Source organism: Borostomias antarcticus (genome assembly GCF_949987555.1).
Source record: "Borostomias antarcticus genome assembly, chromosome: 5".
Lineage (NCBI taxonomy): Eukaryota > Metazoa > Chordata > Actinopteri > Stomiiformes > Stomiidae > Borostomias > Borostomias antarcticus.
Window position 1 is genome coordinate 31,129,256 of NC_140238.1, and position 60,948 is coordinate 31,190,203.

General features: G+C 45.1%; 6 protein-coding genes across 11 annotated transcripts in view; 2 read left to right on the forward strand and 4 right to left on the reverse strand.

The window, feature by feature from the left end:
- LOC311308581 (histone acetyltransferase KAT7) overlaps positions 1-13,844 on the reverse strand; it is a 19,270-nt gene extending 5,426 nt beyond the window's left edge. Inside the window, exons 1-14 of one of the 4 annotated variants that reach the window (XM_084437556.1) lie at positions 13,754-13,844; positions 12,486-12,633; positions 11,431-11,616; positions 10,320-10,559; positions 9,233-9,315; positions 9,037-9,123; positions 8,749-8,847; positions 7,932-8,042; positions 7,086-7,277; positions 6,350-6,439; positions 5,348-5,488; positions 4,704-4,797; positions 4,328-4,474; positions 3,422-3,528 (exon numbers count right to left, since the gene is read on the reverse strand). In XM_084437556.1, coding sequence (XP_084293682.1) covers positions 3,422-3,528; positions 4,328-4,474; positions 4,704-4,797; positions 5,348-5,488; positions 6,350-6,439; positions 7,086-7,277; positions 7,932-8,042; positions 8,749-8,847; positions 9,037-9,123; positions 9,233-9,315; positions 10,320-10,559; positions 11,431-11,616; positions 12,486-12,633; positions 13,754-13,768 — 1,740 coding nt within the window. In that variant the 5' untranslated portion in view covers positions 13,769-13,844. The remainder of the gene's footprint in view (positions 1-3,421; positions 3,529-4,327; positions 4,475-4,703; positions 4,798-5,347; positions 5,489-6,349; positions 6,440-7,085; positions 7,278-7,931; positions 8,043-8,748; positions 8,848-9,036; positions 9,124-9,232; positions 9,316-10,319; positions 10,560-11,430; positions 11,617-12,485; positions 12,634-13,753) is intronic. The other 3 variants (XM_084437557.1, XM_084437558.1, XM_084437559.1) reach the window with 3 other exon arrangements.
- A 14,883-nt stretch (positions 13,845-28,727) lies between these two features.
- LOC311308597 (primary amine oxidase, liver isozyme-like) lies at positions 28,728-33,788 on the reverse strand (the record flags this gene model as incomplete). The annotated part of the gene is made up of 4 exons (XM_084437579.1): positions 28,728-29,503; positions 29,694-29,826; positions 31,694-31,979; positions 32,240-33,788. 4 exons carry the CDS (start codon positions 33,786-33,788, stop codon positions 29,216-29,218), a joined length of 2,256 nt encoding a protein of 751 aa, XP_084293705.1. The 3' UTR covers positions 28,728-29,215.
- A 4,001-nt stretch (positions 33,789-37,789) lies between these two features.
- LOC311309776 (amine oxidase [copper-containing] 3-like) lies at positions 37,790-41,321 on the reverse strand (the record flags this gene model as incomplete). The annotated part of the gene is made up of 4 exons (XM_084439099.1): positions 37,790-38,062; positions 38,365-38,497; positions 39,059-39,344; positions 39,752-41,321. The coding sequence occupies 4 exons, from the start codon at positions 41,319-41,321 to the stop codon at positions 37,790-37,792; spliced, it is 2,262 nt and encodes a 753-aa protein (XP_084295225.1).
- A 1,262-nt stretch (positions 41,322-42,583) lies between these two features.
- Positions 42,584-47,495, reverse strand: LOC311308718 (proteasome activator complex subunit 3-like). The gene is made up of 11 exons (XM_084437735.1): positions 47,367-47,495; positions 46,963-46,995; positions 46,775-46,837; positions 46,580-46,684; positions 46,036-46,090; positions 45,214-45,329; positions 44,214-44,282; positions 43,491-43,558; positions 43,336-43,390; positions 42,979-43,065; positions 42,584-42,861 (listed from the first exon to the last, which is right to left on the reverse strand). Exons 1-11 carry the CDS (start codon positions 47,406-47,408, stop codon positions 42,781-42,783), a joined length of 774 nt encoding a protein of 257 aa, XP_084293861.1. The 5' UTR covers positions 47,409-47,495; the 3' UTR covers positions 42,584-42,780.
- Positions 47,496-47,617: 122 nt separating this feature from the next.
- Positions 47,618-56,220, forward strand: cant1a (calcium activated nucleotidase 1a). 3 transcript variants are annotated; one of them, XM_084438269.1, is made up of 4 exons: positions 47,618-47,768; positions 51,850-52,464; positions 54,615-54,818; positions 55,276-56,220. In XM_084438269.1, exons 2-4 carry the CDS (start codon positions 51,867-51,869, stop codon positions 55,644-55,646), a joined length of 1,173 nt encoding a protein of 390 aa, XP_084294395.1. In that variant the 5' UTR covers positions 47,618-47,768; positions 51,850-51,866; the 3' UTR covers positions 55,647-56,220. The 3 variants fall into 3 exon arrangements, with proteins under 3 accessions (XP_084294395.1, XP_084294397.1, XP_084294396.1); XM_084438271.1 differs by lacking the exon at positions 47,618-47,768 and adding an exon at positions 50,230-50,894; XM_084438270.1 differs by lacking the exon at positions 47,618-47,768 and adding an exon at positions 50,958-51,241.
- A 1,327-nt stretch (positions 56,221-57,547) lies between these two features.
- Positions 57,548-60,718, forward strand: LOC311309777 (galectin-3-binding protein A-like; the record flags this gene model as incomplete). Its single annotated transcript, XM_084439100.1, has 6 exons — positions 57,548-57,557; positions 57,838-58,041; positions 58,231-58,404; positions 58,521-58,646; positions 58,903-59,227; positions 59,383-60,718. The coding sequence occupies 6 exons, from the start codon at positions 57,548-57,550 to the stop codon at positions 60,491-60,493; spliced, it is 1,950 nt and encodes a 649-aa protein (XP_084295226.1). The 3' UTR covers positions 60,494-60,718.
- Positions 60,719-60,948: the final 230 nt, after the last annotated feature.

Consider the following 60,948-nt stretch of genomic DNA (forward strand, 5'->3'; position numbering starts at 1 on the left):
CGCCTCAGTTGCATCCGGTTCCATAGAAGCCTCACACCCCCTGGCTGGATGAGCAGACCCTGGGGAATCACGTTTTCTGACGGGAGCTGCGAGTCCTATTGCGCTGTGCTATACTTGCGATGGGAGACGTCAGATGGTGTGGTCACCCGGCTGGTGGAATCGAAGGCCAAGTTGACCCCCCTTGACCAAAAGGGCGACGCGGTCAAGTCTGAGGTCTGTGGGGCAGTCTTTGCTGCACGCCTAAAGGGATACATCTTGAAGCACGGGCGACTGGACGTGGAGAAGTGGTATCACTTCATCGACTCACAGACAGTGCTGGGAGCCATCCAAAGAGAGAGTTACGGGTTCCAGACGTTTTTTGCAAACAGAGTCGGAGAGATTCAGAGGGCTGGACCTACAACAGACTGGTGGTGGATCCCAGGTGAGGTCAACATTTCTGATCTTGTCACAAGGGGGTGCTCTCCTGAACTGTTGGAGGAAGACTCTGCATGGCAAAATGGTCCCGGGTTCTTGTCTAGTCCAGTCGAAGATTGGCCCATGAAGTCCGCCTCGGAAGTGGCAGCCGATGCTAGGGAGACGGTGAGCAAACTCCAGAGAAAGGCCTTTTCTGCAGTGCTCACTAGGGCTAAAGCCAAAAGTCTGCTGAGCCCCGTCACTTCTGGTGGTGAGAGTGCAGTAGTCACAGATGGTGAAAGTGGGTCTCCAGAGTCCTCAGAGAATGAGGCAAAGTCAACTCCGACTGAGACCAAGGAAAAGGAGAAGCTGTGGGGAGCTGCGCTCATAGACCAAGTAGATCCAACGAAGTACAGTTCTCTAGCTAAGCTCTGTGGAGTAGTCGGCTATGTCCGCAGGGCTGTGAAGAAGTGGTTGGCCAGTATAGGAAGAGCCCCTGTGTCAGCAAAGTGGGAGGTAGTGTTGACAGTGAGAGAACTCGAAACTGCGTTCAATGACCTGTGCCTGGCTGCCCAAGAGGGAGTGAAATTTCCTGTGACAACACTGAACAGACTCGTTGTCAGTAGGGATGAAGAGTCAGGGCTTCTGTGCTGTCATGGTAGAGTCCAGGCCGATAACCAGGGAAAGACAGGTGTGCCCCTGGTTCCCTACAAAGTGTGGATCAGCACCCTTCTCACGCGAGAGGCTCATGAGGCTAACCACGAAGGAGTTGCTGGTACACTCCTCCGAATGAGGTCCAAAGCATGGGTGGCGCAGGGACCCAGGATCGCCAGGAGTGTTATTGACTCCTGCATACACTGCAGAAAGACCAGGGCGAGGATGTGCAAACAAGTGATGGGTGAGCTTCCCCTCGAACGAAGTGAACCAGCTGCACCCTTTGAGTTCACGGCAATGGATCTCTTCGGCCCCTACATCGTTAGAGACACGGCAAAACGACGAACCAAGATGAAAGTCTGGGGTGTGGTTTTTAGTTGTATGGCTTCAAGAGCAGTTCATGGAGACATCGTGGAAGACCTGTCGACGGATGGATTCCTGAAGACGTACCAACGCTTCACAGCTCTCAGGGGTCACCCAAGGAAGCTCTGGTCGGATCAAGGAACCAACTTCATTGGCGCCAGGCCTGTGCTACAAGAGCTTTACGAGTTCTTGAGTAACGTGGACAAGGATCAAGTCCAGAAGAAGGCAGCGACTGCAGGGACTGACTGGTCATGGGTGTTTCATCCGGCTGACTCTCCCCACCGAAATGGGGCAGCTGAAGCGGCAGTCCGTGTGCTCAAGAAAGCGTTAGGTAGCGTTGGTGAAGAGGGTAACTTGACGGCGTTGGAGTTCCAGACCCTCCTCTACCTGGCTGCTAACCTGGCGAATGAGAGACCAATTGGTGCCAGGGCCCAGGTCCAAGATGATACAGTAGAAGTCGTCACTCCCAACTCCCTTCTGCTTGGTCGTGCGGGACCAAGCGGGGACACCCGAGGGTTTGAGTATCCAACTTACCCCGTTGTACGGCTGAGAGCCATCCAGATCGAGGTCGACAAGTTCTGGGAGCGGTGGAGCCAGCTGGCGGGCCCGGGTCTCTTCATCCGACAGAAGTGGCACACGCCTGCTAGGAACGTCGCGGCAGGGGACCTGGTGTGGTTAGCCGACCAGAATGCACTGAGGGGCCGGTTCAGACTGGGTCGAGTCGTGGAGGCGTGTTCGAATGAGAAGGGCGTGGTACGAGACGTGAAGGTGAGGACGTGCCAAAGCCTTCCGGTTTTTGATGGACAGTCCAAGAGGAGACAAGGGGTGGAGAAATGCCCCTCCACCATTCTCCACAGAGATGTGAGGAGACTGGTGGTTCTACTACCAGTGGAGGAGCAACAATAGACTTCCCCACCATGGTGTGTTTCGGTTGGTAAAGGACGGTAAAGGATCCCCACCATGGTGTGTTTCGGTTGGTGGACAGTAAAGGATCCCCACCATGGTGTGTTTCGGTACTGGACCAAGACCTCCCCACCACTATCCTCCCCGGAGGCTGGTGGTGTGTTTCGGTGGAGGACGTGACAGTGTTGTAGTCAAGGACAAGTTAAGGACAATGTGTGTTGTTTATGGACCTTAAGGCTACCTTGAACCGTTGTTTATATTGTGATGAAGCACATCTGAGAATGTGATGTTATATGCCTGAGTATGGGGTGAATTTGTGTTTAATAGTTTGTTTGGACCGCTTATAGTGGTCTCCTTGGATTTATAGAAAATCAGTAGACCAAGTGGGAGGTGTAGAACTTTCCAGGGAAGTTAGTGATCTACGAATAAGTTATGTTATGATTGATTATGCTTTCTTAATTATTGGAACTATATCGTATCTCCAGGCTGTTAGGACATGCGTAGTTCGCCGGGGCGTAGGGATTTTTAGGTGACGTTAACTTCAGTTGGTTTTTCATTTTAACCTGATTGTCAGGACCGGTATGCTTGTCGGTGAGTGTTGAGGCTAGCATGGTTAGTGTTTCGGGTCACAAAATGTATATACACGATTTAATTGTTGTAATTCCTGTTATTAATACCAAGTATGTTTTGTGTGTTTGTGTTGTATTGCAGGTTTACAACCTAACTACGATTTCTATTTCTTCTAAGTTACCAACTGTAGCTAACGGTTGTGGGAGACGTGTATGTGTGCGTGTGCATGAGCGCAATAAACGTCACTACAAAGAAACCAGAGTTGTAGCCAATCCGCCGTACCGTTCTTGAAGACCCTTCCAGAGGGGAGTTTATTAGACAGAGTAGCCTAGTCTGGTAAAATCTGGACAGTGTCACAGGTGACCAATAGACCCTCGAGATCCAGAATTATTCACCTACACTGAGGTGTTAATTTGTTACTCCTCCACAAATGCAGTGGTATGATTATTTGGCCCCAATTATGGTACACGGCTGTAGTGGAGAGAGAGTGTGTGTGTGTATGTGTGTGTGTATGCGCGCGTGTTGCGAAGGTGTGTACCTGTCTCTTTAAGACCAGATGCTTGCCCTTCCAGTACTTGAGCATCTGAAGAGACTGCAGAGTGCTGACGATGTCGACTGGGTTCACCGCCGTCTCCTGACTGATCTCTGGGTCGGGGAATAAGGATCAACAACGTCAAACAACAAACAGCGTCGCATCGGCTGATCAAAACATTAGAACATTGGTGTTAGGGGGAGGTTAGAGTTAGATCGCCCGATTAAGAATTAGAACATCAGACCACAATGTCCACTGCGTTCAAGGCTGTCTCCTGACTAAGCTTTAATTAGTGGGTGAAACAGAACTACACATCAATACAATCTTTAATTTCCTCTGTATTTACCAGACCTCTAAGAGGTATTGTTAAGAGGTAATTGTCGGGGTGCCAGTCTCTTTGAGACACATATCCTGATACCTCTACTGATGTGTGTGAAACTTAACCCTTTGTGAGTCTGTCGCTGAGCCCTAAATAACCTGACTACAAAACCGCACGCGCATGATCTTGCGTAAAGATGTAACGGTGTGAAAATGTCATATCACGATTATAATTACCAAAATTATCATGGTTATCAGTATTATCGCGGTATTGTAAAATGTGCTGAAACTACTGATACACACACTGTAATAATTTCACCAAGTTTTATATTGAAAACCACCTTATTATAAAATAATACGTTTTTGAGACTGTTGCTAGTTTTGGTTGATGCTGGACAGTATTTACAGTGAGTTTTTCAAAAGCGGGGGCAATCAAGCACGGTTTTAATGATAAAATGATCACGCTAAATGTAATCAAATTTAATCACGGTTTATCATTATACCGGTTATCGTTACATCCCTACACACGCGCACACAGATCTGTACGGTTACCGAGCAGTTGAGAGGTCAGGGGTCGACTAGGGGCCAGCTGACCTTTGATAGAGATCTCCTTGCCCTGGAAGCTGTTGAGGTAGCGCAGCAGCACTTCTTTCCAATAGCTACGGTAGCTGATGAGGCCCAAATCAGACAAGGGACGCTCTGGGGAGCCCACCTTCTCCTCCACCTTGGACAGCAGGTAGCCTGGGGGAGAGAGTTAGAGAGACCAGGGTTAGAGAGACCAGCTTAGATCCCCGGGGACAGCAGGTAGCCTGGGGGAGAGAGTTAGAGAGACCAGGGTTAGAGAGACACAGCTTAGATCCCCAGGGACAGCAGGTAAATGGAGATCAGATAAGAGGAACACAAGTTACAGAGACCGAATTCAGAGAGAAACCAGTATTGGTCTCAAAGGTGGAAGCGCATCTGTACTCACTGAAGTCGATGAGCATCTTGCCGTAGCCCTGTCTCATGTGCTGGGGCATAGTGAGGATGCACGACACGTTGTAGTTCAGGAACGAGTTCTTCTCCTGCACGACAAAGGAGAATCATATTGATACACTCTTACTATCTCTTCAGTGAGACATTTGAAAGGCCCGAACTCCGTTACTGTATTCGCCTGCGCCAGCAAGTCAAGTTGCAGTTTACTGTACATCCATGTCTGTCCAGACTCATAGAATATATGCAGTGAGGACTTTTTTTGAGGGTAATTCTAAAGAAACCAAACATTGAACATTAGATGAATAAACTTTTTTTTTGGAAGTGTCATCACTTGAACATTTTATCCTATTAGACATTAGAAATGTCATAATTAGTGTACGAATTATGAGTTATGGCCAAAAACGTAATTTGTGAGGGGACAGTCACCTTGACCTTCTAATCAGTTCATCCTTAAGTCCAAGTGGACGTTTAGGCCAAATTTGAAGAAATTCCCTCAGGGTGTTCCTGAGATATCGTGTTCGTGAGAATCGGATGGACGGACGATGGATGTACCTATGGACAGATGGAGGGACAACCCAAAAACATAATGCCTCCGAGGCATGAAGACCGTTGCTCCCTAGACAAGGCCCCCATCCTGACCTTGGAAAAGTATCCAACCAGGTGGCATCCAGTGTTGTCAGCCTCGGTCATGACGTAGAAGAGGAAGGGCTCTACGTCATAGTACAGAGTCTTGTGGTCCAGGAAGAGCTTGGCCAGAAGGCACAGGTTTTGGCAGTAGATCTGGAGGGACAGAACATATATTCTACAACGGAGAGTTTGGATACTTGATTCTGATTGGCTAGCAGCCGTGGTAAAATACTCTGTAACCCACGGCTGCGACCGCATAACAATTAGTATTAATGCGCCGTCAATCTCATTGACGAGGCCATTGATAAGATCAAGCGGTAGGCTATGCTTTGCGTAGCTCTCTGCTGCTCTGGAGAACTGTGTAATAACTGCACCATGGCTGGAAATATTCAAATAAACGTGAACCACCCGAATTGTGCCTTATGGCTTATGTGAACAAGGCCAACCCAAATAGGCGAGATAGCCTATGTTGCCTGGCAACCATTTAATTCAGAACTATAGCCTATCGTGGAAGATTTTGTAAATACTAAAATGATAAGAATGATCAGCAAATAAATGATTGAATGTTACTACTGAGTGTTTTTTTGTGAATATATATATGTAGTAACCGTTTAAAACCGTAAAAAAGCAATTGACCACTCGAGGCAGTGGGTAACAACGCCCCGTAGCTGTGGTAAAATCCCCTGTAACCCACTGCCTCTCGTGGTCAATTGCTTAAACATATCATGTATAATCTGCTAATGTAAATGTAATGTAAGTAGGCTAATCCATTAATGTATGCATTTATGTTAATGTTGTATGTTGTGTTTCGTTATTACATGTTTGGACCCTAGGAAGACTAGTTCGTCACCTAGGTGGCAGTTAATGGGGATCCTTTTAATAAATAATAAATAAATAATCTGGAGAGACATCATAGTCAAGTCAACAGACGCTTCCATCCCAAACGACATAGTTTTACTAATCAACAGAAGTGTTCTATAGTAGACTCAAACCCACATGTTAAGAGCTGCTTACCTTGTTCTTCTTGCCGTCCACCTCAAAGACGGAGATGTTGCCCTTGCGGTAGACCTCGTCCCCGGGTGGGTGCTTCCACACACACTTGGCCTAGACAGGAAGAGTTTGGCTTTATGCTCTGGGTGGTTCCATTAACATGAGAAACATCATACAAAATAAATCACAGCACCTGATACTAACCAATATAACACTGTCATTGCACAGATATATTTACTTTTTACAGTGAAGAACACCAAAAGTATACAAAAACTAGAAATGGTGCTCAGAGAGCACAGACCTCCGCCTAGGAATGCATTTTGTGACTCTGTGCTCGGGCACGTACGTGCGAGCAGGATGTGTTTGGTATTGCTGCATTCGTTCGGTCGAGAGCTTTATGCCAGTCCAAACCCCGTGTCTCTGAGACCTTCCAATGTCTAAATATGGTCATTTCAAGACCACCCCCCCACCTCCCCCCATTGACAATGAATGGAGGTGAATGGGCAGCCGTGTTTGGGTGGCTCATGAACCATCCCCGTGATTCGGATCCGCTCCAAAATTGAATGGGTTCTAATTTGGCCCATGCTACACCCCTCCGCCGAGTTTCATGAAAATCGGTGCGGTAGTTCTTGCGTAATCCTGCCAACAGACGGACATACAAACACACGCCAGCGAAAACATTACCTCACGCCCTGCGCTGTCGCTGGGGCTGAGGTAATACCTACGAAAGCGCCTAGTTTACAGGAGCGAGCTGTCTTACCATATGCCTGCGCAGAATGGTCTGGCTCTTCATGTACTTGAGGCAGAACTCGCACATGTAAAGCCGGCCCAGGCGGGCGTACTCTTCTGGGTAGGGCGAGTGGTACCACGTGTCCAGCTCATAGCGGCCAAAAACTATGGTCTTGATCATGTTGCTGCCCTCCGTCACCTGGCCCTGCAGACGCAGCTTCTCCTGCATGAGACCAGAGGAGGGGGGGGGGACACAGAGAGGTGGGGGAGAGGGCGTGAGGGGAAGGGGAGGGGGGGCGAGAGAGAGAGGCATGACCAAAGTGGAAAAGGGGAGGGGCTAGAGGGCCCCGAGAGGTGGACCTATAACCGCAGAATGTGTTTGCTGTCAGAACGAGGTCTGGAATTTGTGTAGGAAGGATAGAGAAAGCCCATCTAAAAACAGAAAAGTGTCTGGAAAAAGATAAAGAGAGAGAACTAAGGTCTGGAAGTTGAATGCGGGGGAATGAGAAAGATTTGATTCGGAAGTGTTCAAGCGAGGACGATGAACCACCGCTTGAAAAAGAACCTTTAATCTAATCTTTCAGTTTTAGCACGTCTATGTGATTCCATGTGTTTGATTTGAAGGCCGTAACGCCGGGATGATTATCGGATCAATCTCCCGTCTACTAGCAGCACCACAGCACCACACGTGTGGGTGGCCCGGTTTACCCAGAGTGCACTGCGGCGCCGTGAAAGTGCTGAGCGAGAGCGAGAGAATAGAAGCCTGGGTGTCCTTTGGCCCGGTCCGGACGGGTCAGAACAGACTGAGGCAGAGGGACAGAGTGCAGCGGGGAGAAGAGGAGATGGGAGGGAGAGGGCGATGAGTTTTCTCTCTTACAAGATCCTCCGAAGCACGTGCCTGGGCTTTTCGAAAGAGCTCCAGATCGTAATCACTAGTGATGTTCTCCAGGAGCGGCTCGCGCTGGTTGCCGTGCGTCTGGCGGTGCTCCTGGAAACCGACAGGGAGAGGGATTATTGTGAAGTTGCTCTGGATAAAAAACGTCCCGCTAAATGACTAATGTAATGTAATGAGATGAGTTCGGCTTGGAGCTAAACAGAAACGTCTCAAGGTTGAATTAGTTTAAAGAAAACTACTTTGGTCCGAGGTTTGTTTGAGTTGAGGTCGGTGGTTAAAGGAGAATGCTCGTTTTTGACAACCTGGACCTTATTTACGGCATTTTATAAGACGTTTGACTCACCGAGATAACTTTGGTGTAATTTGGAGGCCTGTAGAAGAAATTTGCGTGCTGGAGCAACGCTTGCGCGCTGTGCGCATGCGTGCTGGAGCAAGTGGGGAAGCTATTTTGTTTCTAAAGAGGTTTCTAAAGATCATATTACAGAGGCATGTGAAAAATCACAACAAGCCCTCGCTCTATGTAAGCACAACTAGCGATTCATAAAGACAGATTGATGAAAACAACCGTTTCGCGGCAGAAAATAGATTTTTTAGAAGCTACATTCTCAGTGCCCCGTCCACCGCCATTACATGGATATACTTGGCTTGCGCTGGATTTTACATTTCTTCTACAGGCCTCCGAATTACACCAAAGTTATCTCGGTGAGTGAAACGTCTTATAATATGCCGTAAATAAGGTCCAGGTTGTCAAAAACGAGCATTCTCCTTTAAGGGTGGCGGTGAACCTCCACATACGCACCAGGTACTTGTCCTTCTGCTCCTTGAGCAGACCAGAGTTCCTCTTCTTCCTCAGCTCCGTTACCTTCTCCTTGTACCTCAGCTGGCGCTCTGTTGGAGCCTAGAGACCAGGAGGGGGACCAACCATCAACACTCATCTCATAGATAGTCAAGTTTACCGTGAACAAACTCCACAATCCAGTACTCATCCGTTTACCCAGGAAAAACATGCTCTAACTCACTCAGATTGATTCCAAAAGTGCCTAGCGATCGGATAGTATATAGTGTGTTTGTTGGTGTTTCACGGTACCTGGTGACGCGTAGAGTGTCTGTTCTCATCCTGTCTATGCGACAGGGTCCTCTCCTCCCCCTGTTTGTCCCGAGAAGTTGCCCTCACCTGGCAAGACACGGCGCATTCAGCAAAACACACGACGACTCTACGCTCTAAGAGTCTAAGCCACATCCGTCCTTGCACAGCTGTCCCAGGAATGAATCAGTGTGTTTACCTTACACTCATCAGCGGAGAGGTTGTGGTAGAGAGGGCAGCCCGATATGGAGAAGTGTCTCTCGTGCTTCCCTGTCAAATGGCCTGAGAGAGGATGAACGAGCGGGTCAGTCTAGAGCAGGCATTCCCAAACTGTGAGGCGGGCCTCCCCTGGGGGGCCCCAAAGAAATTCAGGGGAGGCGCGGAGGGATGGTTAGAAAAAAAAAAAAAAAAAAAAAAAGTTTTTTTTTGTTGTTGTTGAATTTTCTATGGTTTTTATGAATGAAACGTGATTTTAAAGGTCAGAAAATCTAAATAAATAATGGGATAGATGTATCCTAAATGTGTGGATAGTGCAGCGAGAGCCTCCCCCCACAGGCATGAATGTATTGTGCGAAAACGTCATATCGTTAACTAGCAGCAGGTGCCACCGAGCTAACTTAGCTGTGTAATGTTATGGGCTAGCTAACGCTGCCTTGCAAAATGGACAAATCTGGGGGGTTGGGGGGGCACGGGTGTGTCACTGTTTTCAGAGGGGAGGCCCACATTGATGAAGTTTGGGAACCCATGGTCTAGAGCAGGGGTCAGCAACCTTTACTATCAAAAGAGACGTTTTTGGCCAAAAAATAAACACAAAATATGACTGAAGCCGCAAAAAATGTTTGAGCCTTAATGAAGGCAATGTCTTGCCCTTAGCCTATATTTATTTTCACGCTTGGTGGTACGCGCCCGGGGGGGGGGGGGGGGGACACATTAAGGCAGGGGGGTGAGGGTCTGTACTGTAGGTCCTCCCTTTTGAGTGTCAAACATTACATTTCTTGCATTCTGATTCTATCCAGTCTGCTGCTATCTAGCTAGTTAGCTAACTTGAATGCCAACATGACCATTTATTTTAGTAATGCATACATGTATTTAATAGTATGTATTTAGTTATTCATTTCCATATCATTTTTGTCAAAGCCAGGGAGCCGCTAAAGAGTGACATGTAGCTCTGGAGACCCAGGTTGTCCCAGGCTAGACAAACAGGACACTTGTTGAGCGGCATTGATGAAATGGGAATCCGCGCCATGTTCTCCCAGAGGGTGGCACTGATGGTTCAGTTTTCCTACCCAGGGAGTTGCATCCTGGCGTGGGACACTTCATGTTGAAGTTGTAGCTCTCGTGGAAGCGCCGGCGCTTGGGCCTGTGGGAGAGGTCGCTGCCGGAGTCTTTGAGTGACAGCTCCTTGGCCAGATTCTCGTCATTGGACGCGTTGGGGCTGGAGATATCGATGTCCGACTCAGACGAGGGGGCGTTGCCTGTAGGCGTGCGGGGCGGAGACTCGTCCTGGTCCACGCCCTGTTTCTGGTCTGTGAAACCAATGAGGCGAGGGTATGTAAATCAAGGTTGTTCAAACGCACGATGTCAAAACACCATCTCATGTCTTCCTTCATATCAGAGAGGGGATATACAGTATGATATACACATCATGACACTGGGCACAGACATACATGAGCACAGAACAATACCAACCCCGCCAGCAATGGTGACCACAATAAAGAGTGGTGTAGCGCACGGTGACACAAGCACAGAATGCTTTGTCATCCTAGCACTCCAAGCCAAGAACGAACAGGCATGAACATCACAAATGAGGTCATAGCATGTGGATGACAACACAAGCCCAGAAAGACATTACGGGGGCAAAAGGAAGCAAATCTAAAGATGAGAATAGCAATGAATGCTCCCTCTCATAATGATCAATTTGAAGAACTTGAAATGACACAATGGATACGACTCTTCCATGGAAAAGCACAAATAAAAGGTTTGTGGTGGTGATGCAATTTTTTTTTCACATTCAGGGATCCAAATGGCTAATCTCTCTTCCTTTGAACTGTTCTATGACATAAGGCAGGCAAAAAAACAACAAAAAAGCCAGATTGTTTCAATTCAAGTTAACAAGCTGACTTTGGATGCTTCATATTGCCTGTTGACAAAACGCAAAGCAGACTCTAGTAGAAGCGAAGCTATGCGACCACCACAAAAACAGGATGACTCTGTAATGGTCCTACAATGTCTTAGCCCCAAATAGAAAATTAAATAAGCAGGTGACTAGTGCTGAGTGCTGGCGTGAGCACCATGGAGCATTATACATTCAACTGTGAACTGAGGGACTATGTTGCCATGTTTCTCCTTCAACCCTCCACCTCCTTCCTCCTCCACCACCTCCCTTCGGCCTCCTACCCCTCTCTGCCTGCTCCCCGGGCAGCTCCGTGTCCGACCCAGAGGAGCGACTCTGGCGCAGCGGGTATTTCTTGGGGGTGACCAGCAGCCCCTGCTGGCTACGGGTCACTCTGCGGGCAGAGAAGGCCACCACCTCCTCTGGGCCCAGGGTTGTTGTTGGTGGGCTTCTCTGGGCAGGGCTGGAATCTAAAAAGACATTTTTAAACAGGCGTCTTCAGGCGGACTACAGCCCCTTTGAGGTTCTGAAGGATTAATGAAGGGGTTATCTTATCCACAGACAGCCCAAAAGTTACTATAAGACTGAACAGATGGACTCGGAGTGAAGCTCTGCATTCTACAACGCGGGGCTAGAAAACATTGTTGAGCTGCCATTTTACCACCCGCAACATCAGAAAACAGATAATGCATTTCCTGTTAATTAATCAAACATAAGTAAAATTGGGGTGTTGGAGGAAAAAAAAAGAGTAAACAGACAACACCACTTCCTGTTACCTTGCAAGTGAACATACAATCGAAAAAATAAATGCATAAATAAATAAACCTAGGCTACTGTCAACTTCTTCAAAGTGTATCTGTGTAGGTGGTACTTCGCAATGAGCAAAGGAGTGGAAACTAGGTCATCCGTTGTAGAAACAGCATCAGACAGACAGAACAAGAGGTCACGATGGGGGATGGTTCATCCGTCTAATGATCGTACTCACAGTTTATGACTGGCCCGTTCCCATACACAATGGCTATATTGTCTAAAGAAAGACAACCCCCAAAGAATCTCTATAGGTTTGTTATTGGGCAGAAAAAAGAGAAACAGCAAACTATTCGACTCTTTTCATTAATGTATTTGTAACAAATCTTTCCTCGCAACATTCAATGTAGGAAATGACGTACGCTAGCAAACCTCAGCATCTAGAGATACAGGCGCAAATGTACAGAGTTGACGGCCGCCGCCACAGTCGCGGAATAACTGAGTTCAGGGAATTAGTAATCAGGTTTATGCATTCTATCAGATTTAGTCTATATTCATTTAAACTGCATGAATAATGGTGGAAAAAGACTACCTTGTGAGCTTTGGCTGAGTCGCAGCGAGGCTCGGGTGAGACGCGTGTTCCTGCGCCTGTGCGCGTCGGTCTCAGAGCTGTCAGTGTGTTCCAGGTCTGCAGAGAAGTCCGAGTCCTCAGTGCCGTCGGAGCTGCTACCCGCGTTCCTCTGGCATTACAACACAGCATGGACATGATTAGTAGGCTATTGTTATGCAAAGTGACAATGATATACATGTAGTTCAATCATTCAGAAGTAAACTTTTTTATATATATATATATATAACTGAGTTATAACGGCAATACGTTACTTTAGAAAGCTCTAGATGCAAAATAACCTGATAATTTTTACATCAGAGATGGGGTTAGGGTTAGGGATTTTCAGAGCAAAAACATGTAGGCGATCTATCGGGTATTAAGTTAATTTCCATGAAATTCAGAAATATTAACTAAGGGGAGGGGTGAGGAGGCGAGGGGGCGGGATTATTCCTGCAGAATGAATGTTGTGAGATGCGGAGGTCAGCTCTCTCAGTGTCGCTCCGAACACTTCCGCATCACGTTTTACAACATGAACGCAACCAAAACAAACTAGCAAGCCCACAACCAGCGCCATGGAGAGAGATGCGTAAACAACTGCGTAAACAACCATGCAAATAATCCATGGTAAGCAACCAAAACGGTTACACATTCTGAAGCGTACAGGGTGAGCAGAAACCTTCTTTGTTGTAAACCAATCGTAAGCGAAGAGTTAGGACATTAAAATATTTCACCAATAGGCACAATGTTGATCCTGGCCCAATCCAATCATATCATCATTTAGGAAAAGGCTCCTCCTCGCTCCAAGGGAACACGCTGTTCCATCCATCCTCAGCTACGGTAACACTAGCTTGCAGCTAACTGTCATTTAGTTTATACTAATGATACTGCATATGAACGAGCTGATCTCTAAAGTGAGGGAGAGGCAAACGCCGAGCATTGTCAAGAAGACTCATGCACATCCAAAGTTGCCACTTTCCGTCATGTTCTGCAACAAGCAACGCCCAACAACAAATGAGGCATGAATCAAGCCGAGCTATGCACTAACTTGCAACGTGTGCACATTCATAACATTGCATTAATGCTTTTGTAGATTAACGTTATACTCTCGTGGTAGTGCTAATCAATGCAGCACACTGAACTGCAAGCTTAATCTAATTTCATTCATTTTTTTGCTAGCTCAGCTAACGTTATGCTACAACTAGCTAGCTGGATAATGTTGATATGCCAGCTAGCTAGCTAACGTAACTCACCTTTCTCCGAGGCATTTCTCACATCAGAGGTAGTTTCTTTTGCCAGACCTTCCCCAACGACCTTAGAAGAGTGTATGCGTGTAATAGTCGTGAAAAGCTACACTGTTGTTTAATGCGTCTTTGATAAATTAAGAGAAATCTTTGCGTAGGGGGCAATATGCGCAACAATTTTTCTTGTCTGCACTTCCGGGTTGCATTCAAAAAGCAAACGTTTGTAAACGTTACATTTCGTTTAGCTACAGAGTAAAAATGTCCTTTGAAAACGTCGCCCCCCATAGGAGATTATGGGCACACACAGCAAGTGAGTAATGGACAATGGGCAGACTTTGTGTAAAGCCACAAGACCAAGTGAATCCAGTGATTTTATATAATTGAAAATGATTGGGTGAATATCCCTATTTTATGAAAATAAACCACCTATTAGGGTACAATCAGACCAAGCCCCCAACAAAACAAGAGAATTGCACCACTAGATGCCAGTATTAGATCATGTACAGAGTATGATCTCAGTGAACTATAGTCTAATCTATTGATCAGATGCTGTACATTTTGTTGAAATGTGTTCAAATGTCCTATATGTTTGTTTTCTTATGTTTTCATATCTAGGTCTACTGTAAACCTTGTGTTGACTGTCATGTCTTGTGTTCATATGAATGTTTTGTCTTGTGTTGTGTGAAAAAAAAACATTTCTTCCTAATACAAAACTTAGCATGTATGGGAGAGGTCCTGTACCTCTTAACATAAGGCACACTCACGCATAAACCACCCAATACAGTACATAATTATAATTTACATTTCATTGAAGCAATAACTCATGTCGTCAACGGGAAGTTACATTCTGTTGTATATTGGCAATATATCACTCTCTTCGGTTATTGCTTAAAACTGCCTCTTCAGTTATTGCTTAAAAAAGTACTTGTAGACTACCATCTGATTCCAAGCTCATTCATGCTCCGAGGAAGGCCTCTGGCGAAACGTTAGCATGTTTCATTGACGCTAAAAATAAACGGGTGAAATAGAGGATCTGTCCATGTATCTTTTATTGGTGAGTGCTACCATGCATCTTCCATGTCCTTTTTGCTGGGGAGGCATCCTTGAGTGCCCCCAGCCTTTGGAACACCCTGCCAGAGGACCTGAGAAAGTCTGACACTGTGGTAACTTTTAAGCAAGATCTTAAAACATGCATTTTAATATTGCTTTTACCACATAGCTTTACTTGTGTTAATATCATAGTGTTCTTAATTTGTATTCTGTTTTTAGATTTTTATTTTTCAAAATTTCAATGTGTTTAATTTGATTGTTTCTTTTAAATCTGTTCGCACTGTATTTACATGATTTAATTTTTTATCCATCTCTTGTTATGTAAAGCACTGTGCTACATTGATTGACAATGTATAGTTTTGAAAAGTGTGTTTTGGCATAAATTGAGTGATAACACAGAAAGCTTCCAGCTGCTGCAATATTGTCATGTATTTTCCAGCACTAGGGGTGTATACTGTACCTTGCCAAAAATCACTATGAGAATTATTCCCCATGGTACCGGTGGCCCAAATTTGGGGTGCTGGCTCATGGTCGACACTATTAAAGACACCAATAAAACAAAGATTTTCCCCCATTTTGGATCACATCCTTGGTCATGGTGTGCACCTATTTAACAATGCATGCCCTCAAATTGCACAATTACAGTTTTGTTGTAATTTTATATCAAGCTCTATGAATTTTTTCTACCTGTAAAACAAAATCTCCCGAGTGCTTATGTCAGCAGTGCAAGAGCAAAGTCAATCAATCTCATGGCATGCACCCATGAATCAATGCTATCTGTCTATTGAATCTGAAGTTGATATAACCCACCCACTTGTCAATGTTCCAATCAAATACCTCTAAACTTTGTCCTGTCCGAATAGCATGTTTGACTCGGAAATACTCAAACTACTGAAGTTGGATGGTCTCAAACGTCTGTTTCAGCTTTTTTGTCATAGCATAGAATTAATTACAATATTTCAAATGCAGGGTTCCACACAGCCGATTGGTTGTAAAATGAATATAGCCTACAGTATTTAGGCTACTCAAAAACAGCTTTCCATATTTTGTTTTATATACTTTCATAACCTAATAATTGTCCAAGTCTTCCACATCTCCATCTGAACTTTTTACACTCTCTGAGGCGGAAGCGTGGTTGCCACAGTCTGCCAGTACACAGTACAACTTGTCAGGACCTGAGGCCAATTGCATTCCATCCATTGCACCACCAACTGTTGATGCCTTTCGATTTCATTTTTTTTTTTAAATCTTTTTTGGCACAGAAAAGGTGATACCTGAGCACATTGACCTTGGAAGTCTGCTACAAGGACATTCATTTTCTATCAATGAAGTAATATTGCTCTCTCTCTCTCTCTCTCTCTCTCTCGTTGTGGCTCCCATGCTCTTTTTACATCATAGACCCCTGCAGCCCCCGTGGCTTGACCAGAAGGACTTCCTGTCAAAGCAAAGGTCACCTGTCCTGTTATTGCTTCCCAGCCCTGTGGCAGCTGAAAAGGGGGACTATAAGTTTCCCAGAGTTTTTTGGTGCATCTGTCTGTGTGTCCGACCCCTAGTACCAGAATCCAACATCATATGAGTGCTTTTTCAACTCATTTTTCATTGCTCACACTGCTCACTGAATTCCCTCCACCCAAGTAGGAGCAGAGAAAGCAGCCTCTCGGATATGAACACAGGTGTGCTTTGAGATTTTGGCTTGTTTGGACAAACTCTAGTGCAGCTCGTGCGCAAGCAAGCCCTCAACTTACTGCATCATGTTGAAGCCAGCATCATCTCAACGGTTCACTTAAAGCAATGGTGCGCATTTATTGAAAATGTATGATATGCACCATGTTACTCTTGAAACTGATTCAACAGAACAGGAGTGCAATGTGATGTTACTGAAAAAAGAACTAGAAAACCTACTTTTAAATGAATCTCAATGATAATTGAAAGGCTTCAAAAGGAAAGGAATGTGAATTTTACGCAGGTGAGCAAATTAAAGACAAAATCACCACTTTCTTGCTTCCAATAAAAATGTTTATCAACAAAATCTAAAAAGGTAAAAAAATAAAAATGTCCAAACGACTGTGAATTCCATAACACACTGCTCATTGAATTCCCTCCACCCAAGGATAAGCAGATAAAGCAGACTTTCGGATATGAACACAGGTGGGCTTTGAGATTTTGGCTTTCTCTTTGTTGTGCCTTTGGCACAAAACGTTGGAAAACCGCAGAGAAAGAGAAAGAGACAGACTGATAAGGTGTGTCAGACGGAAAGAGGAACAAGGGCCCCTGTTATGATGCTGCTTTCAAACTGAGAAGCAAATAAAGGTTGAAATATTTTATTGGTGTGAGGAACTGGCACCTTATCTTCTGGTCCACTGATTCTTGGCTGCACGTCTTCTCACTAACAGATTATGAAATGACTGGGAGTATACACTAGACGACTGGCTTCTGAGAGTATACACTAGACGACTGGCTTCTGAGAGTATACACTAGACGACTGGCTTCTGAGAGTATACACTAGACGACTGGCTTCTGCTGATTTTTGTATTACAAATGAAAAACTGGGTATTGCACATTTAACGACTGGACTGGGTGGTGACGGGTTTACACTACGCGATTGCGTCCAGAATCTGCTCAAAAATATCAAATATGTTTGATATGCTCTGACTCGGATCGGGAGAAGTCTGTTCTCATCATACACTTGCCGATTTAAATCTGTACCCCTCATACACTTACATATTTCTGTGCCAAATTGCCACTCCGACTACCCCCAACTAGTGCAGACTGCTGCCGACTAGGACAGACTTGGCAGGATTGTGAATCGTGTATAAAATCAGGCATAATACTGTATCTTGTAGTGTATCCTCAGCTTTATTTGAGCACTGCCTCCAGGGACACCATGAAAAAGCACATCTAGTGGGGAAGAGGGGGGTTGGACCTGTGCTGGACCCAACTGAACTACTCCTCGCCTAACCCAGGGTAGGATAGAGGGCATTGATCCTGTTTTGAGTGATTTTAGTGTTTTTAGTGCTGATGGCACAAGTCCACATAGGCCTGGTGTGTTAAGCTTTGATAGATGTACAGTACTGCCGCTTGCACAGGACAACATGTCACCAATAACTCCAATTGGAGGCAAATAGTAATAGTAGGCCGATTCCTGTCATCACACCCTTGCTTGTGTACTGCGTCAGGCTGCATGGTGTGAACGTAAATAACGTTGTAGGCCTACATTTCAATGCAAATTTAACTGAAAATGTGTCTACCCCTTCTGCTGTTAATTCAGCTGACTTAAAATCGCTTCAGGATTTTCAGGCATGTCACGGAGAGGCAGCTTTCAGTTTCTATGCCCCCAACCTCTGTAACACCTTGCCAGAGTACCTAAGAAGGGCTGAAACAATGGAAATCTTCAAGCGAGATCTCAAGACGTACCTTTTCAGCCTAGCCTACACTAGCCAGGACCTAGAGACAAAGAAAGGCAGCCTCCAGCCTGCCTGTGAATCCTCTGTTTACATTGGGGTATATCCCGTTATGCACTGTGTGTATATTTAGATGTATATTTAGATGCTGGTTGCCCTGCAACTGGCACGTTCTGTTTTAATATCTGTGTTGCTTTTATGGCTCTGCATGCTACTAACCCTTTTCTGCCTCCCCTCTCCCTAGTGCCTTTCTCTCTCCCTCCTACTTTCTAACCAGGTCCAGTGGATGCCCCACTGTCACCCGCAGACCACCCTGAGTCCGATAGAAACCCCTGTGTCTGCTGTGGATGTCCAGTACAGCCACTAACCCTGTCCTCCTCCCTAGTGTCTCTCCCTCTTATACTCTATACAGGTCAGTAGAGTGACCTGTGGACTCCCCCTGTCTCCTGCAGGCCACCCTGTGACAGGCTCTGCCTTTCAGCATTCTCTATGAGCCTGTTCTGCTAAGTGCTAACTGTGCTTTGTTATATGATTCACTCAAATATCATATTAGAGACTAAAGGGATAGCTATGGCCTACCATGTAGGCAACTTCTCTGTAACTATTTGTGCACTCTCCTGTTAGTTATGTCTCTCTTATGAAGTATCTAGCCCATGTTTACTGCTTTGTAAATGTTCTTAGCCAATAGACAAACATTTTCCAGGAGCTTGCTCGATCGTCTCGTTGAGAGAGGTCAGGGAAGTACTTTTACAGCTCACTTTTCTGCCCCCTGGGAGAAACTGTTTTTTTGCTTCCCTCTGGAGTATGTAGGGGTGGGACCTCTGCCCACCTCCCTTGTTCTCTGTAAAGCTCATCGTGTTGCCTCTGTAGTGGAAATAAATCTGATCGAAAGTAACGGATTTGCCAAGGTTCGCTTAAAGAGGTTAAGTCTGATTTATTTAGAAAACATACGAGCGCAAGGACTTCAGGATAACGCACGTGAGTGGTTCATCCAACAGAAGTGAAACAGAAAGGTGTTGCGCGGTCTTATATTCAAGCAATACACAGGTATGACGCTTCGAGAGATTTGATTGGCTAACCCATCTGTACAGGTCATAATAAATGGCAGACATCATCAATAGTGGTCAAGAGTTCAGACACGTGATATTAGAAAGGGCAGTAAATCTTGAATTGGTTTCAGGTAGGGACAATAGAACAATGGAAGGTTACTCTAGGCCAGACTGAAAGTCTGGGGTGTGTCCTCCCCCCCCCGGAGATGCCTTCGTGTTGTAATGATAAAACCATGACAGCGGTGTTTATCATTATAAAAGGTAGGGGACAGGGGTGTTTGGCATGTGAAAGGTTGAGGGAGGTAGAGTGAAACTGCAATTTCTATGACACCTCTGTGTATGAAATGCGCTATATAAATAAAGTTTGATTTGATTTGATTTGATTTGATTTAAAACTACTGCACTTAAACATTAGGAGTTTGTTAGCGAAAATAGATTTTATTAATGTGTTGAGTGACGAAGCCTCCCCAGACATATTTGTCCTGATGGAATCTTGGCTCTCGGGGAAAGTGTCTAATTCAAACATTGCCAAGGCTGGTTACAAGATATTTAGAATCGATAGGAAGTCAAAAAGAGGTGGGGTTATGATCTATGTTAAAGACCACCTAGAGAACTGGCTGCCTCCTCTGTTCCTAAGAATTTAGAATATGTTGTTTTAGATATTGATCTGGGAGGTGATGTTCACCTCACAGTCATTGGTATTTGCAGCCCATCCCACACTGTTCTGTCCATTATTATGTGGATGACAGTCCTTTATCAATCAATCAATCAAAGCTTTATTTGTATAGCGCATTTCATACCCAGAGGCAACACAATGCGCTTTACAGAGAACAAGGGAGGTGGGTATACTTTACAGTGCAGGATCCACTCATAGAACGGCCGCTGCAAATCTGCAGTCTGCTTTTGATGCTTTCCAGCTGTCTCTTACTGGCTATAAGCTTGTCCTAAATTCCCACAAGACAAAATGTATGTTATTTTCAAGGTCTCATGGAACTGATGCCAGTATAGGTACAGTATTCACACTGCACAGGGGATGCAAATAGAAATAGAAATACCGGGGTATTTGGCTGGATAGACCCACGTGGAATACCTCACCAGAAGCAGTACGTCCTGTTGTTCCACTGTTAGCAAGAAAACCATTGTGCAATCGACAATGCTATCTGTCTTTGACTACCCAGATAGCCAACATTGTTAAATCAACATTGAATTATTATTTGCTATCTGGGATGCAGGAAAGTCTGTCCTGATAGGTGGAACAGGCTGCAGGACTCCTTAAAGCTTGACCAACTTGTCTCGCTGGAGAGGTTGAAGGTTCTTAGGATCTTATGACTTCGTATTTATGATTTGATGGCGTTTTGTTGCATCATGTTCCTATTTTGTATGTGTTTTTTTATTGTAATCAGGGCGGCATTGAAAAAGAGAGGTTTCAATTCAATGCAATAATCCTAGAGTTCTAGTTCTGGTTGGTGGGGAGCAGAAGATGGGGAGGTAGAGAGAGAGAGAGAGAGAGAGAGAGAGAGAGAGAAAGAGAGAGAGAGAGAGAGAGAGAGAGAGAGAGAGAGAGATGGAAGATTCCGTCTTGTGTACTTCTATCCGAGTATTTTGATACTGGAGCCCAGCGGTGTGCGATCGTTTTTTTGTTGCTGGTCACAGTCTGGTTTACGTTCGGCTCAGCACCTGCCCTATTTGGCGAGGAGATGTGAGTGTTTATCTCTCTGCTCTTCTAGCCTAGTGCACCTGGCTGCTCTACACCTGTAACGAGGGACACAAGTTTCCATGGTGACACGTGGTCTGGTTGCTCCACAAACTATGATATTCTCTTGGGAGCTAAAACATAATTATCAACTAACAACCCACCCCTCTACATGACCTCCACATCCCCAGATAGCAAGCGGATGTGTAATGATTCTGGGCCATATATGGGCCGGGTCAAGGGCCAGATCTGGCCTGTATATGGCCCAGATCCGCTTGCTATCTGGGCTCCCTTTGCCCTGATTAGCGCTCCTTATTGCCTCCTGCATCTGCGTGGTGTGTCTCAAATGGGAATTCAACTAACAACCCCGATGTTATCAGTATCAAATTACCTTGTTGTGAAAGCCACTTTAGACCGAGTTTCTTTTTGCTATGAATGTCTACTTGGACCTTGTTTAAACAAGGGCCTCTTGTTTATTCCTGTGTAACTGCGATTACCCAAGAAATGATATGGTCTTCTGATTCCCTCTCTGGTTCTAGCAAGTCCAAGTTGGTTTATTTGTGCTTGCTTTACTATAGACAGAGCCTGGGAATGGCTGAGTGTAAATGGATAAAAGGCAAACTCAGAGGACCTTCTTAACTTCTAATCTCTTATTTCCACTTTCTCCTCCTCCCTATCCTCTGCTAAAGCTGCTTCCTTCCACTATATCATTCTAACCTCTGCTTCCAATCCTAGGAAACTTTCTCTTCACTACTCTAACCCCTCCCTCTACCCCTACTCCCTTCTTCCTGACGATCTCGCCAACTTCTCTGACAAGAAAGTTAACAATGTCAGACCCTCTATCTCCCCCGGTCGACACTCCATGCACCAACCACACCCCTCCACCCCCCGCCTCCCCACCATCACCCTCTCTCCCTCTTTGCCCCCCCCCCCCACTCCATATCCCATCTTATCCTATCTTCCTCCCCTCTCCCCTAACGAGGTCCTCAACCTTGTTACATCTAGCCCCCCCATGTGCTCTCTAGAAACTGTCCCCTTGACTCTCCTTCAGTCTGTTGCGCCTGAACTCCTCCCCTTCCTAACCCACCTCATCAACGCATCTCAATCAATCAATCAATCAATCAATCAATCAATCAATCAATCAATCAATCAATCAATCAATCAATCAATCAATCAATCAAAGCTTTATTTGTGTAGAGGCAACACAATGCGCTTTACAGAGAACAAGGGAGGTGGGCATACGACCCACCCCTACATATTCCAGAGGGAAGCAAAAAAACAGTATCACCCAGGGGCCAGATAAGTGAGCTGTAAAAATTCTTCCCTGACCCCTCTCAACAAGGCGATCGAGCAAGCTCCTGGAGTATGTTTGTCTACCAGCTAAGAACATTTATAAAATTATACATACATTAAATTACATTTTCAGAGTAAGAGAGGCTAAAAACATCATAGGAAAGACATGGCAAATACTGGTGTATGTCTGTGTCTGCGTGAATGTAGACCAGATGAAGGCAGAACAGGGTTAGTAGCACACCGAGCCATAAAAGCAACACAGATATAAAAACAGGCAACCTGGAGCAAGATCCTGGAATATATTTGTCTAACGGCTAAGAACATTTATAGAGCAATAAATTACATTAAATTAAATTTTCAAGAGCAAGTGTAAGAGCATCATGGGAGAGGTATGGCAAACACTGGTGTATGTCTGTGTGTGCGTGACTGTGCCTGGGCCCAGATAGAGGCAGGGGTTGGGGTAGGGTGGGGGTAGGAAAAGGATACCGACTCGGGTTAGGGTGAGGGGGAGGAGATCCGAGCCCAAGACTGGAGTATGTCTTGTGTGTGTGTGTGAGCGTGAGTGTGAGTGTGCCTGGGTCCAGGTAGAGGCAGGGGTCGGGGGTAGGGTGGGGGTAGGAAAAGGATACAGACCCGGGTTGAGGGGAAGGGGGACTGGGCCCAGGTCCAGGCCTAAGCCAGATGTGGACTGATGTGTGTCTGTGTGTACGTGTGTGTGTGTGTGTTAACTAAATACTACAACATCCACAGCTGACACGGGGGTATCTATCGAACTCAGGGTGGTCTGCGGGCGACAATGGGGTGTCCATTGGACCTGGTTAGAAGGTAGGAGGGAGAAAGAGAGGCATCTCTTGTATCAGGATGCTTTCCCTCTGCTTTCAAGATTGACAGTCACCCCTCTCCTAAAGAAACTATCTCTCGTCGTCAAAAACTGGTTTCCCTTCTATCCTTCCTATCAAAACACTTGAACGTGCTATCATCACCATCAGCTGTCTTCGTATCTCCACCAGCATCGAAATATGCTACCCTTTAAATCGTACATGAAGATGTCATAATAGAGTATTAAATTATGCTCTCCATATTCTTACCATATACATGTAATGAGTAGTGGTGAAATATAAAATTATTTTGTAGAGGGAGCATTATTTGATGAGGATATTGGTTGATATTGAAGGTCCCCGAAAAATAAAAACATAAAGATGTTATCAAAATATGCTCCCCATATTCTTACAGTACACTTACACCTGTGTTTAATCACAAACATGAATTAAGATGTCATAATGCTGTTTTTCTCCTCAAGAGTTATATACACACATGTGCAAAACCGCTAGGTAGCACCGCTCGATAGGTAGCATAAATCTGCAGGCTAGTTATGGTAAATGGTAAATGAACTGCACTTATATAGCGCTTTTCCACCTTAGCGGCACTCAAAGCGCTTTACAATGGCCTCTCATTCATCGATTCACACACACTAATGGCGGCAGCTGCCATGCAAGGTGCTAACCTGCTCACTGGGAGCAATTTGGGGTTAGGTGTCTTGCTCAAGGACACTTCGACATGTGGACAGTCAGAGCTGGGATTCGAACCACTGACCCTTCAATCATTGAACGACCCTCTCTACCAACTGAGCTACAGCCACCCCCTAGTTATGTATCGCTCCGCCTCCCTATTTACAGAGAGAGCCATATAGGTCCAAACAAATGAATGGGTTCATTGATAGTTGGACTTCAAAAAATATGGTGTACAAAACTCAAATGAGCCCCCGACAGACTGTCCTCATATTTCATTTGCTTGCCATTTGGGTTCGATTACATGCCGTGAACGCCCGAACGAGAGACAGCATGGAATCAGCTGGAAATGATCTCCATCAATCAACAACATTATGAGGTCCAAAATTCTGAACTACCCCTTTAACTATTTTAGGCACACAAGCCTCTATCAATTCTATATAGCAAAAAACATAAGTGTTACAGATACACCTGTAGCCCCAATCTTCTTCAATACAGGTACCATCAGTGGCCAGGATAAAGTGACAGGTTTTGTGGTAGCAGCATAACATTACATTACATTTACGCTTTTATCAAAAGCCACTTACAATAATTGCATTTACCGCAGTCAGTGTAATAGCCCTACTACTCGCCAGAACTCATAGATGCATCTCATTTCCAAATAAGTGACTAAGAGCATAATGTCGTGCAGAAGCTAACGTGCTAAAGCAGCATGGGTAGCAATGAAAGTGAGCAGTTTATCCACTTGAGAGTTACTTTGTTTGTCAAGAATGTCAATTTTCATCAGAGGCACACATACGCACACAGAAACACACACACACACATGCACGCGCACACGCAAGGCACACACACTTGCTTTTCCTCTGATTGTTCCTCTCAAGGCCTGGGGGGGTGAACGCTGATGACCTTTTGATGGACCATGTTGTCCTGCGTGGAAAAAACTTCCATCACTGACAGCGTGCAGATTAAAAAATCCTAGAGAGGCAGGTTGGACTCAGCTGCTTTCCAGTCTCCCATCAGTCAGGGGCCGCGTGCTTTGAGGAACCTCCAGCACTCTGTCAAACACAGGGGAGTCTCACGCCATACATAGGCCGCAATACATCTGCTCTGTAAATAACTGTCTTCAACAGGGAGGTTCTCCTGTGGCACAATACAGGCCAGCGATGAAGATGAGGTCTTGTTTATAGTAAAGTCCACATAGTTTATGAAGTCTGCTCTCATGCACTCCGAATGCTTAGCGCAGAGTGAACAGATGGGCAGATGGGGAGGCTACGTGTAAACTTAAGCACGACTGTCATCGATGTCATCACCCTCTTCCATCCTTCCCCTCCCATTGTTTTCGACGTGAGCCTGCCGATAGTTTGAGCGGCTGCAGACGACGTATCTGAATACATTGTTGTTCCTACTCTCCCCTCCATGTCCTCTATCACCGAGATAAACTGTGAACCTCAATTTAGTAGTTACTCCTGGATTTAAAAAACATTAGATTGGTCTGAAAGAACACGCGCCAGTTTGTGTGCTTTTAAAATCGTGGGGGCTTGTGTATTTGGATGGCCGGGGCTGCTGAACTGCCCAGGCCTTGAGAATAGACAAGCCAGGGTCAATCGTAGCGTGTGAGCTCTGGAGGTCGTATAGTCTTTGCCATCCATCCCAGAGATAGAGTTTTGTTATGACAGTGGGATTCATTCTAGAAATAACCAACACGGAAGCCCCCATCACTGTATATATTCCCAAGCCAACTCATCACAGGGCTGTTTACCCTGTTAAATCTCAAGATCGGGAGGTATTTAGAGGTAGTTTTAGTCCACATGTTTCAAGTTGCAACTAAGTGTTTTTTTTTTGCAGCTGACACTAATGGTGTTTAAACGGTTCTCTATTTTTCGCCAGCTAATTGATACTGATAAGTAAGATCAATTAGATTGAACGTCTAAAGATTCTTGCTTTTTCACCACTACTTTAATTCAATACCAGCTGACCTTGCATCATAATTCCCCCTTTTCTACAGTGCTCTCCGTTTATTAGTGTAACCATTTGACTCTTATTCATTTTGCTTACATCGCTAGTGCACATCTCAGAGAAAAGAGAGTTGGATACATGCAGGACGTTCAGGCCTGTGTGTGTGTATGGCTGATTTAATCCATCTCTTTCAGAGGTCACATGATCTATGATTAGAGGACTAATGTGTTTTTGGTAAGGTTCAGTGAGGGGACTAGTGTGAGCTAGCAGTTTAGCATCTGGGGTAGAAATGTACTGGGGTAAAAAAAATATAAAAAATAAACATCTACACCGATGCAGTTACAGTACTGTACTGTATGTACTCTCTGGTTGGGGTCACACAGGGTCAGAGACAGAATTAGGAATCTGTGGAATGCAGTTCCTGTGGGAGGGAGGGTGTTCTTTAAAATCAGCTTTAAATCTTATCACCCAAGCCAAGCCAAATGAAACTCTGTAAGTGAAAGCAGACGTGTGCGAGTGTGTAAGTGTGTTTGTGTGTGTGTGAGAGAGAGAGACACAGAGAGAGAGAGAGAGTGAGAGAGAGACAGCTACAGCATATATATATATATATAAATATATATATATATATATATATATTTGTGAGAGAGAGGGAGAGAGAGAGAGAGAGAGAGAGAGAGAGAGAGAGAGAGATAGAGACAGTTTGACAGTTTGCAATTCCTCATTCCTGGATTTGGACTGTTCTGCATAAAGTTAACAACATCTGGGCTGCACAAACATTCTCCGAAACATTTAAAATGACCAATGAGAGAAGGTTGTTTTCAGGGTTAGGCGACTGACATACGCATGGCCACTGCCAAGATGTTACAAAATGTCTCAATGCGTAGAAACAGACACTCTTATGAATGTCCAGAGTTGTGCAACACTAAATAACAAAATGGTGCTCAAAGATAAAGAGGAATTTGTTTTGCTGCATGAAGTTTCTTTCTCAGTGCCATGATTCCAGGACACCAGAATAGATTAAATCAGATTGAATTTTATTGTGCAGAGTATGGGTACAAAGCCAATGAAATGCCGTCAGCGTCTAACCAAAAGTGCAACAATATAGTATTATTTAGACAAGTGCAGACGGCTATATCTTGGACTGTACAGTTATAAATAAATTATAAATAATAATATATATATATATATATATATATTACAATATATATATATATATATATATATATATATATACATACAGAGGAGAAGTGGAAACAGAATAGTATATTCTGTGCAATAACGTGTTGGTTAAGGTATGTGAACAGAACAGTAATGAGTGCAATGATGCTATTAAAGTGGCAGCGTGGAGTTCAGTAGGATCCCAGCTTCAGGAAACCAGCTCTTCCTGAGCCGGTCATTGTGGGAGCGGAAGCACCTGTAACGCCTGCCAGATGAGAGGAGGGTGAAAAGTCCATGGTTTGGGTGGGAGCAGCGCTTGCAATAACCCTTAGAAATACTGGGAAACTGGGTGCCGGCGATCTGTTGGGCGGTTTGGATGTTTTACGGTCTGATACAGAACAGTTGCCATAACACACTAGGATGCGGTTGAGTATGCTCTTAACGGTACAGTGCTGGAAGTCCACCAGTATCCTAGGTCACAGGTGGGCCTTCTTAAAGGACTGGTTCAGTATTTAGCATTATAAGCCATGTTATAAGGTTATCTATGATCATATAATACGGCCCATATCAAAGTTTAAAATATCAAACCTTGCACTCTTGAGATATGACCTGTCGCTGCTAACACACACAATGGATCAATGGGTGCATAGAAAATCACTCCAAAACACCATAAAACTCGTTTTCAAAGACAGAAACTCACCGAGTGGTCACTGGTGTCCTGACATAAAAATGTTGTTTCGTTTCATATTTATGAATTATATCCATTGACAACAAAGCAGGAGATGTTTAGATTCATCTGCGTTCCATATTTGTTTTGATCAACAAACACTTCTACCTGACACTATCAATGAAATACCAGCAAACCATTGCAAAGCAATCCTTGGCTTCTCCACTGTTGTTGTTGTTGTTGTTGTTGTTGTTGTTGTAGAACTGTGACCCGGAAGCAGCTCTTCTTCTTCTACGGTACCCTCTAAACTCAGTCAAGTCCTCCCAAAGTTCAAGCGGAAGTTTCTAAATGTTATTATTAAATATTCTAAATGATAAATTAACGGACGGAGATTACTGTCTTTTGAAAACGAGAGTTGATGGTGTTTTGGAGCGATTTTCTAGATGCATCTATTGATCCGTTGTGTGTGTTAGCAGTGACACGTCATACCTAGAGAGTGCCATGTTTGTCGGAACTTTAATATGGGCGGTTGTATATGATCATAAACAACCTTATAACATGGCTTATAATGCTAAATACCAAACCAGTCCTTCAAGGCTCTGTAGGAAGTAAAGGCGGCAGCAAAATTTTGTTTGAATAATGTGTTTGATTAACAAACCAATAGATTATGATTTTCCACCAATCATCATGGTTTGACTGAGTTCACCAGCGCTAGCCTTGTATAACATGCTCAAAAACATGCTCAAGGCCCGGGTCAGCTTTTAGCTATGGGCAGGCAACATAAGGGTTACACTGGTGCCGTGACCCGGATGCCCTGTGGATGTGGAGTGAGTTTAGGGGGGTGAGTGTAACTGAGTGAAACTGGGTCCTTGTGAGTCCTTGAGTAGGTAGCGAGTGGTTGGTTTGTGGAATCCAAGCCCGGCTCAAGGCTTGGATTCCACAAACAAACCAAAAAAGAGTTCAGCTTCACACACACAAAATACTGCAAGTGCAGATGTCTGTCCCATTCTATTTAGTGCGTTCTGTTCCCATGGTGCGTTAGATTGGAAGGTCAGGGTGAGGGTGTGTGTGTGTGTGTGTGTGTGTGTGTGTGTGTGTGTGTGTGTGGGCCTCTTGGGTCTGATTTCTGTTCACTACTTTCTCTGGACACCATAGGGAGCTTCTTAAAAGACGTATAAAAACAACAACGGCTGTTCCGGCCCTTTTCAACAGTCTCCGTTATTTTATTTAAAGAAAAAACACTCTGTGTGTATTGTGTGTATACTTTAAGTACAAAATATATATGCAAAACAAAATAATCAATCAACATCCAAGTATGTGGTAATCATCAAATGAATAGCAAACGCTCAGTACAAAAAAAGTAGTCAGTAGGTAGAAGGCATAACGCTAGCTCGTTAACAGTAGGTGTTAGAGAGAAGTTCTCTCCACATTAAAACTTTACATTAATGTTTTTGTATCTATGTAGCTAGTCAGGAGCATGTTGCTACACATTAATTGCAGAGTAATTATATTAGTGTTATTGTAGACAAATTAAGACATCACTATGTTATTACCTACTATGTTATTACCTGTGCATTCTGAAATTGACTATCCTCATTTATGTGAGATAAAGATAAAATCAAGCACACTGCCTTGGAGTCAGGGAGCTTCAAATCCCAAATTGAACCCACTGACAGATCTGGCAGTTTGTATGGTCTCACTCCTCCTCAAACTTCATGGTCCCCTCAAAGCCGTGGTAGGTGAAGGGTTCGAGGACAGGGCTGCAGGTGTCCTCAGCCAAGCAGGCCATCTTGTTGTACTCACAGCTCTGCTCGGAGCCAGGCGCGATATAAACCCCGTCCGGAGAGTGGATGGACGGGTCCTCGTCAAAGTAGTTGTGAGGCCTCAGGATGACTCCGCCCCCGTTGCCCACGGTGACCGTGTTAGGGATGTCCTCAGCATGAGGGATGTGAAGGAAACCAGTGGTTACCCAGGCAACCAGGTCCTGGGAAGTAACAGAAAAAGAAAACTACGTGTGTGTGTGAGAGAGAGAGAGAGAGAGAGAGAGAGAGAGAGAGAGAGAGAGAGAGAGAGAGAGAGAGAGAGAGAGAGAGAGAGTGTGTGTGTGTGTGTGTGTGTGTGTGTGTGTGTGTGTGTGTGTGCGCGCATGTGTGTAGAGACTATGAAAGACAAACCTCATTCTCTATGTTTTCGTTGTCCTCTATGTACTTGCTGAAGTCAACTACTGGAGACCACATGTCGTTCTGACTGTACAAGCTGCTGCTGGTCTGCTCAGAGTCCTTGTGCTTAGTGATGGCCACTTTATACCTGTGGTAGACAATACAACATAAAAATGTGCCACCTCAGACAGAAAAACAGGATTGTGAAGGTTCTTCCTGAGTGTGGAGAAGATGTGGAGGAAATAGCCTTTGATTTCCAAATGGATTCTGTAGTGAGTCAGATGCTTTTCAACTTCTCCCCCCCAAAAAACAAAGATCAGAAACATACTTCAACGGACACCAGTGACCACTCGGTGAGTTTCCTGTCTTTGAAAACGAGAGTTTATGGTGTTTCTGAGGGATTTTGTCGACGGGTTATATTTCAAGAGTGCACCGTTTGACGAAATGTTGATATTCGCCGTTGTATATGATCGTAATTAACTTTATAACATGGCTTATAATGCTAAATTCCGAACCTGTCCTTTAAGCGAATAGCCCCTTGAGATGAAGCCATCTCGTTTTCGAGGTGGTCCAACACAGAACATGCATGCAGTACGATACAACACAATCACATTCAACATACTGTACGTACATAGACCCTCACTCACCAACACACCCACACATCATTCCCATCCCCACAACTTCTTCAAAGTTTTACATTACATTACATTACAATCATTTAGCTTTTATCCAATTCAACTTGCAATGATTGCATTTAACATAGGAAAAGCCAATGTACTACTACTTGCCATAATCTCCTTTCTAAAACAAGTGACTAAAAGCATAATCTAGTGCTGAAAGCAAAGTGCAAGAATAGCAATCTAAAATACAATAGGTGCTTAAGAGGGAGAATCGTGGTTGTACTTCTTGAAAAGATGAGTTTTGAGCCTGCGGCGAATGATGGGCAGCGACTCTGTTGTCCTGATGTTAGTGGACAGCTCATTCCACCACTGTGGGGCCCGGACAGAGAAGAGCCGTGACCGTGTCGATCGACCGCAGGGGCCTCGGAGTGACGGGACAACCAATCGCCCCGAGCTAGCAGACCGTAGTGGTCGGGAGGGGGTATAGGGTTTGACCATGGCCTGGAGGTGGAGGGGGCTGTTCCTTTCATTGCCCTATAGGCTAGTACCAGAGCTTTAAACTGGATGTGAGCTGCTACAGAGAGCCAGTGTAGGGAACAGAGAAGGGAAGTTGTGTGGGAGAACTTGGGGGTGGTTGAACACCAGGCGAGCAGCAGCTTTCTGGACAAGTTCCAGGGGTTTAATGGCTGACGCCGGAGCCCCAGCAAGGAGGGAGTTGCAGTAGTCCAGGCGGGAGATGACCAGGGCCTGGATGAGCACCTGCACCGTTTCATCAGTGAGGAAAGGGCGAATCCTCCTGATGTTGTAGAGGATGAATCTGCAGGACCGTGTGACGGATGTGATATGTGCGGAGAACGACAGTTGGTGGGTCGTCCAGTGTCACACCTACATTCCTTGCAGTCCGAGTCGGCATCACCACTGTGTCTTCAATGGTGAAGCCAGTTGAGGGCAACCCTTCCCCTGGAGGAACAGCAGCTCAGTCTTGTCCAAACTAAGCTTGAGATGATGTGTTGTCATCCGGACAAACCTTCCCAGTCTGCAGCTCCTACAAGTTCACTGTCCTACACTATCTAGACTAGATCGGTTTGTGCCAGATCGGAAAACAATCTAGCGTTCTAAGAGGAAATACAAACAGCTACACTGGGCGGGCTTAGGTGTGATGCGACGAGCGGTTGACGTTCACGTGTGATAGACAGTGATAGACAGATGGTTCGTCCAATCACCTGACGGCTATTTTTGAAAGTACCTGCCCATTTACAAAGATTCCCAGTTCCCAGATGGTTATGCGAAGCAAACCATCTGGCGCATCAGGTTACCAGATGAAATATGTCCCATCTATCCTAAAAAAACTCACGTTTTAACAGTAAAGACATCCAGAGGAAAGAGGGACCTCACCTAGCCCAGGACATGGCCCTCTCCTCTGGCTCCGTCTCTGGGAGGTGTTCCCCGGTGAAGCTGACCACCTGGAGGCGGTAGGAGCGCTGGTGGCCCCAGCGGTTGGTTTTGTTGCTGGCGATGTGGAGGTAGCGTGGCGTCTTGGCTCCGTAGCGTAGAGCCGCTTCCTGCTCCGTCTTCAGCTGCGCCTCCACCAGCTGTGGGACCATGGCGAAGCGCTCCGGCTTCCAAGGTAACGACACGTTCACATACCTCATGTCCTTGGTCTGGAACACATTGTTTACTCCTGAGGAGCAGAGAAACTCTTCAAACTACTAAACCGCATTAAACTGTATTCACAAGAACAGGTCAAGGAGAATGATCATATCTAGAGGGCCTTCATAAATTGTATAATGGTAGTGGATGACTGAAGAGAGAGTTTGCCTCATTTCATAATAAAATAAACTTCTGGTTGTCGGGTTCCAGATAAGAGATTGACTGTTTAGAGACCATTGCTCTCATTTATTTTAATCGACAATAAAAGTGAAGCTAACTTTAGACACTCACCTCCTACGTCCAGGTCAACTTTGAAATGAATGAAGTGGGTGTGGATGTTTCCAATGGTGTTTTCCGCCACCTGGTGGCCGTATTTCAAACTACCAGCCACCTTGAAAGAAGACGAGATGTAACCAGTGGCATGCACCTTGGCTTCCACTGAACCGCTCTGGTAAAAAATAAAGTCCCACAGGTAATCATAGTTTCCTATGGCTGTAATTGTCCTGAACACTAAGGCGCTGTTAACCATGCCTCCATAACTATTGTGGAAAAAGTCTGAGAAATGTCTTCTTAGTGGGCGTCCGGTATTATGCTCAAAAATACATATCGAATTCTTGAATCGGTGGGGGGCGCTGATGTCGATGTATCGATGAGTGTCAATGTATGCTGCCTCATATGGACAATCTACTCCTCGGACAAGCTCGTGGGCAAAGCGCCCTATCCCGATACTGGTGTCAAGAAACTTCGTCAGGATCATCCCTGGCGTGACCGAACCATACACCGACATTGCCTCCTGTACACTGAGCTCATACGCTATTCTCTCCCCTCTGAAACGAATGTCAAAAACTTTCATACCGGTGAGTGAACTCATACCAAACGCAAAGCTCCAGTGAAGATATATCACATGATTATTCTTGACGCTAAAGCGTTTGCCTTGTGCGTAATATTGCTGGGGGCTCAACCCTGTTGGTTTATTTTTAGGTTTCAATGATGCATAATTCGGAAGAGGTTTATAGATAATTTTCTTCACTGTCCCCGACTCGTACTGTTGTTTTAAGTCCTCCAATGTGTCGAAGTATTCACCGTTGTAAAGGACCCTCTCAACTTTCCAGTTGGATGCGTTTGTGCTTTTGTGGTTGATCAGAACTTCAAATCCTACAGGATGAATGTAAATCCCGCTCAAATCCCTGAAGAAAGACACCCATGTGTTTCTGTCGCCTGACTGGACACCTCGGGGCATTCCCTCGAACGCATTCAATGTCTTCTCTTTGCTGGCATCAAAACTTTCTTTCATGATTTTACTAACTTTCGCAAATACCTCCTTGTATATAAACTGGAAGAGAAGTGCATATTCTCCAATTGTGACTGTGCGCGCGTTGATGGGCAGCTCTTTCTTGTACTTCTCCACGGTAACATCGCGATGGTAGGTCGGGTTTGGGAGAGGTCCCACTACATACTCTTTGATGCGCCCCAGGGTGCCGTGGAACACCACCGCAGTCGCCTCTCTCACCGGCCTAGGCCTGCTGTTATCCAGGTAGCCCAGTACGTCCGTTTTCTTTGGCAAAGAAAGGTCTATTAAGAAGAGGAAGTTTTTGGAGGGCTCGGTCAATTGACGGTTCGAAATATCAAAGCCCTTCAAATTAAGCATGTAGTCGCGCACTTGGAGATACTCCTCGGCTGTCAAGTCGGCGAAGACGGCGCTCTTTTCGTTGTGCTTAGCCTCGAGCGGGACCACAGAGCATTTTGGCACCTTACTTGAATTGGTGCACAGTAGCACGATGTTCAGTATCACTGAAAAGAGGCAGAAGATGATCGCTGTCCATTTTAGTAATGAATTCATTCTGAGCGACCATTACGCAATGGGAGCTCGAGCTCTGGAGGAAACGATGGATGGGAATGAGCCGATGCGCGCGAGGTCTACGGGATTGTGAGAAGCCCCACCCGTCCCTTGGTCCCACCCTGCTACAGTCCCTTCATTCAGTGTGCTGCCAAACCTTGACTGTAGTTATCAAATCGCCAGGATTTCATCCAGTTGCTTTTGGAATCAACACACATTCGTGCGTAACGTTTTACGCGCAACATTGCAGTGTATTTCAAATGCACAATCTTCTTGTGGAACAGAACTTCAAGGAGGCCAAAAACGTCGAATCATCACTTTATTGAGCATGCCTACCACAGGGGTCGAATCTTCGGCAATACTACTTTCTCAGGTGGCGAGCTTATATCTGGCTTCAGGCCAAGGATCACATGACAAACAAATTTGCATACAAGGAATACTAATATGGTCACAAACGGTCAACTAGTATTCTAAATGGTCAATGTGTCAGCTGGTCTTTGCATCAGCTGAGCTCTTGCCCCCCTTCCTCGGACAATGGGGCTGCTTGGGTTCTTCCTGGGATCATGTTACAACTGTGGGCTAACTGACTTCAAAGATGCCTTCTTATTGACCCAGAGAAAGGAATGCTGACTGAGGACTGGACATCTGTTGTAACTAACCTGTAACTCCTTAAGTTAACACAGTTCCACCTAAAGTGAAGTTTATTAATTATTCTTAATAAAATGATTACTACATGAGAGTAATACAAATGTATTGATGTAATACAGTATAATACAGTATAAAAATATACTACAACATACAATAGACTATATATATATAAACTTTATAACAGGCTCGTAGCCCACATAGTAAAGACAGTACTACATTACATATAAATATTAAAAAATAAAAAATGAAAAATATATATATATACAATAAGAAGCACATAACAGGCACGAAGGCTAAAAGAGGCACTCAAGCCAGTGTTCCTGGATGGTAGACAAGTACCTGACAGAGCTACGGCCAGGATCTGTCATCAGTTCAATGATGTCATTCAGAGAGCGGTCAAGTCTGCACATCAATTTGAAGGTCAGGTTGATTGTAAGCTACCTGCAGCTTGCGCAAGCTCTCCTTCTTATAGTTCACCCAGAGGGGAGCTGTATAATTCTGTGAATCGTTCATTAGAAGAAAAAAAAAAGGATTAGTATTGGAACACAATTTATAAGTTCATGGACGCCCTCCTGGAAGACAACCTACAGTTCAAATAAATATTGGCCAGGTGTTTTTTTTCTTTGCCTATAAATTTAATTTTTGCCAGTTGTCTGGGAACCTCACACACTCGTAAAGCTCTCGTAAAGCTTAAAATGATAGTTATCCCTCTAACAACTCATAAGGTCAAAGACAGCTATCCCTCTAACAACTCATAAGGTCAAAGACATGTTCATCTTTTATGTCCTGTCGCCCGCTGTTTTCTTGATCCTATGGGGATATGGATGAATAATTTTATGAATTTGAATTATATTTTTTAATGAATAATTTAACGTTTGACAGTCCAGCCGCGAGACTCTCCTCTCCGCCACAGACAATTCCTGTTATTTAGTATTAGTGAACTGGGCCTTACACTCCATGGGCCCAACCGTTAAAGGGAATCACATAGTAGGCCTAGCCTACATCATTACATTGATATTGATAATGAACATATTCAAATTAGAGCTGTCAACGTTAACGCGTTAACGCTCGCCATTAATCTGGAAACTTAAAAATAATTACCGCAAATTAAGCATATTACAAAATAAGACCCCAACTTCCTCCCGTAATTCCAAACGCGAGTGTTTGTCAAAGGGATGTGGAACGCTGATGAGTTATCTGGGTGTCAAAGGACTCGCTGAGCAGGTTGCGCTTAGATAGCCTACAATGGTCCGACGTAGAGTTGGTTTCATTGGACTTTCAACAGACGTTGACATTCGGCATGGTGAATTTCGTTTCAAAAAGCTTCCAGATGGAAGTTTAGATAAAAGAGTTGCGTGCGCATATCATGTTTTTCCACCGAAACAAACAAGTTCAGTAAAAACAACATTCCAGTACCTGAACCTGAAGGCTACTAACCACTTTGTCATGCATTTCTTTATTCTAACACCATGTATTGGCCTAACTCCCCAAAATGATATACTAGTATTTTAAATGTGAGATTAAACATTATTAATCACAGCCTATAATTGCGATTAACTCGATGAATTGTTTTAATAGATTGACAGCCATAATTAAAATACGCCATGTAAATCATGTACGGATGTCTATGTCATCTGTAGGCCTACATTTCTTCCTTTTGACTACCACTCCCATTAGTTGTTTTTTTTTTAAGCGTGGCAGCTGCTTCTATAGCCTACGTGACGTGTCTGTGTGTCTGTTCTCAGCATGAGATGTAAACCAGAGATAGAAGCAAGCTGTCTGAAGCCCGACCATGCTTTCCTCATGCCTGCCCTCTAGTGTTAGTGTGCAACGGTATTGGCGACTCCCGATTGGTCTAAATATCATGCTACTAACGGACAAACACACACACACACACACACACACACACATAGGCGATTTTACCCTCTGAGAGTAGGGGGGGCAACATTTTGACGTGAGGAAAAAAAAAAAAACAGTTCTGCCGTCTCGTCCCATCTATTTACGAAGAATACCAGTTGTGAACAGTATGCTAATAAGAAATCTGTATGACAATTCAATATGTACAACGCATCAAACTTCATCTAGACACCACGAGCATGTCAATATGACTTTATGACCGAGCACTAGGCCATACCCAACATCACAACATCAAACTGCAACTGTCTGCTGGTGCTAGCTTCCTCGCCGATGGTGATGTTGCTAGTGCTAGTGCTAGTGCTAGCTCCGATAGCCTCTGGAGCACTTCTGCATTCGATTGCACCTGCTGCGCTGTAATTTCGAGTGGTAGCTTCTTCATTAGCATGGCCAGATTTTATTTTATGAAGAAGTGGTATATTGTTTTATAGCTCTTTTTGCCATTATGAGCAGGTTGGCTAGTTGTAGCTTGTTGAGCACTGAGCAGTACAGTCAGATCTAATTTTTTTCGACGGACGAGTTGTGCCATTAGTGGATTATGAATATATATATATTTTTAAAGGTAGCCTAGTTTAAGTAATAAATACACTTTTAAAATGAATGCTGATCTAACACAAACTGGTACAAACCACAATTATGTATTTAATAATTGTGTTAATTAGTAAAAAAAAAAAAAAGTTAATTTTTTTAATTTTTAAGAATCTGAGCAGAGTTGGGCTGTCCAATCAGGGGGGGCACTTGCCCCCCCTGCCCCCCCTATAAAATCGCCAATGCACACACACACACACACACAATATTAAAAACTAGGAGTCAAGCAGATCTGTACCTTGAGGGAGGCCAGGTCTTTGTGCTTATGACAAGAAACCTCAATTATAAATATCTGAAAAATTTATTGTTCACAAGATTATATTGTTGAACACGTTTTTCAAAAGATTTTAATGCAGTCTTCATGGAGGTCCCCCAGGGTAAGAGTGCCTTTGTCTACCCATTCCTTCCATATGACAGTCATTGCAGTTTTAATTGACTAAATGCGGAATGAAATATAACATAAGGACTTGGCATGTACACTAGACAGAAAATACCTTGTGTTCATCAAAGACAGAGATCGTCAACAATATTTACAAGGAAAACAAATCTAAGCCAAACATACAATGAAACAATAAATTCATCAACATTCAACTTTTCATTCTAATCTCAAAAGTATCAGTCTCAGAATTAGTACAAAATCAATTGTTAGCCCTAAAATGTCTCCTGATCTTAAACACACCTGCTCTTATTTCAAATGTAACTGCATATTCAATCTCCAGGCCTCTCTAAGGAGCTGTCATTTCAAATGGGATTGCGAGTCTGTTGGAAAGTTAGCTTCCTGTACGCAGTATCCTATTAGAACTGTGTTTACATAGCATGTGACCATCATTGCTGTGCCTGCGTCATGAACATTGTCATAATTCATCCCCAAAGCCGTGGTAGGTGAAGGGTTCGAGGACAGGGCTGCAGGTGTCCTCAGCCAAGCAGGCCATCTTGTTGTACTCACAGCTCTGCTCGGAGCCAGGCGCGATATAAACCCCGTCCGGAGAGTGGATGGACGGGTCCTCGTCAAAGTAGTTGTGAGGCCTCAGGATGACTCCGCCCCCGTTGCCCACGGTGACCGTGTTAGGGATGTCCTCAGCATGAGGGATGTGAAGGAAGCCAGTGGTTACCCAGGCAACCAGGTCCTGTGAAGTAACAGAAAAAGAAAACTAAGTGTGTGTGAGAGAGAGAGAGAGAGAGAGAGAGAGAGTGTGTGTGTGTGTGTGTTTGTGTGTGTGTGTGTGTGAGAGAGTGTGTGTGTGTGTGTGAGAGAAAGTGCGTCTGTGAGAGAGAGAGTGTGTGTGTGTGTGTGTGAGAGAGAGTGTGTGTGAGAGTGTGTGTGTGTGTGTGTGTGAGAGAGAGAGAGTGTGTGTGTGAGAGAGAGAGAGATTGTGTGTGTGAGAGAGATTGTGTGTGTGAATGTGTATAGAGACTGTGAAAGACAAACCTCATTCTCTATGTTTTCATTGTCCTCTATGTACTTGCTGAAGTCAACTGCTGGAGACCAGATGTCGTTCTGACTGTACAAGCTGCTGCTGGTCTGCTCAGAGTCCTTGTGCTTAGTGATGGCCACTTTATACCTGTAGACAATATGTGAATAAACATAGGTCAGAGGAAGGAGTTTGGAGAGCATCTCTAGCCAGCCAATAAGGGTTAATTCAGGGGCGGACTGGGGAAATAATTCAGGTCGGGCAATGTAGCCCCAGTCAGCCCACTGATCTTGCGACCAGCTGGCAAGTTGTTGAGCGGTGGTGGGGGGGGGGGGGGGGGTGCTCGTGTGATTTGTTGAGCGAGGGGGGGCATTTACGGCCACTTACAGCAGGTTGGGCCAGTTAGCACCTCTGAATATCTCACTCACAGCAACCAGGCCGGCCCACTTGAGGACCGGCCCATCGGGATTCGTCCCGAGCGTCCAGATGGCCAGTCCGCCATTGGGTTCATTCCATTCAACCAAGCCTAGTCCCACACTGTCCTAGTACTTTTTATTTATTTGTGATATTTCCTGTACATTATCAGGCTGGGAACTCGCCTGGTGTCCAACAACTGATCACACACCGATTTGAAAACACAAAAACCAGTAGACGTGTGTGTGTACAGCCAGGGGCCATATAGGCCTATCAGAGGGGACAGGTCCTCCTCACCTAGCCCAAGACATGGCCCTCTCCTCTGGCTCCGTCTCTGGGAGGTGCTCCCCGGTGGAGCTGACCACCTGGAGGCGGTAGGAGCGCTGGTGGCCCCAGCGGTTGGTTCTGTTGCTGGCGATGTGGAGGTAGCGTGGCGTCTTGGCTCCGTAGCGGAGAGCCGCTTCCTGCTCCGTCTTCAGCTGCGCCTCCACCAGCTGTGGGACCATGGCGAAGCGCTCCGGCTTCCAAGGTAACGACACGTTCACATACCTCATGTCCTTGGTCTGGAACACATTGTTTACTCCTGAGGAAGGAGACGGAAATATACTGTTCCTAGAAATTAAGGGAAGGCTTAAATCATCAATCATCATCGCGGATCTCGATGAGCGAAGTATTTAAGTTGACAATCTTTATTGATTACATTGTGTAATTCGTCGAGAACAATATGACGTGAACGGTCAGTGGAAACGCAAATCATTAACCCATTGAGGGCTGGATGTGATAATTAAGTGCTCCATTAATTTTTTTGAGCAGAATACATCATCAGTCTAGATACACAAAGTAGGCCTAGTAAAAGATTTGAATGTTTATGGTCAAAATACTTTGAAGGCATTTATTGCCACCTGTCAAATGTCTTAAGTGTTTAACTGACAACCTACATGAAAACCCAAACACCCAACTGGACGAAGCCAATAGGCCTTGCTTACTCACCTACTATGTCCATGTCGACTTTGAAATTGACGAAGTGAGTGTGAATGTTTCCAATTGTGTTTTCAGCCACCTGGTGTCCATATTGTAAGCTACCGTTGACATTGAAAGATGACGCAATGTATCCAGTGGCATGCACCTTGGCCTCAACTGAACCACTCTGGTAGAAGATAAAGTCCCATATGTAGTCGTAGTTTCCAATGGCGGTAATTGTCCTAAACACTAGGGCACTGTTTGACAAACCTCCATAACTTCGATAGGGCGATTCCGAAAAGTGTCTCCTAAGAGGACGTCCAGTGTCGTGCTCAAAAACGCAAATTGATTTTTTGCTTAATCGTGGACCACCTGTATCAATGTACCGATATGTGTCGATGTATGATGCTGAGTAAGGACAATCAACTCCTCGCACCAGCTCATACGCAAAGCGTCCAATTCCGATACTGAAGTCCAAAAACTTTGTCATCATCAGGTTCGGTGTAAATGAGCCGTACACTGACATGGCTTCCTGCACACTAAGCTCAAAGGCTATTCTCTCCCCCTTGAAACGAATGTCAAAAATGCTCATCCCTGCTAAGGTATTTAATCTAAACGCGAAACTCCAGTCTAGGTATACGACATGGTTGTCCATGATACTATATCGCTTTCCTCGTGCGTAATATTGTTGTGGCCCAAGAGAAGTCGGTTTTTGTCTGGGTTTAAGAGACGCATAATTTGGAACACGTTTATAGACGATTTTCTTCACTGTCCCGGCGTCATACTGCTCTTTTAGATCCAGTACACTGTCAAAATACTGACCGTTGTAAAGCAATTTTGTCACATTCCAAAGAAACGGATTGGTGCTCTTGTGGTCAAGCAAAATTTCAAACCCCACGGGATGAATAAAGAATCCTTCCACATTACGATAGAATGCCAGCCATGTCTGCCTATCACCTGATTTGAGGCCCCGGGGCTGGCTCTCGTAAAAGTGAAGGTTCTCTTTCCCACTAACTCCAAAACTCTCATAGAGCAGTTTATCAAGCCTCGAAACAATGTGGAAATAAAGTACACTAGATAGTAATATGTATTCGGAAATATGCACGGGACGCGCGGTAATAGGAATCGCTGTCTTGTTGTATCTCTCCATGGTGACATCACGATGGTCGGTCGGGTTTGGGAGAGGTCCCACTAAATACTCTCTGACGAACCCCTGGGTAACGTGGAAAACCACCGCGGTCGCCTCTCTCAGCGGCTTCGGCCCGTTGTCATCCAAGTAGCTCAACGTGTCCAATTTCTTTGGCAACGAAAGTTCTATCAAGTACAGGTAATCTTTGTCAAATAGGCTGAACGGATCGTTTGAAATATTCAATCCAGAATTTTCGCTCATGTAGTTGCGGACTTGGTTGTGTTCCTCAACTGACAGATCAGCAAACACAGCACTGCGCCTGTTGTGCGCAGGAGTGGGATGGAGCGGTTGCTCCGTGCACGCTGGAACGCGCCGCGTGTTGAGCCATATTAAAACGGCGTTAACTATGAGTGAGGTACAGCCCAAAAGAACCAATAACACTTTGATAACTGTGCGCCGTTTAGAAGCCATTTCGTGGCTAGAATCAGGTGTGAATGTCAGCCTTAAGGAGCGAACTGTGAGCCTTTAAGGAGGGCCGCGGCGGGACCGAAGTGCACAACTGCGCGGCTGATCAAAGACTAGCTATATTTACAATGCATTGGGAAGGGATACATCAGATAAGACCTGTGTGGTAACACGATTAGTAATATAGTTCAACCTTGACAAGACTGCCGACCTAAAAAGTGATAAAGATCTGCAAACATCTGACATTAAAATCTCCTGGCTAGAAGTATACAGGCTATTGAGTATAGGCTACGAATTCCGATTATGTGGTCAAAGAGCAGGTGAATCCACTGGTTGCAGGAGAGAAACAATGAGCGTGACCAGCATGACCACGAGGACCCGAGGGTTCATGGACATGGACTACAGGACTACAGTATAATGGTTGAGCAAGAGAAAAAACTGTCATAATGGGAAACCGATATACAAGCCATATACGTATAAATAGAAAAAGCAAGCAGCCTATTGATAGCAACCATAGCGTAAAAAATGTATTTAAAAAGAATGATAATCAACAACCAACATTCTCTCACAAGAATACTTTTATTAAGTAAAATAATTATACTTAAAACAAAGATACATTCAAGGGAGATGGGGACATACAGACTTTCTCAACCAATGCTATCAGTGTATTTGTCCTTTAACTAAATTTAAACTTTGAAATAATCTGTTTTGGTGCACGTAGCCCCTATACGTACACAATGCAATTCAGAGTTCCCCTCTTCCTGAATATAAACACAGTATCCAAAATGCTACACGCCCACAGATCTTAACATCTAGAACGCTCACACGCCCTGACGTTAACTTTGAGCATTTCGCACACCTAAAAACAATAAACACACTTAAGACAACCAAAACGTAAAACACTTGTGTAGAGAGGACAGGGACGATGATAAAAACAGAAAACCATTCCATCTGACACCTACAGACCTTGTGGGAGCTAAGTTTGAGTTCAGTTCAAGCCTGCTCGATTGGTCGATAACGAGGAACTTTCCGGGGATCCTGGAGTAGCCCCTCGCGCAAAGTCCCTGGAAACGCAGGAATCAACGGAGATCCTTGGAGACGGTATTTCAGAGCGGGGCGTCTGGAGGATTCTCAGTCTTGTAACTTGTTCAGGCCAGGCTTACGACTATGCCTGCATCCCAAGTCTCAAAGACCTTCACACTCCCCCCGCATGGATAAACAGAGAGTTAGTGAGGGGCTCTTACACCAGTTCCATGCTTTTAAATCTATGTGGGGGGGTGGGAGGGGGTGTGTTACATGGGGAAGGATATTTGGGATGCAGGGATAAGGTAGGCTCTGTTAGCTTGGTGTAGATATCAATCCACGTTGGTGTGGGTTGAGTTATGATAGTCCAGCAGGAGCAGGAGCAGTGCGTGTCCCAGTTCTTGTCGATGTGTCCGTGCAGGGCGTCTCAGGCGGAATAGCATCAGTACAGGGCGTCGGAGTTGCAGCTTCGCGGTTTCTTGATTTTCTCGATGTTCTTCAGGATCATGTCGTGTAAAGTAACCTGGAGCGGGATAGGATGTGTAAGTGTGAGCAAACAGACTGAAACGTTGGATAGTTTCCTGGTTTGGGGTCATCGGGAATGAACACTCGAGATGTCAGATACTGCCAGACCACTCACATATTGGTTCCTCAGCTCTGACACAATGATCTTCAGGCTAATGTACTCCTTCTCGTCGATCTCTGATACTGTGCGTCTATAGTCCTCCTACAGAGAGGGGAGAGAGAGGGGGGGGGGTCATCAATGGGAAGCAGGGATGAAAATTAACACCTGCCACCAGCCAAATGCAGGTAAAATTTCCAATTGGCGACTAGATTTCGGAAGGCTATCTGAAAAAAAAAAAAATACTTGGCCGGTAGATTTTTTCATCTACAGTCCCCTTGGCAGGTGACTCACCATGAGACAAAAAGTAAATTTTCACCCCTGATGGGAAGACAACAACTGGGCTATGCAACAAGCAGTGTAGCGAGTACCTACCACATGAGGGTACTTCGCAATTTTGGAGACAAGCTTTGCTCTGGTGATGTAATATCTGTTTAAAAAAGAAAGAAAGAAAGAAAGAAAGCAGAAACTCTTAAGATTAAGAAACAATACATGGATGCAGGTTCATTGTATTGAATATGAATTTATACCTAGATATTTGGTCCAGGTAAGAAGCTGCCTCTCCTTCAACGGTCCGGAGTTCTGCAACAGTCTCCTCCTATAGACCCACACACATATGGGTAGACAAACACACAAACATTTACAAAGGAACCAAATTATTTATTATTTATTACTATTTTGGATTGTTTTTATTTGGTGCCACTGTTAGTCCTCTGTTCCCTGTGTTGCCATTTTGTTTTTGTAATTAAAAAATTATTGCTTATTGTTGTCCTGGTTTTGTGTAGCTGCACCCTCATTTGACCAACTCTGTTGCTTTATGTTGCCCCCTGCTACTTCGGTCCATCTCGGGGTGTAACAATCTCTATAATAATACATTTGTCATCACTGACGGAGAGCTAGAACCAAAGGACACACAAGCTAGAACACACAAGTGCTGCCCCCTAGTGTAGGAAACCACAAACAGCATCCCTTAAATCATGAAAGAAAAAGATAGGCTCCTTCACATAAACATGACTGTGCCATAATGAGTTTAGATCTTTAAGGACCACAAAAAAAGAAGAGGATTCAACATTTATGAAGGTGGAAACTGTTCATCAATGGCCTATGTTCCGCAAGGAATACAACGGCCTTAGTAAGTATTCAACAGTTAAATCATCTTTATCAATAATGGTAAAGAAAGTAAAGCGACAATGGACAGAGAGAAAATACTGGACATCAATTTTACTTGTTTAAAGTGTTTTACAGTGTTTTACCTGAATAGAAACGCCAAAGTTATTCCCATCCTCTATCCTGGGAATCAAGAGCTGTACCCACATTTTGACCTGAGGGAGATCAGAGAGGGAGATGATAAATCCAGTCAATAATCTGATGTCCTCTCAAAAGAATGTGTCTGCAAGGGGCGAAACTAAGAAAGCGCAGACATTTTGGGACTCCTATGGGGTTGCCGAACATTCACTCGGTCCAGCTAGCATTCACAGTCGTAGCTAGCTACCTACCTACCTACCTTTTTTTGCTATCTAGCTGTGAAAATGCTATATAGCGAGATAATGTCAGCTACCATTAGCTTGCATTCAGTTTCTTTGGAAGAATTGAGAGAGTTAGCAGCCACCTCAATCATTCCAAAGCTATCTAGCACAATGACTAGGATAGCCAATTTAATTTTATGTTCAATGACTAATGTTAGCCAACACATCACATAAGACAAAGTTACAAAAGATCATTCAAATACATTATGACATTATGAACTAGTTAGGTCTAGAGATCTGTTTCATACCTCTGATCTGTTATTCCCTAATCCAAAGTTCCAGTATCTGTTGTAGTTGGGGGGGCTTTAATAAAGATTTAAAAAGCCACTGCAATGATGAGTGAGGCAGGCAGATGTGACATTCAACTAATGTCAAGGTTAAGAAATGGTACGGTCCATATTCTGTTCTCGCTAGCGTAATCAATAAGGATCCAACGAGAAAGATCATGGTGTTTACTGGTGATTGTAAAACTACAATCAATGTGCATTGACACAATGTACTGCCGGCTGGCTGTCTGAATTAGTTTGAATGAGCACACAAGGGCACAAGGAGTGGGGGGGGTTAGTTGGAAGTGGGTAACGAAGCTTGAGCGGGCGTCATTTCCGCGTGGTCCTAGTGCATGCAGTTTCTCCAGTTTTTTTTTCATAGAGAACGTTTCGGACTGTCAATAGTGGGCGGCACACAAACAGGATTTAAAAAAGAGGGGACACGCCCCCCTGCACCTTACCGTGTTGCACTTCTCTATGAGGGTCCTGATCTCCGGTTTGACACGCTCTATTAGGTCCACTAGCTGACCGTTGCTTTTCATCATCCCCTCGGGCATGACGAAGACCTTGGTACCCCCTACCCGCCCCACAAGAGAGGAAAGAGGTGGAAGAACAGAGAGAAGCATGAGTAACAAATCCACCCCCTTGGATTGGGTTCCCTAGTTTGGCATGGGGCCCAGGATCCTATGGGCCTTCTACAGAGGCCCAACAGAGAGCATCCTGACTGGGAACATCTCAGCATGATGGTCTGGGGGGGGAACTGCTCTGCCCTCGACCGCATAGCGCCACAGAGGGTAGTGCGGACTGCCCGGTGCATCAGTGGATGTGAGCTTCCCTCCATCCAAGAGCTACACAGGTCAGAGTGCCAGTAAAGCCCACAGGATCGTCAAAGGCCCCAGCCACCCCAGTCATGGCCTGTTTCAGCTGCTGCCACCTGGCAAACAGTGTCATCAACAATAGATACTAATGGTCTGTTGCCTGCCTGCCTGTGATACAGACACAATCAGACTCAAGACTGTGTAGACTCACTGTGCACAAACAAACGTGCAAATACACATTTTCACTTGTCATGCATCTTACTTTCACTTTTATTGTATGGTATAATACTGTCCTATTCGAGTTGCACTGTTCTTTTTTATTAGCATCTTGTAAATTATTATTCTGTTGTTGCTGTAAAGCTGAGGAGACAGAACCCAAGCATTTTATTTCCTTATACTTGTATGGAAGACGAGACAAAGAAATCTTGACGCAACATTTCCAGACAGGAAACGGTTAAAGTGTACCTTGGCAGTTTTCATCTCCTAATCCATCTTCCAGTTTGCGTTTTTTGGCATTTTGCTGTGGACATATACTCAAGTTAATTTCTCCCTTTGACACAAGAAAACAACCTCTGTCTCCAGTAAAACAATAGTTATTGGCCACTCAGACTTGGTGTAATATAGAGATGTAACAGTATGAAAATTTCACATCACGATTAGAGCGATCAAAACTATCACGGTTATCAGTATTATCGCGGTACTGTTAAAATGTGCTGAAAATGTTCAAAAACTACTGATACACAAACTGAAATCGTTTCATCAAGCTTTATATTGAAAACAAATAAAATTAGCAGCACTGCACTTTTTGTCTGCATAAACATTAAAATAATGTGTCTGGGAGACTAACTTTGGTTTAAGCTGGACAGTATTTACATTGTGAGTTTTTCAAAGCATGGTAATCAAACAGTTTTAGTTTAGTTTTTATTGCGATAAATTTAATCAAATTGTATCACCGTTTATCACTAAACTGGTTATCGTTACATCCCTAGTGTAATACAAACCAACTCACCAGATCCATTCCATCATGGCTGTTGGTGATGACAACTGGGTCTGGTATTTTGAAGTTGATCTCTGAGTGGATATCCTTTAGGTCTACTACATTAAATATGGGCTCCTGGAAATCAGGAACTAAGTTAATAACTTTTTGGGATCTAAAGGTTACATGCATGACAGTACCTGTAAAAAAAAAATATATATCACTTACCTTCAGAAAATTATCCAGTTCCAACAGCTTCTTTGGAAAAAAGCTAGCAACCAAGTTCTCAGCCTAGAAAACAAGTATGGAGATAGCATTAGCACAACCTGGATATCCTACAGCAGTCCGCCAAGGTGATAGTACACAACCAAATGAGTGATGATCCAAGTCTAAGAAATCTGACTACTTTGACTCACCTCAGCCGTGATTCGTTCTCTGAAAGTGTCGACCTGTGAGAAGGTAGTAAGTTAGTATCTTTAATTTAGTTCAGTGCAGTGCCATTGACTAGCAAGCTAACTAGCTAGCTCACTACAAAACACTGACGCACGTGCATCAGGTATGGTGGAGAATATCAAAATTAGCAACTGATGCTAGCTAGCTGCGTGACCAATACACATCTATAGAATATGAAACAATATTAAAGCACAGCCAGCTAGCAAGCTAGATCCCTCGCTAGCTACTGACCACAATTGTACAGTAAATGCTAGCTAGCTAGCTGACCATGCATCCAGGCCTTGTGAGCATCTTCATTTGCCACTCCAGAGTCCAAGTAAGTTCGCTAGCTAGCTAGCTAGTATTAGCAATGCGGTAAGATCCTTACCTTTGTCTTGAGTTCATTGTCTACCTTGAGTAGTGATGACATGATTTGAAATCAATCAAAAGTAATTGAGATGCACAAAGGCACACGTTGTAATTTGTCGGTCTCTACTCAAAAAGCCACGGACACGCACTACTTGGGAAGTCAAGTTGTGACGTAATCAGCAGGCGACAAGGAAGAGGTAGACTAGAGGAGGCTAAAGGAGGCTAGAGGAGGCTAGTAGGAAAGGGGCTAGCTTTATGCTACATGGGTTATACAGTCTGTACGGTTGGTACACAGCACAAGCGTACCAGCTGCTGCTGTGACTGTTGTTGATGGGGATGGCTAGCAGTTGCTAGCTAGCCACGTCTAAGTAATCATGTCTTATCCGGCCATATTACCGGACTAACTGGGAGATCTAAACAAGTGAGTATCGTCAGACCTTGGTGTGGTGTAATTTGCGTAATGTAAACTAGCTACGTAGTAGTCAGAGCTACTGTTTAGCCAGCTAGCTGAGTGAACGTTATGCACCCAAACCAACCCAACCAGCTAGCTGTTTCGAGCTGATATGATGTGTCGCTCACTCAAAGGACGTAACGTTAGTCTAGCTACAGTAACGTTAGTCTAGCTACAGCAGCTAGCTTCATTGCAGTGAATGCCTGCCACTGAGTTATGGTGCGTTCGTTTGTGGTCGGAGGTGGCAAGTCGCAAGTGGCAAAATACCTACCTCCGACTTGTGTGCATTCGAGCTATATACCATTATATCACAGTTACCTAGTTATATCTATATACCATTATATCACAGTTACCTAGTTATATCTATATACCATTATATCACAGTTACCTAGTTATATCTATATACCATTATATCACAGTTACCTAGTTATATCTAGTGCATTCGAGCAACTGGGGGCTGAGAAACATATCCGAATTTGCGACGAGGAAGTGCGAGTTCATGCGGTGTTTTATTTAATCATTCCTAGTAGCAAGTCGCAATTTGCCACCTCCCAGTTATAAACGAACGCACCATTAGCTCACACGCTGTAGCTAGTGTTATCAAACTACTGGTCTGATACGCAGACCAAAGACAACGAAATCAACGCATGGTTTAATTTATCATAAAAGCTACGCTCTGATAATGGATAGTTAACGTTAGGTAAGCCCTCTTACTTCAACAGTATGATGGATGTAAATCATGGACTTTATCAGATGTGGCATACATCTACAAAATATATAATTCAAGGCTAAACCTGAAATTAGGCTGCTGTTGTCATTCCTCAACTCAGCAGCACCACGTCAATCGGTGAACTGTTTATGGTCCAACACACAGATGAGTGCTTGTTCCCTAAATGGCATGTAGGTTGGCTGCGCTTTTCAAGATAGCCTAAACTTTTGTGGAATTTCATGGACGAGACTCACTAAGAGCCTTTAGCTTTGCAATTTCAGTCAGCCTCAATTTTTCACTAATGTCTGTCTGGAGCTTCAGACTTCTAGAGCTCGTCATTGTGTTTTTTTAAATTAAAACTTTGAGCAACTTTTCTGCTTATCTACCCAGTCATCATGAAGCAATTGCATATACAGTATACACATCCTTTGTGATTCATGCCAGTTTCTGAGTGCGTGGGGATCGCAAGTTCCCGGGTTCGATCCCAGCTCCCGGCAGTGTGCCGAAGTGTCCTTGAACAAGACACTGAACCCCAAAATCGCTCACGTGCGGCACGGTGGCACAGTACCCAGTACTCTCCGGGCCTTTCTGTGCAGAGTTTGAGTTATCCCCTTGTTCTCAAGGGGTTCCTCCCAAAATGACCCAATACGAAAAACATGCAGAAGAACAGATGCTCTTGAGGCCTGTCCCTGACCAAGACCTGGACTGAGCACTTGGACTTGGTCACCGGGCCCCATGAACGATGGCTGTCCACTGCTCCCGGCTGCCCCTGGATGGCTTGGATCGGAGAAATGCAGGGAACAATTTCCACCGGCGACCCCTGTAGTTGCATGTGTGTGTGTTGTGTGCTGTTGCCACTCACCGTGTGTTATGTGTGTGTCTAATCATATTTAATGTTGTGCATGCCTGGTAAAGAAAGACTGCTGAATTAGTTTGCCCCTTTGGACTTGTGGTTAATCATAATCCTCCATGTTTACTGCTGTTGTTCGGCTATTACCCTTGAGTGCAGTTGCAAAGCCACATTGGAGCTGAAAAGGAACTGCCAGTTTAGTGTTAAAGGAGCTGTGGTGGTAGAAAGTGAGAGTGTAGATTGTGCTGGTGTTAGGCGTAGTGAGATGACAGTTGTTCGGCGGTCGGGAAGGAGGAGACACAAGGGTAAGGCCTGATTCAGTAAGCTCTTTGCTTTCAGTGACATTTGGATCCTAGACCCTGGGACTTATCTGATTGTCTTGTTTAGTGGATGCCGAGGGGAAACTGCGTTACCTGCGCTGTCTCCAGTTGGAATGCAGGCATGCTTGGAACACAAACACTTTAGTGCAGGATTATCAGTCCGGGCTGTGTAGCCTAGCTTGAACCAGCTGCTGTAGAGAGAGAGGCTCTGATGGTGCCATAATGAAGTCCTGTTTGGTTGGGGGCCCTGTTATGAAAGAGCCTTTCAGTGGGGGTGGGGGGGGGGGGGGGGGGTCGCAGGATGTGACGCTGCAGAAACCACGTTGAGAGTGTTGCCTAATGTCTCTTTTTAAAGCTGTCTATCTAGCAGCCCCTGCAAAATGTGTCCGTTTATCACTCAGTCTAGTCTACTTCAAATCAAACTTTTTTTATATAGCACATTTCATACACAAAGGCAGCGCAATGCACTTTACAGAGTGAAATAAAGGGAGAATGTACATAATGATCCTACCCCTTATTTTTCAGAGGGAAGCAAAAAAATAAAAACTTCACCCAGTTGGGACAATATAGGAGAACTTTTAAAATGATTCCCTTACCTCTCTCAATGAGACTATCAAGCAAGCTCCTGGAAAATGTTTAACTGAATTAGCTATAGTTTTATTTTTAATTTCATTATTCATTTTACAGAGCACTAGCCTAAGCATATAATAAATACTACATTATAAGAAATGTAACACTACCAAAATGGTAGATAAATAGGCCTAGCTACAGACATGTTACCAAAGTAGTAGGCAACTATATGTTGGCTTTATCCCATTAATCCCACACAATACAAGGCCATAGAAGTCTACTTAAAAGAGGTTGAAGGTCCTACAGTATGTCTTTACTTTGAGTGACACTGATGTAGCATAGTCCAAGGAGTGGATCCCCTCTGGATGTATTGGATGTAGGCCGTTCCCTACCTTTACCTGTTTAACCTGTTCTATTTTCACATTTCCTGTCACTCTGTATGTCCCTGAATGGGCCACTCCCGCTTCCACGTCGACACGGCACCTGTGACCACCTGTTTGTTCGCCTACAGGCTGTAGCTCAGCCTGCTTCATAGGGGACTGAGCCGGACATTCTCGCACATAAATGTCTTCTCAAGGATCCTGGCAACAATCTAGTGCTCTGCTGTTGTATTTCGACGAAGGGGAGTTTAAGAAGACATCTTTAGGGTGAATATGGGAGCTAAGTTTGTCTTTTGTTCGAAATGTCAGATGAGATAATTTATCATAATTAAGGAGTTTGCTACATTGATTAGACCATGGTCTTGTTACTGTAGGGCCAATCTCACTCTTGGGTGTATAGTGTCCAGACTAGGGCGATACAGTGACAATAGAACTATGTGACTTTCCTATCTAGCTTTTTAACAGGTTTGCTCTTTTTTTAACAGGTTTGTTTGCTAACGCTTTGCCCTACTGGAGACTGGGGACATTCTCCAAGCTTTCATTACTAAAACTCTGTGGAAATAATTAGAGAAAATAAAAACCCTGCATTGCAGAACCAATCCAGTCTTTAGGGTGTAAGTTTGTCAATCCAAAGCAGTAGTTATAAGTTTGTTCAGGTTAACCATCCAAAGCAGTAGTTATAAGTTTGTTCAGGTTAACCAATCCAAAGCAGTAGTTGTAAATTTGTTCAGATTAACCAATCCAAAGCCATAGGCGTAGGTTTGTTAGCGGCGGTTCTCGCGGCCGTTCTAGAGACTATCTTGAATATACAAATCCCCAGACGATTGGTAGGCGGAGATCTAACGTGAGAAAACCTTGCTAGTGATACTTTTGTCCAAGTTGTGCGGGAAATAATCTAGTAAAATAGTCTAATCAGTATCTAAAAGGCTGCTTTCTCTGCAGGTTTTATTGATTATGTACCAATTTTTGATTTGAATGCTTCCGATATTAGGATCAGGTTTACAGTCACTTCCAAAAGATTATAGGCCCTATTAGTCTGTACAACACGGTTGTGAACTGTAACTATCCAAGTCCAGCAGATGAATGAGTGAATGGTTATTTTACAGTTTGAAGTAGAGAGAGAGAATGACAGACAGCAACATCTGTATGTCAATTAATCAAACCAGCGTTTCCACCACCCTTCCTTAACCAACCTTCTCTGTGTCTCTCTCGAACTTCTCAGGTCCCTCCCCCTCCCCCATGCCTGTGACCCAAGAAGGCTCCTCCCATCTGGACCAGAATGATCCTATGAGCCCTCTGCGTATCTCCGTCGGAGGTCTCCCAATGCTGGCCTCCATGACCAACCACGTAGACCCTCGTTTCCGCCTCAAGTGGCGGACCATCGTGGCGTCGGGAGCTGCCGTGACCCTGGTCCTCGTGACCTTCATGCAGCTGAGGGCCTCCCGGCACGGCGGCCCCCGCGCCTACAACTCCACCTACCCCCTCAGCGCCCCCGTGCACACGCCCCAGGGGACGCGCTACCGCATCGCCGTCATCGCCGACCTGGACACGGACTCTCTCAGCGCCAAGAAGCTGACGTGGTTCAGCTACCTGCGGCGGGGCCACCTGCTGGTGTCGCAGGGCGGGGACAGGGTGTCGGTGGAGTGGGACCAGGACAGGGTGATACTGGAGAGCCACCTGGCCGAGAAGGGCCGGGGGATGGAGCTCTCGGAGCTGGTGGCGTTCAACGGGAAGCTCTACAGCGTGGACGACCGTACGGGCGTGGTCTACCACATCGACGGGGACAAGGCCGTGCCCTGGGTCATCCTGCCGGACGGGGACGGCTCCGTCGCCAAAGGTCAGTGTTAGGGTTGCAAATTTCAAGGAATTTAATTCGTCGATAACTGTTAACCTTAACAAACGATAGTCGGTTAATTGATAAGAACATCCTGTGCCGGACTGCGCTTTGCTCGCTTCATTTTTTTTGTCATCTTCCGCTGTGTCGTTGAAATTTCCCGGCATCCCAATTAGCCTCCACTACATGGCGCCCTCATGTGCAGTCGGACCTTAAATCATGATAACATTTCACGCAACTCCTGTTGATAACGTTCGTTCCCCCCAAAAGTTCTGTTCCATTAAAAAGCAATTAATCGAGTAACCAGATCTTACTAATTCTTATCGACAATTAATCAATAGCCAATTAATTATTAATATCCCTAGTGCAGGTCCATACAGAAACTAGGAACGAAGAGAATCTTCCTTCAGTGTTCTCTTTGCGTTCTAACAGGCCCTTTTCGTTGGCGTTTTTGGAAGCGCCGGGTCAAACCGTGCCACGCTGATTTTTTTTCTCCCTTGGCCAGTTTACCGCGCCGGCCGCCTGGAACGGACCCTCTCTGGAGCGGGGTCAAAGGTCGCCCGCGCCGGTAACGGTGACACCAGAGGGGCTTCATTCCATTTGTCTATTCACTCTAGCTTCAGCATCCATATTTAATTGTGTATGTAAAAAAGATTGCACATAGCTGTCAATCTGACGATTTATTGTGACACTGAATTTATGTTTATTTTTTTATGTAAATGTGTCATTATCTGCAGCTTTCGCTCAAATGTAGCCCACCTGTACAACATTCCGTTGGCGTGGTGGCTGTTTTGTAAGCGCGAAACAACATTTTTCCACACAAGTATTTTCTTTGTTGAATGCACTGGTCAGGCTGGTTTTTTGGAGCCTGGTAAACCAGACTATAAAACTGGTCTACCAGGCTACAAAACACCAGCCTGACCAAAACACCAGCCTGACCAAAACACCAGCCTGACCAAAACACCAGCCCGACTAAAACACCAGCCTGACCAAAACACCAGCCTGACCAAAACACCAGCCTGACCAAAACACCAGCCTGACCAAAACACCAGCCTGACTAAAACACCAGCCTGACCAAAACACCAGCCTGACTAAAACACCAGCCCGACCAAAACACCAGCCTGACCAAAACACCAGCCTGACCAAAACACCAGCCTGACTAAAACACCAGCCTGACCAAAACACCAGCCTGACCAAAACACCAGCCTGACCAAAACACCAGCCTGACCAGTGCATTCAACAAAGAAAATAGGCCTACTTTGAAGGAGCCCCCCCCCAGTACGAGCAAACATTTCATTTCAATCATGCAGTTAACCTGCCTGGTAGGAGTTGATCAAATATTTGGTTATAGTGTCATGAACCCGATATTGACATTGCAATGTGATCTTGTGGGTGGAGCAGCTGTCTTATGAGCCCTGCATCTAGGAAGTAGGATGCACGGGCACAGATAAGCTGGAGTCAACCTGAAAAACTCAGGGACTAATGAGTAGGTGAGGGAAATCCAGAAAAATGCTGTGTGTTTCGCTTACAAAACAGGAGGCTATAGTCTGCCTGGGACGCCAACGGTATGTGTGTTTTGGGCGGCATCTGTGTTTAATCTTGTAGGATGTAAAACAATAATACCTGTCAATTTGGGGATTTATTGTGACTATAAATGACAAATAAACAAAAGATCTAATTTGAGCTCAGACCTGTGTGAATGTCATCCCATAGGAGGCTGTTTTTTGAGTTCCTGTATTCAGTCTAACATGACAAGTGTGTCGTCAGTTGGATTGCCACGTGTGTCGGCAGCCGCATTCCAAAAAATAGAGCCGAGTCGAAATCAACCCGGGGCGACATTGTCGGCAGCTGTCGGCAGCTGTCGGCACGCCGCCAGTGTGTGGGCTTCCATAGGAAACAATGGGAGCTATTTATTTGGAACGTCGTGTCGCGTCGTGGCGGTGTCGGATGCGGTCTGCGGGGGGCTTTACAAAGACACACCTGCAGGCGGGATTGCCTCGTTGTCATGGAAACGCAGATCCCGGCCGCGCTGGGTAGACGCGCCCAGTCAGACCGTGCCAGGCAGGCCCAGTCCATGTATACGGGAAAAAAAACACGCTACTGAAGATGTCTGCAAAATAGCTTTTTTTTTCTTCCTCCTCCTCCTCCTCCAGGCTTCAAGGCGGAGTGGCTAGCCGTAATGGACGAGCATCTTTACGTGGGCGGCCTGGGGAAAGAGTGGACCACCACATCGGGGGAGTTTGTCAACAATAACCCTCAGTGGGTGAAGGTGGTGGGTCATCAGGGTGACGTTCAGCACCTGAACTGGGTTGCCAGGTACAACCTCCTGAAGTCCGCTGCAGGGATCAAACCTCCAGGTGAGGGCTGTGAAGTAGCTAGCTACACCATGCAAACTCGCCACTTAGCTAGGATTCACCGCGTGTGTAATTAGGGTTGTTCGTAGCGCAAAGAACAGCGTGAGGTGCGTTGAAGCTTGGCGTGTCTCTCTATTCCACATGTCCTCTTTACGTTACATAACATTACATTAGGCTACATTACGGTCATTTAGCAGACGCTTTGATCCAAAGCGACTAACGATAATTGCATTGAATGTAGGAAGAGCCAGTGTGCTCCTACTCAGCAGAACTCACAAGTGCATCTCCTTTCTAAAACGAGTGACTAAGAGCATTTTGTTCCTTCTTCCTAGTTTCTCATCCACTTTCTTGTGTAATCCGCCCAACTGAGTCGTTAGTTACCCAACCTGTGCCTCCCTCCCTTCTCTTCCCCCCCCTTCCCTCCTCTCTCTGCCCCCCCTCCCTTCCTCTCTCCCGCCAGGCTACCTGATCCACGAATCGGCGGCGTGGAGCGACCACCTGCAGCGCTGGCTCTTCCTGCCGCGGCGCGCCAGCCTGGAGCGCTACGACGAGACGGCGGACGAGCGCCGCGCCGCCAACCTGCTCCTCAGCTGCTCGGCGGACTTCGGCGACGTCACGGCGAGCCGGGCGGGGCCGCACAACCCCACGCACGGCTTCTCCTCCTTCAAGTTCGTCCCCGACTCCAAGGACCAGATGGTCCTGGCGCTCAAGTCGGAAGAGGACGCCGGCAAGATCGCCACGTACATCACGGCCTTCACACTGGACGGCCGCATCCTCCTGCCGGAGACTAAGATAGGGGACGTGAAGTACGAGGGACTGGAATTCATATAGGAGGTTGAGGAGAGACGGAGAGACTCTTGCAGAGCAGAATGCATTCCAGGCGCACTACTATGATTGTTGTTTACAGTCCAGTCCACTCAATGCTGGAGTAACTTGCTGCTTGTTGTCACGGTCCCTGTGAGGGCGGGCAGGCAGCCCAGCAGGGGGTAACAGGTCACATGTCTCTGTTGGGACCCGAGGGGCTAAAGGTTGAGTGACTTGGGTGAGTGGGAACTGGGAGTGGGCCACACACAGCGACAGTAGCTCCTTCGTCCTCTTCCCAGGCCAACCGTGCTCCTCAAAAGTACTGTAGACGATGTCATGATGAATGTACAAAATGATTAATGATTAATCAGAGACTGTGATTTTTTTTTTTTAAATTACAACTGTTGTAACATGCTCATACTATACACACACACATCCTGGATAGGTTTCCTTTGGTTTTATCTCACACTTGATTCTTCCTTTTCATTGCATCAAATCAAAAAACTCCAACACATGGTTCACTGAAGACTTTTCTGGAAAGTACAATATGATTTTGAAGGAATGTGCAACGCGCCAATTCTCTTGTCACCTCAATAAATGTGTTCTGGTTGATTTTTTAAGTATTTTATTTTATTTAACCAGGTAAAGAAGCTTGAGATCAAAGAACTCTTTTTCGAGCAACACCTGACCAAAATGGCAGCATAAAAAACAACACGAAACTAAAACAAAGACAGACCAATATAGAACACAGTTGGCCAGAAGACAGAGAACACAGACAAAATAAGGGAGAGAGATAAAATAGAGCATGCAGTAGTCAAAGTGTTTGTGTGTGTTGGGGGGGAGGAGGGGGGGATTAAAGGGGATACTGTGCAAGAAAGATCAAGTTAGATTAGCATCATACACATGCACCATTACTACAGGGTGTAAAATGACCAATAAACATTATGTAGTAAACATTTGCACACAAACAACTTTCTTGGTGGTCTCAGAGTCGTATCTGTTTTGCCGATTTGGGAAGTGATGCAATTAACTATAAGTTCCCTTCAACTGTCAAGGTGGAGCATGACCAGGGATCTGCTCCTCTCGTCGTGGGTTTTATGGAATCGAAACCTACTATAAGGAACTGAGTTACAGAAGTGATACTGTTTACATCAGCAAACACTCTCATCCTTGAGAGTATATAAGCAGTGTGACCTTGTCACGGCTTGAAACGAACGACAGCGGTCAGATATAAAGAGGTAAGATCATGCTGTAGCTATGTCACGGCAGGAATACTTCAGTTGCAGACTGGTTTTGTGCTGGTTTATTATTATTGTTGGGGTACTGTCTTTTAATTGTTCTCATCATCATAGGACCTTTTGCACAGTATGTCTGCTACCGTTGGCTCATTCAATTTATGCATTTGGCACAAAGCCTTTAATTTTTTGTTTTGGGTCACAAATTAGCCTTGGCTAGAAACTCACTGTGGTTATGCAACACAACTGTTTCATGTTATTGCAGCCTGTTACAATGTTGTTTGTATTGTCCCTGACAAAAACGAATAAAAGCATAATTCTAAAATTACTGAATTTAACTTAAGTCTGCTTCAGTGATTTTTGGATTATGACTTTTATTTATTTATTATTAATTCATACAAAATATTATTTTTTACAGTGTAGACTTTCAAGTCATCCACTGAAATGACTGAATCATTTCCAAATGTATTCGATTTCAACATCTAAATTGTTTTTAGACATTCCATCATGTAGTGTTGGATGTGAAAAGAATTTAGCATCATATTTATACCAGAAAATCAACAGCTATATCCAATTGATTTGAAAAGTTAACTGGTGATTCTGCATTCTTAAACAACCCCATCAGTCATTGTCGAGGTAAAAATGTAATTTCCCTTTTTCTGGGTTGTCAGGGTCTCTAGCTGGTTGGTCGACATGCTGACTGGTGTAATCACATCCCCTGCGTGGCTTCTGCTGCTCCTGCTTCATGTCTCTGTCTGCAGAACAGGGAGTATATACAGTAAGTCAGCCTGTGGCACAACACTATTGATGAGACGACGCCATAATACCGTCTAAGTTACACTTTCAACTTCAAAAGTTGAGATGAGTTCCGCCCGCTAGGCTTTAGCTTGTGCACTGTAGCTACCTCCAGATAGAATGTAACCCCCCAAAAAGGTTTGTTCAGTCACTTTGTTGGTTTTGAGGCCCCCTCCCTGTGTCGACAGGTAGAGAAAGGGGACCTAGGGAGGGTGACGTGAGGCTGGTGGGGGGTCCACTGCCAACAGCGGGCCGGGTGGAGATCTACCATGATCACCGCTGGGGGACGGTGTGTGACGATGCCTGGGAGCTGCAAGAAGCCCAGGTGGTCTGTCGGCAGCTGCGGTTCCCTGCTGCTACAGCTGCAGTCTCCATGGGGATGTATGGACAGGGTGAGCATTTCACCAGCCTGTCCCCTTCTTACACCATCCAGCCAGCAGGGGGCAGACGGTTATTGTGGAAATTCAGTTGTGCTACGTGTATCTCAGTGGAATAGGTTGAGTACATAACATTCAAGATGTAATTGATCGTTACCTGCTCTAATTTTAGATAATTGTTTATTGATGTTTTTTGTGTGCAAGGTTCTGGACCAATCTGGCTGGATGACATGAATTGCAAAGGAACGGAGAAGTTCCTGTCTGGGTGTTCATTCTCAGGATGGGGAAAACATGACTGCAGCCACAATGAGGATGCCGGGGTTGTTTGTGGGACAGGTACCACAAACTGGATTTACCCTGGATTTACTACAGACAGACGTACGTACTACATCCCTAATTCACACTATGGTCCCTGTTCTTCCCCTATCAACATCCTTACCCAACAATGTCCCTGACTGACCGCTCTGCATCTCTGACCTCCTGTGCTCTCCTAGCCTCTAGGACTCCTCCTGCTGTCGTAGACACCAATCGGAGCATTCCTACTATAGACCACTTCCTGGAGCACGGCTGGGGCTGGTCTGAGGAGTTGGACGACACGCTGTTTGACACGGCGCATTTATGTATGTATGTATGTATGTCTGTCTGTCTGTCTGTCTGTCTGTCTGTCTGTCTGTCTGTCTGTCTGTCTGTCTGTCTGTCTGTCTGCCTGTCTGCCTGCCTGTCTGCCTGTCTGTCTGTCTGTCTGTCTGTCTGTCTGTACGTACGTACTACATCCCTAATTCACACTATGGTCCCTGTTCTTCCCCGATCAACATCCTCACCCAACAATGTCCCTGACTAACCGCTCTGCATCTCTGACCTCCTGTGCTCTCCTAGCCTCTAGAGCTCCTCCTCCTCCTGCTGTCGTAGTCACCAATCCGAGCATTGATACTACAGTCCACTTCCTGGATCACAGCTGGGGCCTGTCTGAGGAGTTGGGCGAGCTCTTTGACACGGCGTCCGGATGTGACCTGAACGTCCTGATCCGTAGCCCCACTGGGAACACATCGAATAATGGCTCCTTGGGGATGGAGGAGACGAACATCTGCGCACACCGACTGGTCTTCTCCCGCCTCCCAAAGTTCAACGTTACTCGCGCATCCACCAACGTAACCATCGCAGTGAGCTTGTCCTGCAATAGATACGTAACCCACTTCATCAGGTACTGTGGTCCCTCTGAGAGACACTCTGTCTCATTTCTTGTGGATATTAAGCGGTCTATATATTTCCATTCGATTTCTACGGCATTATCAACCTCTCAAGCTGGCTTTTGAATGAATTGGCTTGTTGTTTTATGCTAACTTTCCGTCTCTTTAGATACCTTTACACGCGTCAGATAGAGGTGACCGTCTCCTCTGCCCCCTGCCTCCATCAGCTGGCCTCTGAGTTTGATGTGGATCAGCTGAAGCAAGACACTGGCCGGCTCTTCCCCGTGCTTCTCACAGAGGACAGCACATTCCAGACTCAGGTGTCCCTCTACCAGTACTCTGTGGAGACCGGGGACCTGCTTCTCCAGGAGACCTGTCTCCAGTACCTGTCCTGGAACTATGAGGCTCTGACCAGCTCTCCTGTCTGGAAGGATCTCCCCGAAGAGGTGCTGCTAGCCCTGCTGTCTCGCTCTGACCTGGTGGTGCCAGACGAGGCCTTCCTCCTGCAGGCGCTGGAGGGCTGGGTCTTAGAGAGGGGCGCCTCCATCGGCCCGGGGAGCCAGGCCGCCCTGCTGAGCCACGTTCGCTTCCCCATGATCCCCGTGGAGAAGCTCTACGACCTGCCGTTAACCTCCCAGCTCTACTGGAACCACGAGAAGCTGTTCATCACCGGCATGCTGAGGGGATATGAACTTAACGTCTTGCTCTTCGGCACGCTGAAGAAGCATCCAGGCTTCAATACCAACATGGCTCAATACCAATCCAGGATCTACACAGCTGTGCCATGGAGCATCACCCTCAACGCAACCAGAGAAGAAATGTCAACCCAAGGCGCATCAAGAGGAATGGAAGAATTTTACAACAGGCATAGATACCCGTATTATTTTCGTTATTGGACCACACCCAGTCCAGCCTACAGGAGGAGCCAATATTTCCACACACCGGTCCATAATAGTATGATCTTCCAGGAGAGCAGTATTGGCTGGAAAGCAGACATCTTCATGAGCGAACGTGAATGTTTAAACAATGGGTTCAACTGTGACTCCACCCCCGCCGCGAGCCTCTCCGTCCGATCCAGTCTCAGACAGTACAGCAGCATTCGCTTCAGCAACAGGCTGCTCATACTGTGCGAGGGCAAGTATGTGTCTCAGGTCCAGGACTTCAAGGAGAACCTGGTTCTGTTGCCCAGTAGTAATAGTAGCCATTCCTTGACCTTCCCCTGTCGCAATGACAATTATGGTTATCGCTTTGTGGTGAGACCAGGGTACATGGCAGTGTAGTCAGGCAGCACTGATACCTCAAGGATCTCACTGTACCTCCAATCAAATGATTATGTTTTGTCACCAATCAAGCGCTAACATATTGATTACAGTTGAAAAGTATTCTTGGATGCAATATGTATCAAAATGTCTCTGTTCTCCGATCAGCATTTAATAGAAAGGCATCTAAATAAAGTGATTTCAATACTTAATTGCAGAGTACAATATGTATAAAATGTCTCTGTTCTCTGATCAGCATTTAATAGAAATCTAAATAAAGGCATTTCAATACTTAATTGCGGAATATGTTTTTATTTTCCTGAAAGTGTTGTTTCTCATCATGTGACCTCTTCAGCAGCAATACCAAATGGGCCACTAGAGGGTGATATTCTGCCATCTGTCATATACGCACTATACACATATGATGACGCTAGGTATGCTGTCACTATACACTACTGTATATAGTGACCCAATAT

Coding starts and splice junctions, on each gene's coding strand:
- cant1a (XM_084438269.1), top strand. CDS start 51,867: ATGCCTGTGACCCAAGAAGGCTCCTCCCATCTGGACCAGAATGATCCT. Junction 52,465..54,614: donor GGACGGCTCCGTCGCCAAAG/GTCAGTGTTAGG, acceptor CTCCTCCTCCAG/GCTTCAAGGCGGAGTGGCTA. Junction 54,819..55,275: donor TGCAGGGATCAAACCTCCAG/GTGAGGGCTGTG, acceptor CTCTCCCGCCAG/GCTACCTGATCCACGAATCG.
- LOC311308718 (XM_084437735.1), bottom strand. CDS start 47,408: ATGTCATCACTACTCAAGGTAGACAATGAACTCAAGACAAAG. Junction 46,996..47,366: donor ACAATGAACTCAAGACAAAG/GTAAGGATCTTA, acceptor ACCTTCTCACAG/GTCGACACTTTCAGAGAACG. Junction 44,283..45,213: donor TCATAGAGAAGTGCAACACG/GTAAGGTGCAGG, acceptor GATCTCCCTCAG/GTCAAAATGTGGGTACAGCT.